The sequence below is a fragment of the Nansenia antarctica genome (assembly GCF_963989245.1).
Source record: "Nansenia antarctica genome assembly, chromosome: 19".
Taxonomy (NCBI): domain Eukaryota; kingdom Metazoa; phylum Chordata; class Actinopteri; order Argentiniformes; family Microstomatidae; genus Nansenia; species Nansenia antarctica.
This window is the reverse complement of record NC_137692.1, coordinates 15,111,376-15,172,816: the sequence shown is the minus strand read 5'-3', so window position 1 is coordinate 15,172,816 and position 61,441 is coordinate 15,111,376. Positions and strand designations below refer to the sequence as shown.

The window sequence follows — 61,441 nt, the reverse complement described above, 5'->3', positions numbered from 1 at the left end:
TGACAACACAATATGCACCATTTCTTTGTTATATTGACCAAGTTTGTGCCACTGATTTACATGGATACATGGAATACACAGACACATGTATCAACCTTGAGTCATTAAGACAGCTGTCATAAATGTTTCTTTGTATCTTATTTGTCTTATTTGATCCTATTTGGTGTGAATAAACAACATGGCTGCCTCCCAGGATGACTCTGTTTTTTTTATTGACTATGACCATGTCAGTGGAAGAACCGACACACTGCCTGATCGTGGGGCTGAGGGACGCACACATGCACAGGGAGATCAACAAGCACACAAGACACCAGACTTGAAATGTTGGTTGTTTTCTGTTATGGCTGAGAGTTTCCATCGATAGCTCAGTAATGAGAGGCTACATTCATTTCAAACTCGGATCAATAACACCAGCGCAGTGAGGTGACTGCTGCGGTTATAGGCCAAACTGATCAATACTACAGTCATGACTTCTGTGGGGGGGAAACAGTACACACACACATACATATACTGTAACATGTGTGATATCTTTCATTGATCTATGTTGTTTTGGCTGTCTTCAGGTGTGGACCATTGTAATCAGGGGGTGTGGCTCACCTTTTAAATACATTTTGCTTTACTTTCATTCCAAAAGCAACAACCAATGATAGTATATCTGAAAGCAAACAGTTAAGGGGCAAAACACGAGGAGGAATGTCGCTCCAAATGTTCCATCATCATTATTTCCAATAATAGACTGTTAGCTGGAAGGGGGATGGTAGTAATGGAAGCGACAGTGGCATCTCAAGCAGCTAATGAGTTCACCACCTTTTAAACTTGTTCTTGTGTAGTCACACAATTGCTTTCAACACCTCAGAGAGATTTCCAGTCGATATGTTGTACCTGTTACTGTTTTGGGCACACACAATGTCTATGTCTAGTTCTAGGTCTAGGTCTAAAGATCTGAAGACTCTGTTCTGTTGTGTGACTGCGTGCAAACCAACATTGCCATACAGCCTGAAGAGGACTTACATGAGCTTATTTATTTACTCAGTTAAGATTACGGTTTGAAAGAAGAGTTATACTATTATAGACTGAGGTCGGGGGGGCCCTGCCTGAAGAACCTGGACGTGGTTGGGGTAGTGGTGGTCTAGTCTAGTGGATAGTGAGTTGGAATGGTGATTGGAAGGTTGTGAGTTCAAATCCAGCCTGAAACACCACCACTAGTGTGGCCTTGAGTAAGGCACTTTGCCCACAGTTACTCCAGGGGGAATGTGCTTGGAATTGTAAGTCGCTTTGCATTAAAAGTGTCTGCTAAATGGCTAATTCTAAATTCTGGTTGGATACAAACTAGTTTGGTGTGAGTCGAGGAGGTGCGTCTTATAGGCTGCGCTGGGGCCTGGGCCTTGGAGCGAAGGCTACAAACTGATCCTGGGCACGGCCCCTCAGGGACCCTCAACACTCCCCGTTCTTCCCTCGGCTCATGACCCTACTGGAAGTGAGACTTAGTTTTGTACTGTATAGTGGATTTATTCGTTTGTTTTGTTTACTGGGGTATTATCTATTCAGTCTTTTTGAGCCCTAGTAATAACCTAATCTTAGTGGTTTCCTTCTAGAAGCTACTATTGAAGCATCTTATTCCACAGTGTTGCCATTACATTACATGCCTATTCTTAATAAACTCTGCAAACTCTGGCTCTCTGCATTATGTGCTTTGCTCTGCTGGACCCCATACATTAGAGATCGTTACATTAGTTAGGTGTTTTTGGAATATGCCAAGTCTGGAATAAAAAATAAATCATTCACAACATGGACCTCAAAACCTCTCTCTCTCTCACACACACACACACACACACACACACACACACACGCACGCACACACACACACACACACACACACACACACACACACACACACACACACACAGCCTCCTACTGTGTTGCAATGACACAAGATCATAAATCAAACACAGTCTAATTGGAGCGAGAGCAAGGAAGCGTAATATGCAAACACACACACACACACACACACACACACACACACACACACACACACACACACACACACACACACACACTGTCACACTGTGCATTACATAGAAAGGCAGATAATGAGTGTGATTTAGACTGGAGAGGAACCTGGTAAGCATGACCCTGTGTTGATTGCAGGTCACTGACCAAACAAGAATAAAGAGCAGTGTTTTAGCATCATTGGTGGGTCATTATACAACATATATGTTGGGGGTGCAAGGAAAGGACAAGGAGGAAGCGAGTAAACATTATGAATAAAGATAAGCTTTGTGCACCAAGTGCAAAAATAAGCAAGAAAATCACAAAAGGCTACTAAATGTTCTCCTTCTGTCCCCAGAATTAAAGTCATTGTGAGAAATGGGTATTGACATACCCATTGGCCTAATCCATAGAGATTACCAATACAACAGTTGTATGATTCCTCAACAAAGTGACACGTGTTGCTTAGCTCGGTTCAGAGAACTGCTGTGCGAATCCTAAACACTCCATTAGACTGCAAATGAGACGCATCTAACCAGATTCTCCTAGGCTAAAGTTAGCGTGTTAGCTTCTATAATGTCATTTCTTATTTTGGCTTTCCTAACTCGATATCTAACCAGCTGTGCTAAGAGTCTGGATGATTTTATTATCAAAAGTGGGGCGTGTCCCTGCAAATGTGGCCAGTTAAGTGATATTCTTGATATTCTGTTGAGGTGGCTGATCACACTGTCAACCTTCTGATTGCTAGCTGGCTGCCTTAACCCCTGTGCCAGACACACCTCTCTGCCATTTTTTAATTCAAGCTGATACACATACGTACCTATCTTTTTACACCTTTTTTATCTATCTATCTATCTATCTATCTATCTATCTATCTATCTATCTATCTGAATTACCTGTAATCGAGTTTCGTGGAATTACCCCCCAGATCTGTAAAGATATTTGGATATTCATTTTCGAACAATAAAGGCATCAATGGAGAAATGACATAAATGTATTGTACGTAGATGACACCTTATTCAGTACAAATTATATATAATATAATGATATAACCTGCAGATGAAATATTTCTCTGTTTGTTGCTAGCTAGCTACATCATAATTAAGTATGTACACTATGTAGCTAGCTAGCTTCGTTCATTGGTCACTGTTTAGTTTTTCTGACTGCCTTGTGGACTGAGGACCAATACTGGGTATATTACATTCAGAGTCGTAAGAAGGAAAACACCAGGCATCCTACAACAAGGGAGTTATTGTGTTCCTATGTGTTATGTTGTAGATAGAAATCATGGCAGTTTGTCAGTCCCCTGGACAGTGAAAAGGCCCATAGGCTTAATAATGACTGTTAGGGCTAGGCCGTGTCTCTGCAAATTCAATTCAACATTTAATCACTCCAGCAAAAGGTTACAGGCATTCGTCCTCCTAGTTACAGAGGCCCTCTAACATAGAGTACACATACTTACACACAGACATAGGCACAGATACAGACACACACACGCACACACACACACACACACGCACGCACGCACGCACGCACGCACGCACGCACGCACGCACACACGCACGCACGCACGCACGCACACACGCACACACGCACACACGCACACACGCACACACGCACACACGCACACACACACACACATACACACACACACACACACACACACACACACACACACACTCTCTATTTTGCCCAATAAATAATTTAAACTGAGGTCAAAAAACATTTGGGTCTGTTTGGCATGTTTAGTGTGAATTGGGCCCTATGGTGACACCAATACATGTTCCAAAACTGTCTCAGTAAATTGACCACCGCTAAGGTACTTTGGGAACGTAAGGTACTTTGGGAATGAACAAGCCCTTCATAGGCCTCTGACATGAGACTTTGTATTGATATGATCCCCTCTGGGCACCCAGTTATAATTTAAGAACCTGGAGAATCTGGCTAGTCTGGGCATGGATATCCATAGCAATACCACAGGAGGTTACATCACGTAGGCTTACTGGGGCAGAGGGCGGGCTGGTTTGGAGGGGCATGATCAGATGCTGGTCTTGGTCTGCCCCCGATGGTTCAATCTGTCACTTTCAGTCTGAGTGATGATCCCAGAAACAGTCTGAGTGATGATCCCAGAGCCAAACACAACCATCTCTCATCTTATTGATCGTTCTGCCACATTTTTTTTTTTTTTTTACTTTTTTGCCACACAATTCTGACTGTCTCTCTCCCTTCATATCCATAGAGACTATAGCCAGTGATGGTTGTATTGTCCCTTAATGGTCCAGTACTGTATGAAGATTTGAGCTTTAATAGAGTGATACATGATACGTTGAAAGCAGTCAAGGAACCAGGTCACATGATCAAGGATGTTAAGTGGAGTGTGTTGTTTTTATTTTTTTTGCACTGGTCTTTACACGTGTACCATGTGTTCGTTCACATGGATATGCACACATTTGCCGCTATTACAAATGTAACATATTGTAAAAAAAATAAAAAAAATAACTGAGGTTAGAATTAACTGAATTAACCGAAAACACACCAACACACGAAACAAGAATGTACCGTCACAGTTTTTGGCTATAAAGGGAAGCAATCTGAAAACAATCGTGGCTATATAACCAACATTTATATTCTTGAAACCTCAACAACTAATCTGCAATTAAATTCTTTTAAGCAGCTTGCAAGCCTAAAATGTATGAAGTGTAGGGTGCAGGGTCATTTAGCAGTTTGATATTATGTGCTTACTTTTCTGCATCTATGCCTCTGCAATGCTCTGTCTGCCAGAGAAAATAGATTTGAAGTGTAAAACCTACATCGTCATTTGGTATGTCTCAGATCACCGTAAATTGTTAAACTGTGGCTCAAGTTACATGGCAGTGTTGGTATAGTCTGGCCATTACTATATTATACTTTTGCAGTGGTTTACATACCGTCCAATGCTTTACATACCGTCCAGTGGTCCTTGGGCAAGACACTGAACCCCAAATTGCTCCCAACGAGCGAGCCGGTGCCTTGCATGGTAGCTTGCCGTTAATGTGTGTGTGAATGGGTGAATGAGAGGCCATTGTAAAGCACTTTTTAATAAGGTGCTATATAAGTTCAGTGACTAATACTGTAAGTCCAAGCTGGTGAAAGTTATCTGCAAATAGGTCAAATTAATTATCATGTCGTCATGTCGGATTGGAACTGCCTGTGACCTTCCTGTGAGTGTATGTACACGGTGAATACTACAATGTCCTTAGAATAGACAGACATAGACAGATGGAAACTGAGGGGCTGGTCCGAGTTCACCTGGAGTTCGAGTGAGCCTGTCAGCAGCACTATCCAGCTACCAATGCTAACATAATGTCATTTACTTTAGAGTTGAGAATGGACAATATCTGTCTAGTCTAAGGACATAAATCAAATCTGCTTGGCTAGCAGTAGCATTTGAAAAGAAGTGTACTGTTTGCATGAAAAACACCAAAGAAGATAGACCTGAATCATATTGGATAATAACCAGGTATGTTAAGACTGGACAAAATGTGACTTGATGTAGAAGTTGTAGGAGACCCATTTCCGACCCCGGTCTATGATTGAAACTGCATAATTACCTTAAATAATTGAAGATCCACAAGACAGTCAGCTCTTCGTGCTCCTGAGCTGACAGCCACAGCTGCAAGGGATTCTGGGATGAATGAGGTACGCCGATGCCTGGAGAAAGGTTACTGACATGGTAACCAAGGGAAACAGCTTATGCCAGCACTTCTGGAGGTTAATAAACTCTGTCTGTATGAAGGAGGGGACACTCAGGGGACAGGGAATTACTGTAAGACAAGGTATAAGTGGTCAGACGGCTTGCGAGTTTGCAGCCTACCCTTGTTGAAAACGACATTGGTTATTGGGTTTCATTAACCCAGGTGACAAAGTAAACTGGCTAAACCAACATCATATAGATCCACTTAACATATACCCACCCACACAAACACTCAACAACAAATAATTTAATTGGGGGTTTATTAGATGGTACTTCGTACGACTCTCAGTCTCACAAATAAAAGCAACAACCGACAAAAGACTGAGGAGCGATACACAGAGCAAGACAAATAAGAACGTGCCCCTCCGCACCTATTTTCTGAGTGGGGCAGTCCCACTCATATTTTTCATTTTATTGACAGATACAGTAGAGATTTAGACAGGAAGGATGGGTGAGAGAGAGAGGAGGGATGACATGCGGGATATGTCCCCGGCCGGAATCGAACCGGGGACTGCGGTTACATGGTCAACGCTTAACCCGCTACGCCACCTAAGCGCCCTAAATTATACAATTTAATGCCGGTGAATGCTCTCATGCAGTATTCATGTATGCACATAAAAGCTGTATCATCCTGGTTCATCTACAGGGGACTGGTTCAAATCTGTTCAGTGGGCTATGTTGTGATGGCTATGTTGGGCTATCCAGGGCCGGTCTGTTAGGAGTCCGTACAAGCAGTAAAAGTGCTAGAACCCAAGTGTCCGAAGAGATAACTTTCAAATTATGATACAAAGTTATATACAGAAGAAAAAGAAAAAAAAGTATCCGCTGTGATTCTACTAGTTTCATGAACGAGATGAAGGTGGAGAGAGTGGAGATGTATGCGAGAGAGAGAAAGAATGACATAAAGAAAGGCACAAAGAGAAAAGAACAGGAATAGAATGGGACGTAGAGAAGATTCAAATAAATAAATAAAGCCAGGGAAGAGTAAAAGAGATGGAATGGAAGACATGGGTGCCTAATGCCCTAACGCCTAACCTCACCATTGTCATCCATGTAAATTGAGATAGATTGCAGCTGCACAGAGGACTTAGCAAGGTGTCAGTGACAATGGAAACAACAGAGCCTCCATTGAGCACGGGACAAACTGTTCCTTCACATCCGTCCTTGATTCAAGAAACACTCACTTTTCCTAAAAACCAATGCGGTTTGAAAAGCAAGCAAGCAATAGAGGATGAACTCCACTCTCATTAGTGCACATTCTAAGCACAGTGCACTTCTTTTAATCAGAAGAGGCTATGTCACTGTTGCGGAGGGGCTCTCCGCTACTAAGTCATATTTTATATTTTAAGCCATATTTTCAAGTTTTGATCAAAACAGAATGAACTGAAACAAAATTGTAGTAGAGGTTATCTGCCGGGTCAGGAAGGTCCCGTGGGGGGGCAGTATAGCTTCCGGGTTAGTCTAATGTGGGGAACGGCCATGCTCTGTAATGCTCTGCACTTATTACTATAAACCAGTTAATGTTTACCCGCTGTCCGCTCATCATTATTATATTAGGAAGATATCACATCTGGCGACGAGATAAACGGTGAACTTGGAGGAAGTTGTGGAAAAGACGAACAACTTGTGAGTTCTAGAACGCGGACAACTCGGCTAATGTCGGAGGACGAGGGAGCTAATAGTGATAACCCAGACGTCGAGATGGCTACCATGATGGTCGGAACACTCACTGCTTTTGACAGTAACACCCAGACGTGGGAGGAGTATGTCGAAGTTTTGGGACATTTTTTCATTGCAAATGGGATTACGGATGCGGATAGGAAGCGGGCAATATTGCTAAGCTCTGTAGGCAGTCGGACATACAGTTTAATGAGGAACTTGTTAAGCCCGGACAAGCCTGGTGAGAAGACATATGACGTCTTGACCGCACTGCTTCAGTCGCATTATAACCCGAAGCCCAGCGAGATAGTCCAAAGATTTAAATTTAATTCAAGGATTAGAGCGGCAAATGAAACTGTGACGGAGTATGTGGCAGTACTAAGAGAGCTGGCTCAACATTGCAACTACGGTGACAAATTGAAAGAGATGCTACGCGACAGGCTCGTATGTGGCATAGCAGATGATCGCATACAGCGGAGATTGTTGGCGGAGGCGGAGCTAACGTTCGACAGAGCATTGACAGTCGCGCAAGCCATGGAAACTGCAAATAGGGATGTGCAGGATCTGCAGTTGGGACCGAGAACGCTGGACAGTACTGTGAGTAAAGCTGTATCCCATGCACCAGTGTATAATGTGAAGGAAAAACAGAAGTGGCAAGGACAAACAACTCCATTGTTGGCATGTTATAGATGTGGGGGTGAACATATGGCAAGGGACTGTCGTTTTCTCAATGAAAAGTGCCATGGCTGTGGGAAAAATGGGCATGTGAAGAAAATGTGCAAATCCTCAACTCCGGATCAACTTAAGCTTAAGGGAGGAGGGAAGTACAAGCAAAATAGTTTTAGAAATGATAAAAAGCAGTCTGCCCATCACATAAGTGAATCTCCTGAGAATGTTTCAAGCGACGAAGATGTGTTTACTATGTACAATCTAACAGAGTCCAAGTTAACAAAAGTTGATCCCATTACCACACAGCTTAACATAAATGAGAGTACTGTTAAATTTGAAGTGGATACTGGCTGCAGTGTGACAATCTTGACAAAGACTGAATATGCCAAGCTATGGACAGCAGGGGGCACAAAAGAGCTGCAGGATTGCTCAGTGACTCTGAAAACGTATACAGGTGAAAAAGTACCTACACTGGGAGTAGCAGAAGTGACTGTAAAGTACAGAGACCAAGTAAAACAGCTACCAGTAGTGGTCGTAGCAGGCACAGGACCCAACCTGTTGGGCAGGGGATGGATCAAAGAGCTAGGAATGAACTGTGTGCTGGTGAATAAAATGGAGCAGCTACAACTGACATTACAGGATGTGCTAAAGCAACATGAGGATGTGTTCAAAGAGGAACTGGGAACCTGGGTAGGCCCACCAGCGAAAATCTATGTCAAGGAAGGCGTTGCCCCAAAGTTCTATAAACCTAGACCAGTCCCCTACGCCATGAGGAAGAAGGTGGAGATCGAGTTAGAGAGACTCACAGACCAGGGAATTATTGAACCAGTGAAGTTCTCTGAGTGGGCAGCACCGATCGTGCCTGTGTTAAAGTCTGATAATTCAGTGCGCATATGTGGAGACTACAAAGTCACTGTCAACCAGGTGTCGAAGCTTGAGCAGTATCCAATCCCAAGATTGGAGGACTTGTTTGAAAAGTTGTCCGACGGGGAGAAGTTCAGCAAACTGGACCTGAGCCATGCGTATCAACAGGTGACACTTGATGAAGCATCCAAGCCATATGTCACTATTAACACGCACAAAGGTCTTTTTCAGGTGAATCGTCTTCCATTCGGGGTCTCCTCCAGCCCAGCAATTTTTCAAAGGATGATGGAGAGTCTGGTGGCCGGCATTCCAAATGTGGCCGTCTATCTGGATGACATTTTGCTGACGGGGCGGAGCGACCAAGATCACCTGGCCACACTAAACCAGGTGTTGACGCGGCTCCAGGAAGCTGGCCTTCGTCTGAAACGCAACAAGTGTGCATTCATGGAACAGGAAGCAGAGTTCCTAGGACATAAGGTGGACGCCTCGGGATTACATCCTCTACCACACAAGGTCAGTGCCATACAGAAGGCACCAGCACCGACCAATGTCACAGAACTGAGAGCATACCTTGGCCTACTCAACTACTACAACAGGTTTCTGCCAAACCTGTCAACATTGTTATCGCCTTTACATGAACTGTTGAGGAAAGAGACAACATGGAAATGGGAGAAAAAACAGGAGAGAGCTTTTGAGGAGTCGAAGCGACTTATGCAGTCATCTAAGGTGTTAATGCATTATGACAGCCAAAAAGATCTGATCCTGTCATGCGACGCTTCTCCGTATGGAGTGGGGGCGGTGTTGTCACATCGCATGCCAGATGGACAGGAGAGGCCCATCAGCTTCATGTCGCGGACACTGACGTCGGCTGAATCCAACTATTCACAACTGGACAAGGAAGGTCTGGCGGTGATGTTTGGCATCCAGCGCTTTCATAAATATGTATATGGAAGGAAGTTCGTCATTTGCACTGACCACAAACCCTTACTATCTCTCTTCAATGAGATGAAAGCTGTGCCTCAAATGGCATCCCCTCGTATTCAGCGGTGGGCAGTAACGTTGCTAGCGTATGAGTACGAGATTGTTTACAAGCCAGGGAAATACCACAGCAATGCAGATGCCCTGAGTCGACTCCCTCTGCCTCATCAGTCCACAGAGAGAGAGCAAGAAGAACGAGTGCTGATGATGGAGAATGTGACCCTCGTCTCGGCAGCGGAAATGAGGAAATGGACAAGCAGGGACCCTGTGTTGTCCAGAGTGACAGAGTTTGTCCAACATGGTTGGCCGTCACAAGTCCCAGACCCAGCTTTCCAACCGTATGCTGTTAGGAAAACAGAGTTAAGTGTGCAAGATGGCTGCGTACTGTGGGGCTCACGGGTGGTGGTGCCGCCGCCTGGACGAGACGCTTTGTTACAGCAGCTACATCAAGGTCACATTGGCATCACAAGAATGAAAGCCTTGGGGCGGAGCTACTTCTGGTGGCCAAAGTTGGATGCGGACATCGAGGCTGTAGTCAAGAGATGTGTCACATGCCAAGAACACCGCAACTCGCCAGCTCCAGCACCACTTCACCCATGGGAGTGGCCAAGCAAACCATGGCAAAGGCTGCACATTGATTATGCAGGTCCGTTTATGGGACACATGTTTTTGATCCTGATGGACGCGCATTCAAAATGGATGGATGCTTACCCGGTGACAGCCTCGACTTCAGCCATCACCATTGAATGTCTACGGAAGAGCTTCAGCATTCAGGGGCTACCAGAGACAATTGTGTCTGATAATGGCTCATGTTTTGTAAGCACGGAATTCAAACAATTTATGCAGAAAAACGGCATTGAGCACATCACCTCTGCTCCCTATCATGCTTCCTCCAATGGCTGTGCTGAGCGTGCAGTCCAGACATTCAAGTCAATGATGAAAAAGGCAGGTGAAGGGAGCATCAACACTAAGGTGTCAAGAGTGTTGTTTAGTTATCGCATTACACCACAGTCCACCACAGGGCTGTCGCCTGCTGAAATGTTGCAAGGTCGAAAGTTAAGATCCACACTCGACCAAATTCATCCAGACCGTCGAACAAGGGTGGAACGAAAACAAGGCATCCAAAAGAAGCATCATGACAAGCAAGTTTCAGGGAGAAGTTTCCAGGAGGGGGACACAGTGATCACAAGGAACTTCAGTCATGGGCCTAAGTGGATACCTGGGATCATAATCAAAATCACAGGTCCTGTTTCCTATAAGGTCATGCTGGGAGATGGCAACATTGTGCGCAGACACGTCGACCAGATACTGGCCAGACCTGAGGACAAGGACTTGATGGACCCGAAGATTAGAGACCCTCCGGGGCTGCCTGAATTGCCATCAGCAGCTGTTGCAATGTCAGATAATTCCATTCCTGAGGGAAACAGCGGTGTTCCAGGGGAAAACTCTCCCGGACCTGCAGAACCTGCTCCGGACAAGTCGGGAACATTAGTGACTGACAACCTACCTCCAGGCACGCCAGTGCAGTCACAACAGCGGATCACTCCTGTGCGACAGTCGCATAGAAGAGTGTCCAGGCCAAGTTATTTGAAGGACTTTGATGTTTAAAAAAAATAAATAAATAGGGAAGGGGACAGTTAATGGTAGTTATGCACAGGTAGTTGTTTTGTTTCATGGAGTATATACTGTGTGGGTATTTGTTTTTGGATTTTATTAGAAGAAGCTCATAGCTTAAGGGGGGAGGAATGTAGTAGAGGTTATCTGCCGGGTCAGGAAGGTCCCGTGGGGGGGCAGTATAGCTTCCGGGTTAGTCTAATGTGGGGAACGGCCATGCTCTGTAATGCTCTGCACTTATTACTATAAACCAGTTAATGTTTACCCGCTGTCCGCTCATCATTATTATATTAGGAAGATATCACAAAAATGTATAATTGTTGTCATTTGTAAAATAATATTGAATATATGATATTTAGGCAAAAACATGATTCTCCTCAAAAATGACTTAAGTCAATATTTTAAGAAGGTGACAATATGACTGATGGGTGATGTGCCCACTGTATGCAATGTGTGTGTTTGAGGACTCGGCAGGCCATGGCTGACATGCATGAGGGCAGTCCTATGGGAAGACAGAGGCATTGGCTGACATGCGTGAGGGCAGTCCTATGGGAAGACAGAGGCATTGGCTGACATGCATGAGGGCAGTCCTATGGGAAGACAGAGGCATTGGCTGACATGCATGAGGGCAGTCCTATGGGAAGACAGAGGCATCGGGTGAGCACAGTATGGATGGAAGACACAGGCAATGGTTTGGAAGTGTTCCATATCTGCTAATGATCTACATAACCAGGAATGGAATTGTGTTTCCGTATTGTTGTTGGGGTGAATGGATCATTATGGATTGTGTGCGTGTGTGTGTGTGTGTGTGTGTGTGTGTGTGTGTGTGTGTGTGTGTGTGTGTGTGTGTGTAGGTGTGTGTATACTTTCCAGTTACTGTGGGTGGCCCAAAAGAGTCCCCCAGGAACACACCCTGCATTTGAAAGGTTCTGGGAGCAACCGTGCCTTTATTGAGGGGGAAACGGGAGCTTGTTTGAAGACCTTGTTCATCTATATCCAGTAGTTCATGGCATGGACATTTAGCATGGTCAACAGGGTTATTGAAAATGATATTTTGTTGTAGTGTGATGTTTTATTGTGTTTGAGAGGGGGGATATTGTCGAGGAGGGTTCTATCTTACTCCAGCTCAGTGGCCCTGCGGTTAGAGTGTCCGCCCTGAGATTGAGAGGTCATGAGTTCCATCCCCGGCCGAGTTATACCAAAGACTAGAAACAATGGTACCTACATGCCTCCCTGCTTGGCACTCAGCATTAACACTAGAACAGCCGTGGGTGGGGTCATTAACACTAGAACAGCTGTGGGTGTGGTCATTAACACTAGAACAGCCGTGGGTGGGGTCATTAACACTAGAACAGCCGTGGGTGGGTCATTAACACTAGAACAGCCGTGGGTGGGTCATTAACACTAGAACAGCCGTGGGTGGGGTCATTAACACTAGAACAGCCGTGGGTGGGTCATTAATACTAGCACAGCCGTGGGTGGGGTCATTAACACTAGAACAGCCATGGGTGGGGTCATTTGAAAATAATGTTATATCTTTGCACTCGATCAAATTTCAGGACCCTCCTTTCATGACTTTTCCTAGATACGTGCGTTCTACCACCCAGTATCCTTACATTTTCACATCAGGATAAGCTAGTATAAAGCTATTTAGCATTTTTTCTGTTCAAGGCAGCCTACTACTGGTGGTTGTGTGTAAGTAGCAGGTTTATATTGTATAGACTGTGGTCATTTGACCCCTCTCTCTTATAGTAGGTAAAAAAGGCATGGCTGTTCTAGTGTTAAGGGTTGGATTGGGGCTAAGACCCAGCGTCATGTCCAGGGGTTGTACTCAAGCCGCCTCACACTACTGAAACATGAGATTGGCTCCTGCTGTTTAATGGGCCATTAAGCTCGAGAACCATCAGTTCTCAAGGCTACTTACTTATGGTTTTATCTTAGTAATGAGGGTCACCTAGGAGTCCTATAAAGGGACTAGGGTTTGGAGTATTTGGAGTTGGTAGGTGGTGACTTTGTGCCCATTGCCTGTGTGTTGGTTTGTACTGTTTCAACAAATGCCCCCATCAAGGCCAAAGGCCTTATCCTTCTTCAGTCTGAATGTCTCCTCACTGAAACCTCCAAATCCACAGTGATCGAGGGCAGAGTAGCTGAACCCCCTGTTCCAGTTAACTTTCTCATCCTGTTTATCCGTGTATCTGTGTGTGTGTATGTGTGTGTGTGTGTGTGTTCACAACATATAGGAATATTGTTTCATATATTGTCCTCTGGCATATGGCATAGTCTGTGGGTCTGTTGAGACAATTTCTGAGTTTTAGTGTGTATAGCATGTTTTAAAAGGGCACTTTACAGCATATGGCAGATGCATTGATAATGGTAGACAGTACATTACAAGGTACACTATTGGCATAAGGGATGGGGAGCAGATGCAAGAGTATTCATTAATGCAGAATATATATGGGGGAGGTGTGTGTGTGTGTGTGTGTGTGTGCGCCAGCTTTCAGCGTATGTGTATAATGATATATATATATGGAATCTGTAATATTTGTTTTTATCACAAGTGTGTTACAGGGTACAGTGAGTGCATGCTGTACATATGTATGGTGCCAGCAGGAATTGAACACACAAAGTGTTTGTAGAGCTCTGCTCCACCAGCTGATCCACACAAGACCGTGTGTGTCTGTCTGGGATAGGGTCTCTCAACCCTAACCCTAACCTTAACCCTGGCTAGAGTAAACAGGGTTCATAACAGGGTTCATCAGGGACGTCAGTGCGGCGGAGTGCACTGCCTATTGTTTTCTTTGTGACAACTGTACCTGCTGCTTCCAGGTCTTTCTGGAGCTCTGCTTGAGTTGTCCTTGGCTCTTCGGCTACTCTACTGACTAACCTTCTGACTGCACGATCAGAAATCTTACGAGGAGCTCCTGTGCATGGCCGGTTGATGGTCGAGTGATGCTCCTATCACTTGTGGATGATGGTGCTTGTAGGAACATTTAAGAGTTCAGAAATCCGTCGGTAACCAGTGCCATTACTATGCTGCTCAACAATCTTGTTGCAAAGGTCTTAGGAGAGCACTTTTCCTCTCCCCATTATGAGATGTTTCTTGCAGGAAAGCTTGGTGACAAATGATTTGTTTACTTGCATTCAGAGGTGAGGTGGGACACCAGCTGATTCTAATTAGCACAGATAGGAGAACTCATTAGTGGCATAAGCTGGTTTAGTGCTTTTTCTTTCTGTATTCAACACACTATAATTAACTTTGGAACTGACACACCATGTGTGGAGCAGGCTCGGAAGGCATTTTTGCAATTACGGAAATGGCTGAATATGTAAATGTGACTAAATTAGTCAATGTGAGACTCGTGTATGACTCAATTACATACACCAAGCCGAAAAGGTCAATGGGGATTGCATTAGAAGTGTTGCTCAGTGAGGTCAGGAGTGTTATTGAGATATCACATAAGAAGCGACTGAAATGTCAGCTCTCTTAGATTCCTGAGAGTAGTCCAATGTGTTTTATCTACCCAATGAATGGGGAAATGGATGGTTGGATGGATGAATGAACATATCATTCAATGAATAGATGTGTGGGAATGAAGATTGGTACTCAAATCTGATATTAGGTTAGACCAAGGAGTTTAAAATAGAGTGGGTGACACTCTAGGCTTACAGTATATTGTACCAAGGAAGGGGGGTGCTTGAAGTTAACACACTTTGGTCCTGAACAATGGGAATAGCAATTGGCACCTTTCATTTCCTGCAGGGATCTTCACTTTTCTAAAATACTCTCTGGTTTCCTCCATGGTCATGGGGTACACTTGTACCCGCCGAGGTCCAAGTAGGCTAAAGGAAGGGACAGTATACTATAATTTTATTTCAAGCAGGCAGTTGACAAGAGATTGAGGTGGGAGCTGAGAGGATGACAATGTCAAAGCTACGCCAAAGCAATAATTGTGGTGACATATTAACAGATGAGGTGGTTTCCCTGTCTAGACAATTCTAGAGAATTTCCTTATTCTAGTTCCCGTCAGGTTATAAAAGGCTAGAGGCTAATAGGACTAGGTGTTATATCTCTATCTCTGAAGAGTCAGCATGCAACTTGCAACCTGGAGTGTGTGTGAAGATGACCTCTTGGATGGGGTTGGAGATGAGGTGGTTTCCCTCTGAGAAAACAGTGTACTGGTTTCCTTATTATAGTTCCTGTGAAGTTATACAATAACAGATACACGTTGCTGATAACGCATTGCAATGAATTACCGGTAAGTGGATCATGAAGATTATGGAAATCTTGATCATGATGTAGTAACCATAATGGAGTATGTGGTGTCAACTAAAACCATTCTTGTTTGTTGTGTTGAACTGAAAACATCTGCTGAATGAGAAACATGAGGAAGCTACAGTAATACAGTCATTGTGTGATTGTGACAAGACCTGTGGAAGGCCACTACCAGAGAGGTTCAGGGGGGAAATCAGAAATGAGAAACGTACAGCGTTTATTTTGAAAGCATTGATTATTTTCTGTATTCACATTCAACACTTTAAATGAAGGTATACTTTTTCAGGTTTATGAAGTGGTTTAAATTAGTTAAATAGACAGTTATCCATTTCTGAATTTTCAAAATCGGTTAATCGGTTTGATTCATTTTCACTGCATATCCCAAAGAATGTCAGAAACACAATGTGTGTGTCCAATGAAACACAACCACCGTAAATAATGTAAAGAAGTATCTGCACTATTTGCACCATGCTGATCTCTGTACATAATGTTTACACACTTCTCATTTATTTGAAAACTGCTTATTTATGAAAACTGCAATGTCCACGCTTTTCTAGTTTTATTTTAAGTTATCTTAATTTACCTGTATACTATATATACACACAGCTCTGTTTAATAACGTCTTTATTCTAGTCGTAAATTACACTCTTTTTGGTTTGTTTTTATCTTCATACTCGCTTTGCCGATGTAAACGTATGTTTGTACATTGTGTGTGTACTTCCTAAGTCTCTAAGATGGTAGGGGATCAACACAATTGGAGTATAGTTTTCATGCAATCATTTAGCATGTAAGATGTTTGAACAGAGAAGGTAGTTATAATGAAATAAGGTGGTGGTGAACATGCTATATTACCTTATAGACCATTATTGTTTAAACCACACAGGGTTTTCAGTGCCGTCTGTGTAATACTTCATCACTGGTGTAGATAAAGAAGATCATCATTAATAAACAATGCATGTCTATATTCATATTAAGTTGTGAAAAATAACTTTGAAGATCTTGCAATGTGCAAAACTGCTTTCAGTGAAATCACTCGCCCAATGCCTTTTCTGTGTTACAGGGAAACCTTATTATAATCATTCTATCATTCTATATTCAGGAACTATTCATGCTGTCAGGTTCCAAAAACTAAATTACATTTTATACCCACAAGATAAGAGTAGTGCCATAAACGATTTGCTTGCTTTGATATGATCACCATAAGGAAGTAGTGTACATCCAAGTGTGATTCTATGGTACCAAAAGGTGTTAATGAGTTCATATAACAAACTCTCAGACATACTTTTACAGTATATTCTCTTATCTTATTATGGGTCTCAGCTGTAATTTGAAGTAGCAGCTGATATTTTATAACTGGTACTTTGTACCGTAACTTACTTTCTGCAAAGATACTGAAAAAAAAAAAAAACACTTAAGGATAGAAGCAAATTGCTGCATTTCTGATTCATTCTTGTTGCCTAATACTTAACAGTTGTACAGTCAACTATTCTGTCTATGATTACTATAAATCAAACCATTTTTATAATGAAATATTCATTCTTGTGAAAATCATTCAAACTATGTAATGCTCCCTGTTGTTAGTGTTTTGTAAGTATGGTTGAACAAGCTTCTTTTGAGACATGAATGAAGTGATTAATGCAGACTGTATGAAGAGTTGTGACTCTGTGACTTCAGTATTGAACACTGAGACTTAGCGACCGTAAAAAACTGTAAAGAGCTGTAATTCCTAAACCCTTCCTTCAATTTTGATGTGAATACCCTTACACTAAAGCTGAGAGTCTGCACTTTAAGCCCATATTCATTATATAACTGTAACTTGAAGATGTTTTGGTAAACAGCTAAAATTACAAAAATTCTGTCTGTGTCCAAATATATATGGACCTAACTGTATATATGTTAAGAGCTATCATTTCTCACTCCTCATCCATGTGTGTCAGAAGTTAACAATATTCAACATCAATTCATATACCACCTATAATAACCACAGAGAGAGCTGGTAACAGTAAAGACACACACACACACACACACACACAGTTAGATACATGGTCATGATGGAGGATCCCTGTGGTACGTTCTTCCCAGCTGAAGAAGGGGGTTGATAACATACGAGGAGAGGAGAAGGAGGGAAGCTTCACGTCTTGTAATGAGATTCAGACTCTCCCGTGAACACGGTGACGTTTCATTGATCACATAAGCCGCTATGTAAATGTTCATCTGACTCCAGGGGCAGAACATCTTCTCACTCCGGAAAGCACATCGGACAGCGTTTGTTTCTCACCGTTATTGCAAAAGAGGAGATTTATTTTGCTCTAGTCAGCTGACGCTTAAGGTGCTGTGCCTAACTGGAGCACCCTCCTAAAAAGTTGATGAAAATAATATATATAATATATATATAATAAAATAATAATTTACTCCTGACCTTGGTTTGGAAAATGTTTTGGTCTTGCATCACTTTCTGTACCACCACGTTCACGTATCAGCATTTCTTCAGGGTTCAGGACAGCTTCTCTGAGATGTGGACACCCAGGAACTTCAAGCTGGGAACACGCTCCACCTCCATCTCATTCATGTAGATGGGGGAGTGTACGCAAACGAAGTCCACAATGATCTCCTTGGTCTTACTGGTGTTGAGGGCCAGGTTGTCGTCAGCGCACCACCCCGCCCGGTGCTGGACCTCCACCCTGTAGGCCGACTCGTCGTTGTTACTTATCAGGCCTACCACTGTGGTGTGGTCTGCCGATGGAGTTAGAGCATCGGCACGCAGTCGTAGGTGAAGCGGGAGTAGTGGAGAGGGCTCAGCACACAGCCCTGAGGCACGCCGGTGCAAGTATGGTGGCCACACAAACATTTTGGATGGTATTAGACAATGATGAAATGTGACATCTCAAGAAATGCAATGCTAAGATTCAAATACATTTGTTTTCTTTCCAAATTGATGATACGAGTGATTCTCACATTCCAAGAAGAAAATTACATTTTATAGCCACAAGATAAGAGTAGAGTGCCATACACGATTTTAAAAAGAGCAAAAAGAGCAACGTGTTAATGAGTTCATATAACAAACCCTCAGATATGACACACTTTTACAGGAAATTCTCTTATCTTGTTATGGGTCTCGGCAGCGATGTATACAGAACACCTTTGTTGCAGACGTTTTATAACTGACTATCACAATGGTGGTTTGTGTTGCCCCTTGTAATGTTTATGACTACCAGTTAAATAAACTGTCGGCACACAAAGATCATGAGAAATTAACTTTTCACACTATAAGTCACAAAACTCATAACTTATTAACTTGCAAAAAATGTAGCCTATAAAGACACTAATAATAATACGAGAGTTCAGTGTGCATCTGGTGTGACAAACAGCCAGGATGGAGGACGAGGAGGGAGACATTGCAATTGTTGGCATTGGCTGCAGTTTTCCTGGAGGTTTGACAGTTTACGTTCTTTGTGATCATGTTTGTGTATTTGATTATAGTCTGTATTTTACATTCTAAAACATAATTTGAGACACGGAATGCAAAGAAGACCTACTCTAAAGATGTCTGAGAACAAAAAGGGTTGCATCACTAGAAAATGATCTGTTAATTGGCTATTAATGTAATGGAAAAAACAAAGAGGGGAGAGGGAGTTGATAATATTTCAGAGATTAAACCATCCCTCAGATGGGTTGCAACTGTGAGGCTGCTCAGTTCATGTTTGTTGGTTATACTTTTGTATAGAATGTATTAACTTAAGAGACAATTACATACATGCATATAATTACATATATGCATGTTTATGATGCATGAAATGTATTTGTATAGTGTACTGTCTGGAATAGAAATGTAATGAATGCTACATAGACAAATATATAATTCTATATTGGAAATGAATACCTGAACTCAGTGATTATCACATCTTGCCAGCTATAAGGTATACGTTTCTTAGCTGTAATTAGAGTCACAGAAAATATATATTTTGGTTAGAATATTCAGTGCATTGGTCTTGGTTTTACAATTCTATGTTGACTAACTGCTCATATAAAAAGCAGATCATTCAGATTGGATGCTGAAATGCTGTTCTATGCTGATAAATGCTGAAATTATTGAATTTTCAGGTGAGGGGCTTGACAATTTCTGGAATGTTCTTCTGGAAGGGAAGAACTGCTCAGTGCCAATTCCAGATGAGAGGTTCAACAGTGCATACTGGTTTGACGCTGACAACAGCAAACCTGGGAAAACTCACACTATCAAAGCTGCTCTCATGGATGGGTCAGTGGGAAGTCACCTACAATGTCATACTGTGTGCCCATCATTGTTAATATTGATGTTGATGTAAAATAGTGAATATATTGAAAGGATTGTCACTAAGAAACACCATCCTTACCCTATTTGTTGTTATACCAAATAACACTCCCCCCCCCCCCTTATTAGCTTCAATGAACTGGACAACAGACTGTTTGGTATTACTGAGGCTGAGGCAGACCGGATGGACCCCCAGCAGAAGGTGTTGCTGCATTGCGCCTACAGGGCCCTGGAGAATGCTGGAATGCCAATGGAGAAGGCCAGCGGCACTAGAACTGGAGTATTCTTGGGTAATTTGACTGTTATAATTGTTTTCTTTTATGTTTACAAGCAACACTTGATGACACTGTATGTATGTAGCAGGTTGAGGTCTAAACACGGTCACGGTTGGGACATCGCCCGTTTATTATTATTATTATTATTATTATTATTATTACAGACACACACTTATGTGTGTTATGACGTGATTGACACCAGCCGGTCTTCAATCATGTCTTCACTACTCTCCACCACAGTCCTGTAGCGCCCTCTACAGGCCAGACGCTGCATGGTCCCCACAGCATGTTTGTTACATCTCTATTATACAACGGATAGATCCGTTGATTCCGTTCCATTGTCTCTTTGGTCCATTGTCTCTATTGGTCAGTTTGCGTTCCAGCCGTGCTGATATCCTACGCACGGCTAAATGAAATGTTGACACATCTTTTCCTATTACCCCGCGTTTGCTAAGACAATCACAGCCGTGCTGATATTCAGTATAACAGCACGACCTCGAGTGTGATATTGCTTTTATACAACAGTTCTACAGCGTCATTTATTAGTTAACAGTAATAAGCGACAACAGATTATGATTTGTTTGTTTATTTAATCATTCCGCCAACAAAAAATAGTTCCGCAACTGAACTTCAACTGGATGGTTGCCTAGTAACCTGAACACAAACCACCTGTGCGGCGGAGGGATACATAATAGTTAAAAGTCCAGGTGCTGTTTTACTGTATTTCGGCACTCATGGAATGCCTCTTGTCCAATCAAATTACTTGGTCGGAACTAACTGTTGTATAAATTACCACATCATTACGGTTGCTTAGCAACCGCTAAACAACTGTTCAGCGGATGAATACACTTACAATAAAACATAGTTCCATTAAAATACATTAATTAAAAGTTTGTCTTGTCTTTCTTTTGTGAAATATTGATAGATCAATGTGGTAACCGTTGTATAAAAGCGTTATGGAACTCGAAGCTGTAGTCTATCGTGGATATTGTCACAGCTAGTGCCTAACCACCCCGCTAGCTTCATTAATCCTCTTTGTAACGTTACAGGAGTGATGAACAAAGACTACGAGTTAACAACAGTTCAGAAGAAACCAACCCTTATCAACCATTGGACAGGCACTGGTATTGCCATGAGTATTGCAGCCAACCGCATATCCTACACCTTCAACCTCACCGGTCCCTCACTTTCCATGGACTGTGCCTGTTCCTCATCGCTTGTGGCTCTGCACTTTGCCTGTCAAGCCATAAAACAAGGTGAAACTTCAATATCAATATTGGGTCGAGTTGCATGCATTAACTGTGCACTGTGCAGGAATATTTATTGCCAAAATGCTACATGTTATTCTTCTCTTAACTTTTTCAACGATGTGTGCTAACTTGTTCTTTTTATTAGGTGACTGTGAGATGGCGCTTGTTGGGGGGGTGTGTTGTATCATAGAGCCACGAGTCTTTGTTGCTCTCAGCAAAGCAAAGATGATCTCACCTGACGGCACCAGCAAACCTTTCTCCAGCAAAGCAGATGGCTACGGCAGAGGAGAGGGCTGTGGGGTTGTCCTGCTGAAGCCACTGAAACAAGTAAGATCTGAAATGTTAGCAGTGTAGTGCCGAGAGACGGGAGTCGGAGGCGGCGTATCGAATGTCACAGCTAAACGTTTATTAACAGACATGAACAAGCTGCGACCACATGCTTCAAGCAGTAACTATATCACTCCTGTAACAACTTGAGTACCACGCACTTAACCCTCCGTGCGGAAACAATACTCCCAACCCATAGTTCCGGGGGTGAATTATGTTAACCCACCACAGCAGGCCTTTTTATACTATTGATGTATCAGTTAGCTTTCATTTGTCAAAGAACATCTAGAGAAGGTAGGAGTTCAATCTCCTAACCATTCCACATCTCCACTTTCATTGTAAGTTCTTATTTAGTATATTCCTTATGGTTCCTGTATATTACGTGACTCTTTTAATAGTTTTGATGCTAAACTGTGTTGCTAATTTGCATACATGTGCATCTGACTCACCAAGAGTACTTTGGTGTGGAGCTCGGCAGTTCCACTGAATGTTCAGTTCAGTCATTGCTAATGCTAATGCTGAAGTTGTGTTATTGCCATAAACCACAACTTGACTTTAATCATTTGTCATCATCATCATATTAATCATTGGTTGAACTTATGCTATACTCGTGCTTGGAAAACACACTTAAAATGTGCACAATATGGAGGTAGAAATCTGAGGCTCATTTTAATGCTGGAATGGAATGAGTGGAATGGTATGAAATATATGACACTGAGGGACATGCTTCACAATGAGGCCCTCCAACAATTTCTGCCTCCACCAGCCTCCCCTGGTGCACAAACTTATACCGTAAACCCTTTCAAGCTTTAAAATAATGCTTCATGGCCAGGATTTGATTTGATTTGATTTGATTGACTAGGATCCCCATTAGCTGATGCTTTTCATCATGAATTATTATTATTAAAGAGAGCAGCACCTCGCAAAACGACATGTTACTGAAGTGTTACTTATATCTTTTACAGGCCTTGAGAGACTGTGACCATGTATGGGGCACAATAAGTAGAACTGGAGTCAACCAAGATGGCCACACAGCCACTCCAATCACCAAGCCATCCATGGTCCAACAGGAGGAGCTGCTGCGCAGAACCTATTCCGAGTCTGACGTAGCCAATGTCCAGTACATAGAGGCCCATGGGACCGGAACTCCAGTCGGGGATCCAATAGAAGCAGGGAGCATCTCCAACGTCATTGCCAAAGTTAGACCTCCTGGTTCAGAAACACTCCGCATCGGTTCTGTGAAAAGCAACATCGGCCACACAGAGTCTGCAGCCGGAGTGGCAGGGCTAATCAAGGTCCTCTTAATGATGAAGCATGAAACTATTGTACCCTCACTGTTCTACTCTGAGGACAGTGCCAGTATAGATGCTAAAGCTCTAAATGTGAAAGTTCCCACTAAAGCAGAAAAGTGGAAAAAAGATGGCTTTGTCAAACGGGTTGCAGGGATCAATAATTTCGGTTTTGGAGGAACAAACGCCCACACCATAGTTAAAGAGTATGACCAGTCACATGCCAAAGCAGCTAGGGTTGATAGGGATTATGAGTACTTTCTCCTTTCAGCAGCTTCTGAAAAATCCCTTACCATGATGGTAGAAGACACTGCTAAACAGATAAACGCGGACAAAACAATTCACCTCCAAAGTCTGGCGTATACGTCAGCATGCAGGAGAAGCCACTTAAAACACAAATACAAGAAGGCTTTCATTACTTCATCTCTGGCTGATCTGCAAAATCAGCTAAAATCTGCTCTGAACAAAAAGATTACACCCTCCAAGTTAGATCAGAGGTTAGTGTTTGTTTTCTGTGGGAATGGAGTGACCTACCAAGGCATGTGCAAGCAGCTTCTGAAACACGAACCTGCGTTCAGAGAGAAGATTAGGGAGATTGAGGTTGTTTTCCAGAGGTACCAAAAAATGGGCATCATAGACAGACTGGAAAATGAGAGTGGCGACTTTTCAAAACCAGATGTTGTCCAGCCCCTCCTCTTTGCCATTCAGGTTGGCATAGCCAGTCTCTTGAAGCACTGGGGCATCAAACCCGATGCTATCATTGGTCACTCTGTTGGAGAGGTTGCAGCTGCCCACTGCTCTGGTCTTCTATCCCTTGAGGATGCAGTGAAGGTGATCTACTTCCGCAGGCTAAGGTCACAGGAGGGAAAATGCTTGTGGTCAGTAACATGGCTGTGTCAGAGGTCTTGAGTCTCCGTCCCTCCTACTCAAATAAGGTTTGCCTGTCTGCCTACAACAGCCCGCAGTCCTGCACCCTCTCGGGTGACGCAGATGCTATTGACAGTCTCCATCAAAAGTTAAGCAGCTCAGGCGAGAGTAAGAATCTGTTCCTCCATGTGCTGGATGTCCCTGCTGCTTACCACAGCCATATGATGGACCCCATCCTCTCTCAAATAGAGGACAGTATTGGCTCTTTACTGGTGAATGATGTTGAGACAGAATTATTCTCAACAGTGACAGGGAGGGAGGTAGAGCACCCTGATTTTACCAGTGGGAAGTACTGGGCCCGGAACATTCGTGAGCCAGTTGCATTTGAGCAGGCAGTGAGATCAGCTGCCAAAGAGAAGAAGAATGTGGTCTTTGTTGAGATTGGCCCTAGAAGGGCTCTACAAAGGAACATCCTAGAGACTCTAGGAAATGACACCACGGTTCTATCCTCAGTGCTGCCAGATAAAGATCATGAGACAATGCAGACAGTTGTGTCCAAATTGTTTGAGTTGGGGGTTCAGGTAGACTGGGACCAGTTCTACAGAGGGTGTGAGACTTCACCAACATCTTTTCCAAAGTATCAGTTTGATTGTGTGAAGAAAGAAGTCATCTTTGAGGCAGAACAGAAGGGTACATTGAGCAGTCATCCTGTGCTAGCTCAGACAAGCAATGATGGAAAGACCTTCAGCTGTGACCTGTCCTCAGACTCAGTGTCATACTTGCAAGACCATAAAAACCATCATGTTGCCATCGTCCCTGGTGCCCTTTATGCTGAGTTGGGGTTGGCTGCCTTTATGGCAAGTGCCAAACCAAAGGTTCCACTCAGTGCACTGCAACTCAGTGTCAAATTTCAGAATCCATTTGTCATCACTCCAAATGCTCCTGAGATGAGTGTCAAACTTGACCCAGCTGAAAATGAGACAAAGTTTACGATACAATCCCCAACATCAACATATGCATCAGGAAACATAACATGTCAGCAAGGGAGGTTGGCTGAGGAAAAGTTAATCTCCTTAGACTCTGTTTACAAGCGATGCACATCAACAATGAATGCTGATGAATTCTACAATTACCTCAGTAAAGGAGGTTTTCAGTATGGTTCTGTTTTCAGAAACAAGGGAGATGTGCATTATGGGGAGGAGTTAATGGAAGCCATTTCTGTTGTCACGGTAACTGAGGAACTGCTGCCTCAGTTGCATGATTTCTGCATTCACCCTGTAGTGCTAGATTTCTTAATGCAACTGGCCCCTGTCACTACTGGAAATGCATTCATAGCCAGGCCTGGCTTTCCTGCAGAAATTGGCAGTTTGACTGTCCACGAACCCTTGCAGTCGGACATGGTTCTTTACTTGAGAGCTGCCAACTTTGCAGCTGACCATTTTGAAGTGTCTGGCTGCTTCACAGACAAATCAGGCCGGGTCTTGGTTGAGCTAAAGCATGTGATAATCAAATACCTTAGAAGCCAATCTAGTGTTGTTGAAGAATACTTCCTCCACAATGACTTCGATGTTGTCTCTGATGACTCCCAGTCCACGTATACTCCCAAAGCCTTGGTCTTTGCCGACCAGCTGGGAGTATCCAAAGCCATGCAAAAACATTTGAGCTCCAAATCTAAATACATCTCTCACACACATGCCAAGGATCTCTTGAGCGGTGGATTTAAATCATTGCTGTCGAAATGTAACATCTCAGATCTCAACGAGTTTGAAGAAATCTTATTTTTGTGGAGTTTCGAAAATGTTACCTCCCACAAAACAGAGGTCATCCTGGAGAGCATGACACGCTGCTGTGAGATGTTCCGGCAAGTAGTCGTGGAACTAAAGGCCATGCAATTTCAAAATTCAATCAGAGCAATAACCTACCGGTCAGCAGAGACCACAGTGGATCAAATCAGCCCAGGTTTTGTCCTGTCAGGCATGACAAGAGCATGTGCTGCAGAGATGGCAGATCTCTCCTTTCAGCTGATTGATATCAGCTCTGTCTCTGCAGAGGACATCGGGGCACTCTCTCAGGTCCTCACCTCATTCCCCTGCCGAAAACACCCAGAGTTGGTGGTGAAAGATGGGCAGATTTTGAAGCCTTACATAGCGCATACTCACACTGACAGCATCGACAGCTCAAGGGGAAGGAAGGGGACTTCTTTGAAGTCTGAGCAGTTCATCCTTCAAACCGCTGACCCCTACAGAATCACAAGCCTGTCTGCCATTCCCTGTGATATTGAAGAAAAGTACATCCAGGAGAAATCAGTCGAGATTCAACTGAGTAAGATCTGTGTTCATTCCCCAGATGTCTGTCCTGTCAGTGTCTCTGATCTGAACTTTGGTCAGACAATGTACTGGAACAAGCACACATCTCAGAACCACAAACTTCTGGCTCTAGACTTCAGTGGCATTGTTTCAGCTGTAGGAAAGGATGTAAGCAAACTGAAAGTGGGAGATGAAGTTGTGTCTTGTTATCCCGTAGCTGCCACTTCTATGGTGGTGATTCCAGAGGCAGCATGCTACAATACAAAGAGGATCCCGTATCTGAAAGAGGCACCCTGTGTTTCCTACCATGTACTGGCGTGGGAGATCTTGCATCGTTTATTACCCAAAGGCAAACAACAGAGAAGGATGGGTATCATCTCTTCTGTTCCTGACTCGTGCTTGATGAAAGTCTTAGCCCAAACTTCAAACAAGACAGGATGGCATGCCATTGTTCTGCCACAGTCGAGTGATCAGTTTCAGAATGTGAATACATTTGATGCCTTTGTCCTTTTGCCACCATTTGACAAATCTCAGCTGGCGAAAGCTTGCAGTGGTTCAGGTGTGAAACACATTGTTGCTGTATGTGAAAACCAATGCCAGGCCCTTATCTCACAAAATGTTTTCAGGGGTGGCAATGACGATGTTCGCATTCAGATTGTGCAGATGAAGAGCATATTGCAAAAAGGATCAATTAGAGCAGAGAGGCCACACATTTACAGGTGGCTCAAGTCAATGCGTTTGGACAAGAAGTCTTTAGATTTCGAAACTACCACCTTTCAGAGAGTGACATCTGGAAGCATTGACTTCCTGCCTGTAGAGGAGCCTGAATCTTACTTCAGCTCAAAGACCCTGCCTGTAGTGGTGCTGGGTAATAATGCCGCCAAAGGCACATTGTCAGACATTCCATTGCTGACTAAGCGAAACCAGCTTTTCCAAAAGAACTCTGTGTACATTGTCACAGGTGGTCTAAGTGGTCTGGGCTTTGAAACAGTGAAGTTCATTGCACTGCATGGGGGAGGACACATTGTCATTCTTTCCAGAACTAGCCCCTCACCACACTTACAGCAGGAGATAAACAACATCAAGAGTCAGTTTGGCTGCACAGTTGTGAGTTTGCAGTGTGATGTTTCAGTCTCAGCACAGGTGGTGAAGTCCATTGCTGCAATTGGGGAATGTTTCCCATCTTGTCCAATCAAAGGTGTTTTCCACAGTGCAGTGGTCCTACATGATGGGCTTATTGAAGCCCTTGATAAATCTCTCTATGAGAAAGTCCTGAAGCCCAAAGTCAATGGGGCTGTCAATCTGCACCATGCCACAAAGCACTGCGAGCTGGATTACTTTGTGTGCTACTCTTCTATTTCAGCCTTCATCGGCAATGCATCACAAACAAACTATGGTGCAGCCAACTCATTCTTGGACACATTCTGTCAGTATCGACAAAACCTTGGACTTGCAGGGCAGTCCATCAACTGGGGGGCTTTGAACCTTGGTCTCCTGCTGAATAAAGACCATTTCCAAAGATTTCTGGCAGCTAAGGGTATGGTGGTCATGGAGGTAGCAGAAATCCTTGAGAGCTTAGAACAATGCCTTCTGATCAACAGGTCACAGCAGGTTATTTGCAAGTTCAGCTTCAAAAATCTCAAGAATAGTGTCCTCACCCAAAATGCCTCCCTGAACATGCGTCTAGGTGCACTGGCACAGGAGTGGCTAAAAAAAACTAATCTGACTAATGCAAGAGATGACCAAACTACTTTGGCCAAATCACCGAATGAATATGTCAGGACTGTGGTCAGGGAGGCAATTGGTGTTGAGCATGATGAGTTGAATGACAATTCTTCTCTCTCTGCATTAGGCATTGACTCAATGCTAGCCATGACTTTGCAGAATGTCATCTTTCAAGACATGGGTGTCAATATTCCCCTGGTTAAATTACTGGACCCTAACAGTACATTGGCTACCTTGGTGGCAATGCTGAAAGAGGGTGCAGACCAGAGGTTTGAGCATGCTGATGACTTCTCGAATCTAGAAGAGAACAGAGAAGTAGATGGCTATTCAACAGAATTTTAGAGAATTAGATTAATTCTAAATGATTAAATTATTGATTGCTCATTCATTACAGTTAGCTCAGTATATTTACATAATGAGTTAACCAATACAGAAGGCTATTATTTGACATTTTAACTTATTTGTTTGAAAGACATATTACTTAAAGACAATTATTTGAGAAAAACAATACAATGTAATGAGATCTTGACTTGACTTGATACTAACTAAGTGGTTAATGAAAAGTGTTATTACAATATTTGTGTGATAATATTGCTTATGAAATGCCTTGTCACAGAACAGAAACACATATACACCAGGCATTAATGTTCCTGATTTTCTTTTATTAAGGTACAAATTAGATCATAATCTATTATATCAATTAAGTCATTTTCATGAAATACATGTTCAATTATGTTGACAATTCTTATTGGTACGTCTTGATTATACATTGGTTTAAACTTCCATCCATCCTGAGGTAGATGTTCAATGTTAGATAATGTTGATACAGTTCATGATGCTCCTTTCATCTCAGCTTTATAATATTTGTATAATAATTGTGTTCAGTAATATTTGTATTGTGCGCATAATCATTGTAGTGTGCCTAGAGTAAGACAATGAAATGTATGGCAGTACTTGTAACAAAATATGGATTATTAGATTCTTATGGAATGCTAAAAGTGCTTAGAGTGCTTAAGATTGAGAGTGATAGTAAACATTTCCACATCTTAAATAAACAGATTACATACAAAGTCTTGGTCTGATCAATATCATCCCACATCCAACACACAGCAGCACTGCATCACTACAGGAGAGAGAGTGCTTACATTTACATTTACATTTTTGGCATTTAGCAGACGCCTTATTCCAAAGCGACTTACAATCAATACATTTGAATACTAAGCATGTGATAATCAAATACCTTAGAAGCCAATCTAGTGTTGTGGAAGAATACTTCCTCCACAATGACTTCGATGTTGTCTCTGATGACTCCCAGTCCACTTATACTCCCAGAGCCTTGGTCTTTGCTGACCAGCTGGGAGTATCCAAAGCCATGCAAAAACATTTGAGCTCCAAATCTAAATACATCTCTCACATGCATGCCAAGGATCTCTTGAGCGGTGGATTGAAACCATTGCTGTCGAAATGTAACATCTCAGATCTCAACGAGTTTGAAGAAATCTTATTTTTGTGGAGTTTCGAAAATGTTACCTCCCACAAAAACAGAGGTCATCCTGGAGAGCATGACACGCTGCTGTGAGATGTTCCGGCAAGTAGTCGTGGAACTAAAGGCCATGCGATTTCAAAATTCAATCAGAGCAATAACCTTCCGGTCTGCAGAGACCACAGTGGATCAAATCAGCCCAGGTTTTGTCCTGTCAGGCATGACAAGAGCATGTGCTGCAGAGGTATCAGAACTCACCTTTCAGCTGATTGATATCAGCTCTGTCTCTGCAGAGGACATCGGGGCACTCTCTCAGGTCCTCAGCTCATTCCCCTGCCGAAAACACCCAGAGTTGGTGGTGAAAGATGGGCAGATATTGAAGCCTTACATAGCGCATACTCACACTGACAGCATCGACAGCTCAAGGGGAAGGAAGGGGACTTCTTTGAAGTCTGAGCAGTTCGTCCTTCAAACCGCTGACCCCTACAGGATCACAAGCCTGTCTGCCATTCCCTGTGATATTGAAGAAAAGTACATCCAGGAGAAATCAGTCGAGATTCAACTGAGTAAGATCTGTGTTCATTCCCCAGATGTCTGTCCTGTCAGTGTCTCTGATCTGAACTTTGGTCAGACAATGTACTGGAACAAGCACACATCTCAGAACCACAAGCTTCTGGCTCTAGACTTCAGTGGCATTGTTTCAGCTGTAGGAAAGGATGTAAGCAAACTGAAAGTGGGAGATGAAGTTGTGTCTTGTTATCCCGTAGCTGCCACTTCTATGGTGGTGATTCCAGAGGCAGCATGCTACAATACAAAGAGGATCCCGTATCTGAAAGAGGCACCCTGTGTTTCCTACCATGTACTGGCGTGGGAGATCTTGCATCGTTTATTACCCAAAGGCAAACAACAGAGAAGGATGGGTATCATCTCTTCTGTTCCTGACTCGTGCTTGATGAAAGTCTTAGCCCAAACTTCAAACAAGACAGGATGGCATGCCATTGTTCTGCCACAGTCGAGTGATCAGTTTCAGAATGTGAATACATTTGATGCCTTTGTCCTTTTGCCACCATTTGACAAATCTCAGCTGGCGAAAGCTTGCAGTGGTTCAGGTGTGAAACACATTGTTGCTGTATGTGAAAACCAATGCCAGGCCCTTATCTCACAAAATGTTTTCAGGGGTGGCAATGACGATGTTCGCATTCAGATTGTGCAGATGAAGAGCATATTGCAAAAGGGATCAATTAGAGCAGAGAGGCCACACATTTACAGGTGGCTCAAGTCAATGCGTTTGGACAAGAAGTCTTTAGATTTCGAAACTACCACCTTTCAGAGAGTGACATCTGGAAGCATTGACTTCCTGCCTGTAGAGGAGCCTGAATCTTACTTCAGCTCAAAGACCCTGCCTGTAGTGGTATATGACCGAGGGTATACATACTGTATATTACAGGCTGCGTTCGTAAATTCGCTCTGGAGAATCCGATCAGCACTCATGGAATGCCTCTTTGTCCAATCAAATTACGCGGTCCCTTCATGACGTCGAACCCAGCGTGCCCTGCGGCGCTTTCAGGGCGTATTTACGAACGCAGCCATTGTGGTGTTCCAGCCTGCAGACAGAGACAGGAGGGAGCGTCCCTGGTCTCCCAGGCGCCAGGGGGGTGTTCCATCAACACCGCTAAAGGAGAACCCCGGTTTATTCTGATAAGTCTCACAAGAGTTCTCAAAATAAGTGACGGTGATGGAACACCCCCCTGTTCCTGCACATCATCATCATCCTCGACAAAACAATCATAACGTTGTTCAAATGAAACGCCAAGAAGCGCAAATATAAAACGTCTCCTTTCAAATGACTCAGGAGAGACACACAGTGGTACAGGGCACACACAGGCACACACCCTGGACCCATACAGTCATACTGTTCTACACCCTGGACCCATACAGTCATACTGTTCTACACCCTGGACCCATACAGTCATACTGTTCTACACCCTGGACCCACACAGTCATACTGTTCTACACCCTGGACCCATACAGTCATACTGTTCTACACCCTGGACCCATACAGTCATACTGTTCTACACTGATTCTGTTCAGGCAGCTGCACGGCCACCAGACAGAGACAGAACCAGTCAGACAGAGACAGAACCAGTCAGTCAGAGACAGAACCAGTCAGTCAGACAGACAGGACCAGTCAGTCAGTCAGACAGAACCAGTCAGTCAGAGACAGAACCAGTCAGTCAGACAGACAGAACCAGTCGGTCAGAGACAGGACCAGTCAGTCAGAGACAGAACCAGTCAGTCAGACAGAACCAGTCAGTCAGAGACAGAACCAGTCAGTCAGACAGAACCAGTCAGTCAGACAGACAGGACCAGTCAGTCAGAGACAGAACCAGTCAGTCAGACAGAACCAGTCAGTCAGAGACAGAACCAGTCAGTCAGACAGACAGAACCAGTCAGTCAGTCAGAACCAGTCAGTCAGACAGAACCAGTCAGTGAGAGACAGAACCAGTCAGTCAGAGACAGAACCAGTCAGACAGACAGGACCAGTCAGTCAGAGACAGAACCAGTCAGACAGAGACAGAACCAGTCAGTCAGAGACAGAACCAGTCAGACAGAGACAGAACCAGTCAGTCAGACAGAACCAGTCAGTCAGAGACAGAACCAGTCAGACAGACAGAACCAGTCAGTCAGACAGACAGGACCAGTCAGTCAGACAGAACCAGTCAGTCAGAGACAGAACCAGTCAGACAGAGACAGAACCAGTCAGACAGAGACAGAACCAGTCAGTCAGACAGAACCAGTCAGTCAGAGACAGAACCAGTCAGACAGACAGAACCAGTCAGTCAGACAGAGACAGAACCAGTCAGTCAGACAGAACCAGTCAGTCAGAGACAGAACCAGTCAGTCAGAGACAGAACCAGTCAGACAGAGACAGAACCAGTCAGACAGAGACAGAACCAGTCAGTCAGAGACAGAACCAGTCAGACAGAGACAGAACCAGTCAGACAGACAGAACCAGTCAGTCAGAGACAGAACCAGTCAGACAGAGACAGAACCAGTCAGTCAGACAGACAGAACCAGTCAGTCAGAGACAGAACCAGTCAGACAGAGACAGAACCAGTCAGTCAGAGACAGAACCAGTCAGTCAGAGACAGAACCAGTCAGTCAGAGACAGAACCAGTCAGACAGAGACAGAACCAGTCAGTCAGACAGAACCAGTCAGTCAGAGACAGAACCAGTCAGACAGAGACAGAAGCAGTCAGTCAGACAGACAGAACCAGTCAGTCAGAGACAGAACCAGTCAGACAGAGACAGAACCAGTCAGACAGAGACAGAACCAGTCAGTCAGAGACAGAACCAGTCAGTCAGAGACAGAACCAGTCAGTCAGAGACAGAACCAGTCAGAGACAGGACCAGTCAGACAGAGACAGAACCAGTCAGTCAGAGACAGAACCAGTCAGTCAGAGACAGAACCAGTCAGTCAGAGACAGAACCAGTCAGACAGAGACAGAACCAGAGGAGAGATCAGCTGACACGTGCGTGGCGGTGGGCGTGTTTCTCCCGTCGCACTGCTTTCTTTCTTTAATTCTCGAGCTTTGTGCTATTTTTAATCTTTTATTTTAGGCGGCCAGGACGCGTCCTAACTATTCCCACCGTAGTTGGGGTAGACCACGCCAACTTCTGGAATATGTAGGGGTGTTTTTTTTCTTTTTTTTTCCCTCAAACACAAACACAATCACTGACACTAAGAATAGGCGCGCGTTCCAGGGCCCACAGGGCAATGAGAGCCGCGCCCGGCCGCTTGCACAGAGGGAGAGGGAAAGGGAGAGGGAGAGACTTGCACAGAGATGGGTAACCTATATCTAATCGTGCACCCCGTGTTACGTGAAGAACAAGATACAGAGAACACCCCTACATATTCCAGAAGTTGGCGTGGCGTGGGCGTGGTGTGGGCGTGGTCTACCCCAACTACAGTGGGAATCGTTAGGACGCGAACGGGTCAGCCTCGTTCTTTCTTCTTTCTTCCAATCGCAAACTTCTGTTACTAGTTCGACTAGAAACGGACAGATTGCTCTCAGATGATGAAACCAATTCTGACCTCGACAGGTTAGACATAGTTTTCTACATAGTTCCATTAAAAATCCATTAAAATAGGTATTCATATTATGACGGTAAAATCTCTGGCCAACAACATTCAAATCTTGCGCGCGACCGTTTGCTGGCTGTGCGCAGGCGCAGTGTAGTCGTTCCATGAGTGCCCGCGGGTAGGTAGACGGTCGTTGTAGTTCTCAGCCTCTTTGTTGTAGTTCAACGTCACTGCATCACTGATGTGCTATTGTCGTATATTTTTACACATTAATAGCCTTCTTAATATAACGTATATCTTACACATATATTCACGTATATTTTACACATATTACACGTATATTTTTATTACTTCATATATACTTTATTAAATACTTTTATTTCATTACAAACGATCTCGGGAAGATTTTCAATTGTCGCACATGCGCAGTCACACACACACGCACATGCACGCCCCCGAGGGTCTAGGCCAATCAGAGGCCTAGAAGGAAGGATCATGATTGGCCAAGAACATACTGTGATGTGATTGGCTGAGGGCCGCTATAAAACCTCTGTGCTGAGTCTGGAGCGGGCTGTCTGCTGACTACCTCGAATCACGTTGTGACTGTTTCGTGTGCCTGTAATCTGAGGACCCGATCTTTTTTGAATAAATACTTTTAAACTTTGGCCAGGAGTTTTTACCTCTTCTTTAATCACTGAAACAGAGAAATATTCGACATAAGTGGCGAGCCTAAGCAGGAGTTTCCATAGCTCTGGATGACCGGTCGTTTTGCAACTCTTCAAGTCAACAAGGGTAAGTACAAGGCGGAGCTGTGCAAAATAGACTGTGTATATCGAATAAGCTATATTTAAAACGGATCTTGAAGTATATAACTGGGTAGAGGTTAGTCAGAGAGAGCCGGGTTGTAAAACCTGTATTGGGAAAAGTGTTTTAATTGTACGATTTTTATCGTGTGTGTGGTATTGTAATTGTGGTATAGCAGAGAAGGAGCTGCTGTAGTCTTGTTTTGAGAACAAGGTATTAGCACAAAAGCTAGGGGGAGACGTTTTCCTAGCGGGCTAATAAATGTGGTTTGTATCAGGCAATAGTCTGATGGAGTGTAAAAGCTTGGTTAATGTGGTTTGTAAGTAAGTGTTTGTCAGGAGATAGCTCTATTCAATGGTATGGAATCGGAATTCCTAGTTTGAAAGAGCAGAGTCCGTGCTAGTGAGCAGAAAATAGCGCTATTTTAAAGCTATACATTGTTAATTTACTTGAGAGCACGGAGGAAAAACGTGGCTAGTTGAAAGGGCGCCAAATTTTTTCTTTGTCTGAAAACGCATGTCAGACCCGCGGACACTGGCCGCAAGTTGAAAGGGCGCCAATTTTTTTCTTTGTGTGAATGCGTGTCAGACCTGCGGACAAGGCCGCTAGTTGAAAAGGGCGCCAATTTTTTTCTTTGTCTGAATGCATGCAGACTCAGTGGACACAGAGCCTAGTAGAAAGCATATGCCATTGTAGGAGTATTTGAATAAGATTATCTTGGCAAATAATACGTTGAACTGCATTGAAAGATATTCTTGGAATTGCTGTGTCGTGGAGAATAATAATTATTGTGGAAAAGCAGTGTTGTGTGAAGATTAATCTTACAGTCCACAGCGGTTTGGTAAAAGAACAAAGGAGTGTTGGGTGGCTTCTTTCCCCCCTGACATCCATTTTTTCAAATACACACGCGCGGGTTTGATAGATTTCAGTACTCATCTCTTAAAAGATAACGATAAAACCATACACATAGACTAGGATTGATAAAAATAGAGATATAGTGAATTGATCTCGGGGTATTTCAAATAAGTTTAAAGGTACGGTTACTCGGAAAACAGGAGTTTACACGAGGCCAGCACATTTCAAACACAGAGAGAGCACGCGGAGCGAATAGGCCCGCTTACAGAATATTGGTGAAAGAATCTAAAAGGTTAATGCATAGATTGATGTTGTGAATGACTTTTCAGTATTACATTGATTTAACTAATTACTTATCAGTTGAATTAATTATTCAGATCATTCATTTTCTGTTTCCCAAAACAATTGATTGATTCCATAAGTTTTAAATCAATGTATATGATGATATAGTGAATAATTCTAACTAATCATTCATTCCTTTCACTTAACAATTGATTTATGTATAGATTGTAAAAGTAAAAAAGATAGATTGAGAGTTTTAGGTAAGATATAGTCATTCTGTAAGACATCTTCGGTGTGGCGGCCTCTACTGGTCGAGACACGATAGGACGTTTTTAATTATTTACTGCCATCTAGTGGAAGAGACACGATAGGACGTTTTTAATTATTTACTGCCATCTAGTGGATGAAACAAGATAGGACGTTTTTAATTGTTTACTGCCCTCTAGTGGATGAAACACTATAAGACATTTTTAATTGTTTGCTGCTCTCCAGTGGACGGAATACGATAAGACACTTTGGAACACTGGTCCTCCATCAGTGCATCCGCCTGAGGTCGACGACATAGTCTTTTACAATAATAAATGGATGGTTACTTCAATTAATTTAAGTAATTACAAATTGATTGAATTAATTATTCAGATTATTTCATTTTCAGTTTTCACAAAACTTTGATCAATTGGTTTATAGTGGTCTAGGGATGACGTTTTCTTTTACAGGATTACATCAATGAAGTGTAAATGACTAAGTCTAGTTGATTGTATGTTCCTTTCAAATAACAAGTCGATTTCCTTACAGATTGTAATTGATAATTAATCATTTTATTCCTTCCAAATGACAAGTCGATTTCTTTACAGGTTGTGATTAATATTCGTGTTTTACATCTTTTTATTTGAAGTTAAGTTCTTTTTTCACAGTTCTTGATTAAAGAATAGCAGAACAGTTTCTATCTGAGGATTGATCAAGCAAGGGGTTGTAAATCAGTGAATACTTAGGTGTTGACCAGCCTTTGTGATTTAATAATTGTGTGGACCAGAACTGTAATTAGTATTGAATGAGTAATTAAGCGACACATATTCATAAACAATTAGGAAACACATTTAAGTATAAAGTACTTACACAGTGACTAGATTTAAGTTAATACTGCACTGACATACACAAGAGGCAAATCTGTTATTCTGAGTTGCAGGGTTTTGTGGGGATGGTTAATACAGTTATATTGGACTAGCATTTGTTTAGCAAACAAGACCATAGGAAGGTGGGTTGTAAGAAGCGTACACCTTATCCAATATAGAATATTGTCAGCATATTGAGCAAGTAGAATGGGATCAAATTCAACGAAGGTGTTAAAAGATATTAGTGAACATCGTGGAATGTTGGCTACGTTATCGCCTATGGCTGTAGTGGAAAAAATGAATCCTCTTGTTAGGGAAATTAGCAAAATGTCTACGAAATGGAATAGCCGTTGGGCATACATTGAACAGCCGTGGCCGAAAGAGGGCAGCCTTAATTTACAAATAATTGCAACATTGGAAATACTTATCAATGGGCACAAAGCACATCAAAGAGGAAAGATTAGATCAGAGAAACGCAAGTTAGAGTTAGCTATTTTAGATCTATTTAAGGTAGAGGGACAGAAAATAGCTCAGATGGAACCGGAAAAGAAAAAAGAATTGGCCAGAACACTGGAACAGACATTGAACATTCCATCCACAGACATGTGTCCTGTCTCCAGTCCCCCTCCATATGCTAAGGCACTGGAGGATCATTCCCAGAAGAAGAAGGCCAAGAAGGAGCCAAGGGGAAAAGGGGACGACAGGAGTGACGAGGAAGATGACAGCAAAGATGGCCGTGAAGACTCAAGAGATGACGACAGTGCAGACGAAGGCTACCACGCTCTGGTCAAGAAGATGATAGCCACAGCAAAAAGACACCACAGATGGCTGAAGGAGCAACGAGAAAGGGAGGAAGAGGAAGATTGTCATCGAAGGTCATCAAATACATTAAAGAACTGTCCAGTGCTGATTCGGGGTAACAAGATGGAATATCATCCATGGCATCATGCAGATCTGTCTGAAGTGATGGACAAACTCCCAGTTCTGGAGGAGGGAGGACATTCGTGGACTACTGAGGTTGACGTGAGACTGACAGGAACGCAGGCCGCGATGGGAGACCTGAAAAGACTCTTAGCCTTTATTGCAGGATTGGAGGCAGGACTTCATAGAGATATCAATACATCAGTTTATGATCCAGAGCTCTTCGCAGCATACAGAGTGCAGGCTTTAGCCCCACAGCAACAGCCACCTGGAGTGCAGACTGCTACTTACCAGTCCTACTCACAGGGGCCACAAGGGGGGTATCCTGCTACTTACCAGTCCTACCCACAGGGGCCACAAGGGGGGTATCCATACCCACAAGGGCCACCAGGGGTGCAAGCGGTTCCATACCAGATGTACAACCAGCCTGGCCAAGGACCACCACCAGGGGGATGGACAGCAGCAGGGAAGAAGATGCTAGAACCGTGTTACCAATGCGACCAGAATGGACATCTAGCCTGTACCTGCTACAACAGGCCCCAGGGGGGCGCAGGGGGGAGCCAAGGAGGAGGATATTGGCCTCCTGCTACACCTGCTCCAGGAGTGATGAACCCTTACAGAGGCCCAGCAGCTGGCCTACAGGGGTGCCCGGAAGATCCGAGTGGGAGGTGCCAGCTGGTGGTGACACAGAAGCCTGAAGGCGCCACACACCTCCCTATGTCTAGAGAATATGTGAAGACAATCGGATTTGAGGGAATTAAACAGCTGATTCCTACAACTGAGCTTGTAGACTTAGAGTACAAGGGACAGAGAGCAACTCTGTCAACATTTGTGTCAGAACACACGCCAACAGGGCTGCAAGGGAAAGATGCTCAATGCCAATTGAACTGTACAGTGAAATGCACACCTGACGTCTGTCAGGTGACGGTGCCATCCGGTGTTCAGATTCCATCGACAGCCAGAGTGATTAAGCATAGAACAGACCTACACGCTTTGCCTTTAAAGGGAGCTGATATAGAATATTGGGTTGATGGGTCTTGTTACGGGGTAGGAGAAACTTTGTGCGCTGGGTATTCCTTAGTTAAAGCACAGAATTCAGAGTTTATTGTAGAACAGGCTGAGGCAGTTCCTCAGCCTTGCTCAGCTCAGTTGGCTGAATTGATTGCCCTCACGGAGGCATGCAACTTGGGAACCGGACGGAGAGTGACAGTGTACACCGACTCTGCCTATGTACATAATGTTTGTCATTTTAATGGAGCTGTATGGAGGGGGCGGGGTTTTAAGAGAACTGATGGTACGCCTATACAGCACCACGCACAGATCATGAAGCTGTTACAGGCCATGATGAAGCCAAAGGAATTAGCCATAGTGAAGTGTGCCGCACACAGGTCTGACTCATCACATGTCACACAAGGTAACAGGGCTGCAGAGGATGCAGCCAAAGCCATTACAGGAGCAGACAAGGCAGGTAAAGGTCTTCTGGTCACACATGAAAAGCAATTACAGGGCATGGTCACACTTGAGGATTTATTGATGTTACAGAGTAGAGTAACTACGTTAGACAAGAACGTTTGGCTAGCAAGGGGGGCAAGTCAGGATGACACGGGTCTATGGAGGAATCATGAGGGGTTGGTTATAGCACCCTCAGATTTATTAGGCATGTTAATACGGGAAGCTCATGGATTAGCACATGTGGCTAGGGGGGAGGTAAGACGCAAGATCACCAAGGAATATGGGTTTTGGAGTCCATATTTGATGGAACAGATTGACCATGCTTTAGGTCAATGTGGGGTCTGTTGGAGGAACAACATCAGAGTGGGTACACCAGTGGTGTCTGGGCATATCCCTACCCCAATAGGGCCACGGGTGGTGGACAGGGGGGTGGATGTACAGAGTAGGCAGGATGTTGTGCCAACAGGTGCCGAGGTCCCCAGAGAACCTGAGAAGGAGGAGCTACGAGGAGATGCTGTGGTGTTGCCAGAGCCAGTGGGACAGTGGAAAGCTGTCCAGATGCCAATGAACCAGAAACCAACGAAGCAGAGAGTGTTGACAGTCTGGAGGCCCAGCCTGGGAGTGTCCAAAGCCTGGACACCTGTGCTACTGGGGATGCAGGCGAGTACCTGCATCATGCTTCAGATGATGCTGAGGGCAACTCCCCAGACCTTGATCAGCGTGGGAGGGGACCAGGCAGATGCCTGAACCTCAATGACACTGACGGACGACGACCAGTTAGGAAAAGATTAAAGACTATGAATAGGGTAGTGAAGCAGCAGATCAAAGGGAACGACGGGAATGGACAGCAGATGATAGCATGGCTGGAAACGGTCTTAGGGGCATGGGAAACTTATTTTGCTAAGATGGGTGCACCTATTATAGCAGACATGATTTTTTGACTTTCTTAGGAGACAGGGCCTCATTGACTGTTTTTGGAAAATCAGTCGCTCAGTCCACGTTAATGAACTTTTTAGAAGACTAGTCCTCACCTGAGGTGAAGATCTATGCATTAATGCATTCCCTTTGTCCTGTGCTTACTGTTGGGGAATTATGTGTTATGATAACTGAATGTCATTATTTGTGTATTGTTTGTTTATTTACATTATTTTGGCCAGTCAGGGTGGTACTTGTGCTTTGATAGGCGGTGAATGCTGCAGTTATATTTCGGATTCTGGTAACGCTTTGTATGATTTTCATGAATCTAACAAGAAGGGTGTAGAGGATTTACATAAAGAACACGGTTGGAATATGTTAGATTTCTTTGATTCTGCTTTTTCAGGTATTGGTAATATGATCAGGTCCGTCGCTATTATTTTTGTTGTCATTATCATCTGTATTATGCTACTTGGTATTTTGATCAAATGTTGTGGAAAGTGTATTTCTGATGTTCCTATTAATGCTTTAATGTTGACCAACATAGCTGATGAGCAAAAGCTGGATTCTGTTTTGCTTTCTGATTTTGTTTCCTCCTTTGATGATTTGTTTATTAAGTGATGTTTTATGATTAATTGCTTCGATTACTGTTTGTTTCTTTCTATATCATGTGATTGATGTCAGTTGAGTAGTGGTGTGGTGGTTATGCAAAGATAGGAAAGCGGTTCTGTTCCTAGCACAACGAAGAAAACGCTCTTGACTGGGAAAGGATATCAATCTGAGACAGCGGTAAAGGCTGTTCTCCAACTGGGTTCATGTGCTAGTAACCTCTGTCCCTGGCGCTTCAAGGACAAAGAAAACATCGGTCGTTGGAAGTTTCTATATTAATTTGTGCATGATGGACTGTGTTTAGTTTAATTGTGGTTGTTATTTTCAAGATTCTTTTTATTATTGGTTGGTTTCTATTTTTTGCATGATGTCTTTGGGTTCTTAATAGTTATTTTTTTTTTTTTTTTTTTTATATTTTCTTAGCTGTGATATGTGGGGTTTGTGTTTTTGTTTTGGTTTATGTGATCATTTAGTTTCGGAACACCCTCTGGGTGGTCCGAGGGGGGATGTGTCGTATATTTTTACACATTAATAGCCTTCTTAATATAACGTATATCTTACACATATATTCACGTATATTTTACACATATTACACGTATATTTTTATTACTTCATATATACTTTATTAAATACTTTTATTTCATTACAAACGATCTCGGGAAGATTTTCAATTGTCGCACATGCGCAGTCACACACACACGCACATGCACGCCCCCGAGGGTCTAGGCCAATCAGAGGCCTAGAAGGAAGGATCATGATTGGCCAAGAACATACTGTGATGTGATTGGCTGAGGGCCGCTATAAAACCTCTGTGCTGAGTCTGGAGCGGGCTGTCTGCTGACTACCTCGAATCACGTTGTGACTGTTTCGTGTGCCTGTAATCTGAGGACCCGATCTTTTTTGAATAAATACTTTTAAACTTTGGCCAGGAGTTTTTACCTCTTCTTTAATCACTGAAACAGAGAAATATTCGACACTATCAAATAAATCGTGTGGAATTTATCATTTGTTATGAACGGAATGCAAATGATCCGCCATTTTCACGTCCACTGTGTTTTAAATGTTTTGTAATAATGCTCATTTTAATTGAACTGCAAAAAACACAGGCCACATGTTACTGTAAGAGTTAGCTGTTAGTTATTGTACACTGGTACACTGTTATTTAAGGTCGACGTGACCTGTTATTGATTTGTGTTTGCTGCCGTTTGGTCTAGTTGTTTTGACCTGTTATAGCCTACTGAATAAACGCCGGAGTCATGGCAAGAAGGGCTAGCTGTGTCGATTAGTGATGGGCGAAAATGAAGGAACTAATCTTTTTGAACAACTCTTTTTAGTGTCCGATATGTGCCGAACAGTTTGTCAAACGTCCGAGTACTATTCCCACCGTTATTAAATCCCTCTAAACTGTCAGAATACGTCCCAGACGAGTTGATACATCCAATTGTACATAATGTGTGCTGGGCTGGCGCTGGCAAAAAAGTATCAAAACTCGAAAGGTTCGATACAATTGGATGTATCAACTCGTCTGGGACGTATTCTGACAGTTTAGAGGGGTTTAATAACGGTTTTAATGCATTTGAGATAAGTAGAAAATATGTTTAGACACAGACCGCATTTAGCTGGGTTAAAGGACAGCGATGTATAGGCGCAATTTAAACCACCTCTTCTGCATGAATAACTATGCTAGACTACATGGAATCTCAGACTAAATGACGGTCTGGTACATATTTTGACAATCTACAGGCGTTTAGGGTATTAATTTAAACTCAACGTGCTGCTAGACTAAAACAGGTTTAGACACAGACCGCATTTATCTGGGTTAAAGGACAGCGACGTATAGACGCAATTTAAACCACCACTTCTGCTAGGATAACTATGCTAGACTACATGGAATCTCAGACTAAATGACGGTCTGGTACATATTTTGACAATCTACAGGCGTTTAGGGTATTAATTTAAACTCAACGTGCTGCTAGACTAAAACAGGTTTAGACACAGACCGCATTTATCTGGGTTAAAGGACAGCGACGTATAGACGCAATTTAAACCACCACTTCTGCTAGGATAACTATGCTAGACTACATGGAATCTCAGACTAAATGACGGTCTGGTACATATTTTGACAATCTACAGGCGTTTAGGGTATTAATTTAAACTCAACGTGCTGCTAGACTAAAACAGGTTTAGACACAGACCGCATTTATCTGGGTTAAAGGACAGCGACGTATAGACGCAATTTAAACCACCACTTCTGCTAGGATAACTATGCTAGACTACATGGAATCTCAGACTAAATGACGGTCTGGTACATATTTTGACAATCTACAGGCGTTTAGGGTATTAATTTAAACTCAACGTGCTGCTAGACTAAAAACAGGTTTAGACACAGACCGCATTTATCTGGGTTAAAGGACAGCGACGTATAGACGCAATTTAAACCACCACTTCCGCATGAATAACTATGCTACATGGAATCTCATACATACTACATGACGTCTGGGACGTATTCTGACAGTTTAGAGGGGTTTAATAACGGTTTTCATGCATTTAAGATAAGTAGAAAATATAGCCGTAATATAGCTGGTTTATATTGGTTTACATTGTAGACGCGAGGTTGAAAAGACGTCTATTGCTCACTGGGTTCTATCTCCGTTTAGAATGAGAAGGTTCTATCTCCGTTTAGAATGAGAAAGTTCTATCTCCGTTTAGGGCAGTTCAGAGATATTGAGCGTCACAGTTTTTACATTCCATTATGTTTTGTGAGATGGAACCTTTGTATTTCACGAATTACTAAGTCAAAAATGTCTACATTTAAAAAAAGAACACCACACAGGCATTAATAACCCAATTAACCCAATTAACACCCAATGGATCAGATTATGTAAAAAACTCAATTTTGACAAAAATGGAGATAGAACCTTATAATTCTAACGTCACGAACTGCTTTCATCAAAAGTTTTCCAAAACTGAGATAAAACATTAGCGTTCGTGCGATTGTAACCGTCTTGGTTTTGCTGCTGGGACACTGTAAATGGCATGACTATGGCAGGGTCGTTAGCCCTGGGAATTGGGGGCTCCAGTCCCGAATGTTTTCTGAATAGCCCCCCTCATCTTTTTCCTTTGAAAAAAAAAGTCTCCATCTACGTGTAAATCTCTCGATTTAGCTACCACCCGTCAATCAATCCCTTACTGTCATTTGACAGTACTGGCATTTTGTCAAACTGTATCTGTTTTGTCACCTTCAATCAGGATACAAGCTAGATATCTTCAGGACCCTGGACAGTACCTCAAAGATAATACACTCTGTGTGACACCCCTCATGGTTGAAACTCACTTGATTAGTGTTGCTGAGTACAGTGGTAGTAAAACCCATGTTCAGTTTGGGGAAATATTTAGTGTACAGTCCATTATGTGTTCCCTATCCAATCTAGAGGTGGCACTTTTAACTGTTGTGTCACAAAGGGCCAAGAATACTTTACATAGACACTTGTATGGGTATACTAAAATAATGGGTGTACTACAAATTATCATACATATCTTAATGTAAATCAATATAAGCACAAAATTATGTTATACTTTATGTATCATCTCAAATGATAACATGTTGTGTTGTCATACCTCAATAAGAGACAGATTGATGGCTTTGGATCATAGCATCAGGATCATTTTTGCATCATGCCTGCAGGTGATATGGCAGACCTGTGCAAACATTTCTGCGTTTGTCTTAGTAGCTTGTTTGGAATTTCTAATATGCCTGTAGAACCAGGAAATTATTATGTTTTTACTTCCTGGTTTGGCTTGTTTGTGACAGAAGGGAAAAGAATGCTGAAGCCATACTGAACCTACTCACAGGTCATAAGGCTAATGTTGTAAGTAATGATGTAGGGCCAGTAGGGGGAACTCCTTCCTCTGAAGATTTCAGTGTGTAAGGCACAGCTCTGCAAAGACTGTTACGCTTTCTGATGAGATGCACCAACGTTTTTGCCCATACCACCATGGTCACATTCCTAATCGGCATGATTCATCTCTCGACTCGGCCTGCTCATTGGGGGCAATTTTGGGGTTCAGTGTCTTGCCCAGGGACTCCTCGACACAAGGAGATGGGATCGAACCACAAACCTTGTGATCATTAGACGCCGGCTCTACCTCCTGAGCCACAGACGCCCCTCATCTTTGTGTTGTTTCCGTTGTGCTATGTGTAACCTGCACAGACATTCAATTCTGTTGCAACTTGTTATTTGTCTCTTCAGACAGACCAGTGGTGACTAGTGCGCCGTCAAATGAAATGACCCCTGACTCTTTACAGTGAGAAGCTGTGTACTGATGTACAATGATCGCTAGATGGTGCCGCTTGTACATTATGGCTGTGGAAGAAACGGTCCAAAGCGTGGCTTCATAACAAAAAGAGAAAAATTACAACATCGCTACTATAACAATCCATATATTCCAATGCGCAGAGAAGCGGGGGAAATTATTAGCGCAATCTGACATGAATAAGAGTGAGTCTGCTGAAAACGAATTTTCATGCAACATGGAACAAATGAAATGATATACTGTATATCATCCACGATATGTGCATTCTACCACCCAGTATCCATACATTTAAAAACATTGATTTTCTATTTTGCAGTTCTTCTGTGTAGGAGGCAGGCTAATTTACAAGAGGTACCAACTAGTGTGTATAGGTGAAACAGGCACGGCTGTCCTAGTTTTAACACACAGGGCCCAGGAAGTATGGTCCTATGTTTAGAGAGGTTTGGACAGTGGTGTCATGGCAAATCATCCCCAGACTAGATAAGACAAGACTAAACTACTATTGAGACTTGGGCATGGTTGGATGTTCTTTTTTAAAATGACTGTGGCCCTGCAGAATGGGCAGTTGTTCTCCCTTGTTCACTTTTGTTGTCTCATTTCAATCCCGTCCCCCATGTATCCTTTTATTGTTTGTCATTACTCAATGGATTTTTCTCTGTATTCATCTCTCTCTCTCTCTCTCTCGCTCTCTCTCTCTCTCTCTCTCTCTCTCTCTCTCTCTCTCTCTCTCTCTCTCTCTCTCTCTCTCTCTCTCTCTCTCTTTCTGTAACTCAGTACTCGACAGCAGGGCTGTACCTAACCTCGGATGACATGCAAAAAACATTATGTGAAGTAGGCCAACACACCGTGCAGTACCTAGCCCCATAACAAGGTCCTATGTCTAGAACAATCAGTCTCTTTTCAAGTTTTTTTTCCTTGTTTATTATTTATGAATTCCTATTTTTTGCATCCACCAAAAGTTATGCTCCAAAACTGGTTGAAAAAGAACTGCCATCGGGGTTGGGTGGGGGGGGTGGGGGGGTGGGCAGAAATGTATGGAAAAAAAAAAGACTTTTGAATAAAAATACTTTTGAATAAAAAAAGGAAAAAGAACTGCCAAAAGACAAGCCTTTGCTGCTTCTGAAGCTCTTAAAGTAGCAGAGAAACAGCCAACTTGAGAGAAAGAGGAAGAAAGAGAGAGAGGGAGGGGGGGGGGGGGGTACAGTATATTTATGCTTCAGCTAACTTATCATTTTGCAGCAATAGTTAGTTGACTATACAAACAGTCAGCAGCAATAGTGGAACAATAGCTAACTCATGATAACAAACTGTGTTCCTCAGTAGGTATGTTATTGTTTTATTGTTTTATTGTTTATTGTATTACTTAACCTTGTTTTATTTCTAGCTTCCCCCCCCCCCCAAAGAGCCATTGCTTTTTGGTCAGGCTGCATTTGCAAATAAGAATTTGTTCTTACATGTTTGCCTGGTTAAATAAAGGTTAAATTAAAATATATATATATATAAGTGGATTAAAACTCTCTAACATATACAGAATATTGTGGAAGCTTCAGGTACCCTTAGTAGACTCGTTCTCCCGTAGTAGTCTCGAGACACAATAGCATCCAAATCTAAAACGTGTTGGAATGTTGGAATGATGCCATAGCCGTCCTGAACCGTCGCTGCTTATCCATCAAACTTAGAAGACACCTGACAAACAAATCATCCATCACTATCCAACAAGGGTGCAAAGTCTTTTATCTGTTTGAACAGTCAACACAACCAACCAGAGCAAGTGATAATGAAGTGTGCAAAAGTCAGAGAAAGCACTGGAGGCTAGCTGTCTAGTCGCCAAGATAGTAGCTAAGGCTTAGAAGCCACACACGATAGCCGAGATGGTCATATTGGCAATATTGGTATGCAAAGCAATTGTCAACAAAATACTAGGCCCACAAGCAGCAAAAGAAATGGCAACGGTTCCGCTGTCCTCCTGCTTTGGCTCTATATTGCTAACTCATGATAACAAACTGTGTTCCTCAGTAGGTAAGTTCCTGCTGAAGGCCCCACTTAGACCATCATGGGGGTATCATGGTAAGCTGTTATCTCCCTTTGCAGCTTTACTAGCCATGGCAGGGGTAGAGGGAACAGCGAGGGAAAGCAACTCTGGTACAGAATGCTGTGGGAACTGGTCTAATGTGGTCTAATGAAATAAGATAGCAGTGGTTAACATTATATCATGAACCTCTTCAGTCACAAATCCTGTAGCATTTAAGAATAGGATTCAGCCAAGAGAGAATTTTAAGGGCATCTAAGGTAAGCACACAGACTCGGACTCACTCCTAAAATAAACAAGTTGAATGGCAAAGGTGTGGACAGTACGATCCTGTTGTGTTGATAGATAATTCACCTTTCCGCTGCAGATAGAAAGTCTACTCTGCCAACAGAGTTACTAAATTACTAAACAGGAGTACTTAATTTCATGAATCTGTCCCATTACTTTTGGGTACCAAAAAATAGGGGTATTATGCATAAAAAGGTGGTGTAATTTCTGAATGGTGAAACCATTGCAAATACCATCAAATAAAAGCTGATCATCTCTGCTTTAACTTCATAGTAATTGCTTGATTCAAATTGTTGTGTAGAGTCAAAAGAAGAAAAATGCTTCTCTGTCCCATTACTTATGCAGGGTACTGTATATGACTGAGGATGTTTTATTTGTGTAGGTCCCGACCTGAGGATTGTAATCATTGGAAAAACGGGTGTGGGAAAAAGTGCTGTTGGAAACACCATCCTGGGCCAAAAGTTATTTAGATCTGCACCCAGTTCTAGCTCTGTGACTGAGACCTGTCAGAAGAAGAAGGTTCATGATAATCGTTCGTTGTTTGTGGTGGACACACCAGGAATTTTAGACACCAAGAAATCTTCAGAGTCTATAAAAAATGAGCTAGTGAGATGTATCCAATTGTCAAGCCCCGGCCCACATGTCTTGCTGCTGGTGATCCAGGTGGGCAGGTTCACCATTGAGGAGCAGAATGCTGTGGAGGCCTTGGAGAAAATCTTTGGTCCTGAGGTCTCCAAGTACATGATTGTGCTCTTCACTCATGGTGATCAACTAGAGGGTCAAACAATACAAGAGTATGTGCGTGGCGGTGATTCAAAGCTTCAACGAGTGATTCAGCGCTGTGGTGCCAAGTTCCATGTCTTCAACAATGAAAGCCAAGACAGAGAGAATGATCCAACAGAAACAGAGGGAGCAGAAGATGGAGAGGGAGTTGGCTGAACTCCTACCAGTGTTCGAGTTATGTGGGAGCCAATGGGAGCTGAGCTCCCATAAGGAAGGTCTGAGCTCCCATGAAAGCAGTCAAATCATACATCTGTGGGGTTCGCTAATAATACATTACCACAACCATTATTTGATCAAAAATGTCAATGTAATTAGTATTATTTATTTTGATAAATATTCTAAAATAAACGTGTTTTCCAAAAGAACTACGCGCACCATTAATCTCCTGAGAATGACAGTATGCCTTTAACTGAATTCAGCTGCCCTGTTATGACACCTAACGTTGAAACTGTTGAAATAGCAGAGCTCAAACAAAAGCAAGTGCTTCCGAAGAAAGTAGCAGAACTCACCTCCAGTATGTATAAGGAGACAGCTAGTTCGTTCAGGGCAGCCTATACTGTCGCTAAAGAAAGGATGCCTTATACAGTCGGTCCTACTCACCGATCCGATCATTCATGTGCCCAGATTGTAGAGCACATTGCACAAGAGATGAAAAACAAATTCATTTAATGTCAAATCACTTGATTCCCGTATTAGCGTAACATTAGATGAAAGCACAATTCATGGACGAGCATACATGATTATTTATGTCAGGTGCGATGTCACTGGAAATGGAGATGTGGACAATGTGTCGTGCTAACAAGGACAGTGAATGGACTGTATAGCAAAAACAACAAAATGATTGGCCGAGATACCCGTAACTATCGCTTATAGCTGTTGTTTCATGTGGTGCTGTTGATGTGGTGAAATGAGTAGACTATGGCTAATTAAAACTTCTCAGTCCCAACGCTGTGTGGGCATGATACGCGCGGGTGCATGAGAACATTTCACACTGTTATTTTGGAGACCCCCCTGATGCCCCTCTTCAGACTGGGCCTGGCTGAGCTGAAGGCCTCTGTGTCGCCTGCTTTGAAGGCGGTGTTGCGTGCCTTCATTAGTGTACGACTACAGACCTCTCTGTTCCTCCAGGGTGTAGTCAGGATATCCACGTCAGCACCTTTCCAGCACATCAGGCCATTTCTGGGAAATGAGACCATCTAAAAATGAAACTTAAAAAACACTTTCTCTTTTGTCTTTATCTTTATTATGTTCAATAAAGTCAAGACAAAGTCCCATCGCTGTGTGGGCATGATTCGCGCGGGTGCATGAGAACATTTCGCACTGTTATTTTGGAGACCCCCACAAAGCTCAGCTTATAACTCGAACCCTGACATACAATTTCTCCTTCCTTCTCAGGCTTACACAAAACAAAACACTTATGAAGAAGTTTTAGTGCAACTGTATAGCTACAGACAAAATGAAAAGAACATGGTTTGTCAATGAATGTCAGAAACCTTGGGCTTGCTAAAATCAACATTTGGGAATATAAAAAGAAACAAAAGCTCTGGTGAACGGGTCAGTCTTCTTCCCACATGAACAGGAACAACGCAGGAACAAGACAAGGGATCTAATTAAATTAATTAAAGTGTCTTATGTCCGAATTGTCAGAATGAATGTCAGTGTCTATTGCCTTCAAATAACTTCTCTAACATTAGAGATAACTAACTTCAACTGACATTCTCTCTATCTTCCTCACATGCTTAGCAAACACACACACGCGCGCGCGCACTAGAGTCAGTTTTTTTCAGTGAAGCTTCTCTTCTACGCCCCTTCGCGTGGCCATTTCAATGCTAGTAACAGAGTAGCTTGCTAGTAAGAGAATGTTTTTTTTTTTCTCCATACAAAATAGTGTATATTTATTGTAGTGGAAAATATTCTCATTTCCAGTGAAGTAGCACTTTGTCACTTTGATTGGTCCAAAGAATGTAACCAACGACTGTCATCATTATTTACAACCCAGTATACAAATCAGTCAATTACTGTCCTAAGCGTGACAAGCGTCCTTGGGTTTTATGAAAGGCGTATTATAAATCCAAGTTAATGTCGTTGTTTATTAGTAGTCTGTCTTGAGAATCCTAACCAACTGCCTCAGAGTGTGATACGGCAACTGCACTGTGCGTCTCCGACCGGAAGGCCGATCGAGTCCCCCCAGGCAGAGGAGTAGGGTCCATCTGCGCGCAACAAATCCAACACCCGGAAATGTGTTATGCAAATATGCAGGCGCGGTATGATGACGTATGGTACATCACATTTCCGGGTGATGGATTTGATGCGCGCAGCGCAGATGGATACACTAGGAGTAAACCATGAATCGCCTTACTACGGCCTTACTACGGTGAAAACTACGGAAAAAAACTAATATGTAGAGTACAGTCCTATCAATTGTTCGAAAAGGAGTAGGAAGAAGCCTGTCCTACCCCTGTTTATACTTAACAATTATGCTTACATTATATAATCCAATTAATTAATACATATATTTCAGTATCATCCGTTCTAATACTTTTTCATTAAAAATAATTTAAACCTTTTTTTAAATAGAGCAATAGAGCAATATTTCTGCTTTCCTTCATATTTTCTTCATATTTTTGACATTAGGAACAAGTTATTAGTGTGATCACGATATCCGACCTCATGTACAATCTGTACTGCAGTAAAAATGTGGAACGCCCTTCCTATAATCTTAAAGGAGTGCAAAACACTGCCCACCTTCAAAACCACTCTCAAAAAACATTTACAGGAGGCTGCAATCCGTAACTGGACCCTCTAAATCAAAAATCAGATTAAAAGACCCGAACTACCCACTGTACATACTTTGTGTTTTGTCCCCCGCCCCCACCTGTGGTGTATGTCCCCACCTGCCCTACCCGCTGTACATACCTGATGTTTTGTTGTATTGTTCTTCCCATGATGGATGTATTTTTATCTTGTAGATAGTAATAGTTATTTGTCTGTATTATCTTGTAGATAGTACTAGTTTGTTTTGTCGGTCTTACATGTAACGATGAATTGAGAATCAAGGACCCCAATTGAAATAAGCCAGTGGCTTTCTTGGGTTTTTATCCTGTTAGTTGACCTTGTATGTAATATGTACTTTCATGTACCTACTTCTGCAAATCTTCTAATAAAGTTTTCAATCAATCAATCAAAATCCTCATAGCTTTTTTCTGTAGTGTAATCAATGGGTTTAAAGTGCTTTTATATTCATTTCCCCATATCTCCACACAGTAACTCAAATAGGGTAAGACAAGACAACAATATAGAGTATACAACATCCTCTGTTCCAGAATATGTTTTGCCCTGCACAATACTGCAATACTCCTTGATACTTTGGATCTAACGTATCTTATATGAGATTTCCAACAGAATTTACTAGGCTTAAAGTGCAGACTCTCAGCTTTAGGTTAAGGGTATTCACATCCAAATTGAAGGAAGGGTTTATGAATTATAGCTCTTATGTATAATAACCAAAAGTAATTAGACAATTGACTCAAAAGCTGTTTCATGGGCCAGTGTGGGCTATTTATTCCTTCATTATTTCTTTATCAATTAAGCAGGTAAAAGGTCTGAGTTGATTCCAAGTGTGGCATTTGCATTTGGAGGCTGTTGCTGTATACGCACAACATGCAGTCAACAGAGCTCTCAATGCAACTGAAACAGGCCATCCTTAGGCTGTAAAATGCACTTCAATTACATCTGGATTGTTTCATTTCAAATCCTTTGTGGTGGCATACAGAGACAAAATTATGGAAATTGTGTCACTGTCCAAATACTTCCAGACCTAACTGTATATAAATAAAAGAATGTCAATGACCCCAGGTGAGGGACTTTATTAGGTCAAACAGGTGTGAGGGGTCAGGCAAAGGACTTGGTGGAGTCAGGCAAGGGTCAGGCGATCATCGTTGTAATCCATGGAGCAGGGCAGGAACCGTGGTGCAAGGTGCTGGGCTGGAGGTGTCCATGGTGCTGAGTGCACACTGATGAGCTAAATAAAACATTCTATTTCTGATGTCAACAGCACTAGGGCTCCTTCACAAAACCCTTACTGGAATCTTCATACACTCTGTGAATTAGTCTTTACTTTCTGATGAGTCAACAGCAATAACCCCATCCAGTGCGACATGTAGATAGCATATATTTAGAATATGTAAAATGCAAACACCAGAAATGCAAGAAAGTTTATGAGGTATACCAAATGGAATTAATAACAAGTGTTACAACCCTTCTGTCTAGAGTAAAATAAGGGCCTAACAGGGTAGAGTGCAGAATGTACAGGTGTGTTGCAACACAAATGCCCAAAAAAAGTGTACAAGGGATCAAATCAATTCAAGCTTTATTTGTATAGCGCATCTCACAAGATACGACTCAATGCGCTTCAATCAAGACATCATTGCTGATTGCACTTTAGCACAAGTGCTCTTTCAACATTGTCTCTATGGTCTTTCAGCTTCCTTTTCTTCTCACATTTTCGACCATATAATGGTGAGACAGCTGCTTCTCACTGTTGAGACAAAATGTTATAAAGAAGTGATTAATAATTAATTTAAGAAACTCACATTCATCAGTGGTTGCAAACTGTCATGGAATTTGTATTAGCACTCTCCTCATGTTTCCAATATGCATTGCAAATGCAATGCACTAACAAGTCATTGGTCACTCTTCGTTGGTGTTGAACTTGTTGAGCCCTTTCCTAAAATAATAATACAGTGCTTAACCATGTTACAATGAAAAGGTGCAGTTAAGTACTGAATGAGTCACTCACTTTCTTTCCTTGATCATTCTACCTCAAGTGTCCTGATATAAAGTGTGGTTTCACTTTCCAGGCTTCTGACATCTTTGTCCCTGGTAACAGGATACACACATAAGCATGACTATGTGTACAGCTGTGAATGGTGGATAGTATGTTTGTATGCAATAAACTTCATTCACACTAACCAATTCTTTAGGAGGAAAGCTGTAAGGCCTCTTGAAGTACGTGTGGTCCTCGTCAGTGTCCAGTGGCATCTGTACAGAGTCCACCATTATTGCCAGTATGTTTTACATGAAAGGGTTAACTACTTCAAAAAGAGATCCAGGCTGGATTCAGAATGACACAGTACCACTAAACATATTGCATGTGCCATAAAGTTGCATGGAGTATGTGTTTTAGGAGCAGTAGCCCATTCAGAAACAGGCACACGGTCATAGATACTTAGTGAGAGATGCACTGACCATGGTGTTGCTTGCATGACTCCTTTTAACACTTGAATAGGTCCTGAATACAGGTGGGACACTGTCGTGAAGGGTCGCTCTGCCTTCCTCACTAAAGTGAGCAAACTTCCTTCCATATCTGAAATTAACACACATTATCTTCACCGGAAGGTTGAATTGTAGGGCCAGGTGTTACCCCAAAGTCCTCTTGATAATAAATGTACAAATACAATTATTATTTTTGTAGCACTGCAGCATACCCTTCCAGCCCAATGTTTTCCACCAGGACAATACACCACCACCTTCTCAGGAGAGACATGTCATCCTAAAGAAAGAGCAGTTACTCAATTTGCATTCAAAGTCTTATAGCATATTGATATAATGGGTTCTTGTTTTCTTAATACTTACAATGCTGAAGTCAAAGGTAGCCTCCATGGCGAAATACCAGGCATACTGTAATGAGAAAAGACACAAAGACAAGATTACCATGTGACAGCTTATAACTCAGTGAGAAGGTAGTCACACACATCCAATGAAATGTACATGGCTGATAACTCCATAGGAAAGTGATATGAGAGGTCTGCACACATGAATGTTCCTTAATACCTTTTATTGCACACCTTTTTATTTGCAAATGCACAAACAGAATGTTGGTCAGGACTAAGTGGTGGTCAGTCATTGTTACATACATTTACACATTTTTTTGATGGTTTTAAGGAACAATCAAGTGTGCCATATCACTTGGTGGCATTACCATAACTCACCATTATCATGAAGACACCACAGTCATTGCCACTGGTCTGCCTCGGAAGCCCCTGTACGAAGAAAAGTTAGTTAGAGAATAGTAGGTAATTATGACTATAGCTATAATAATATAATAACATTCAAACAATACCTCCAAATCCAGACCAGTCTTCTCTGTCCAGGATCCCGCAACAATTTTCTCAGCAACACCCCTGGGCAACCAAGAATAAAACTAAGTCAAACAAAGAAGTACACACCTCCTACAGGAGAGAAAAAAGGAACAACATTCGTACCACTGCTGCTTCAGAACCACTTCACACCATGCAAGTCGGTCGATCATGCTTATTTGCAAAAGTTCAATGAGGAGGATTTCTCTGTGTTTCTCTTTCCTTGTGTTGGAAATGTGTCTATTTAAGTCCACTCCAGCTTTCGGGAAGCCAATCCTTTCTGAATGTTGGACAAACAATCAGTACATAATGCATGCATTGCCACAATGCCTCCTGATTGAACACAAGTCTTTAGAAATGGCAGTAACATTAGACAGGTCAGGGGACCGCCAGGACACACATCATAGGCAGGTCAGGGGACCGCCAGGACAAACATCATAGGCAGGTCAGGGGAACGTGACCGCCAGGACACACATCATAGGCAGGTCAGGGGAACGTGACCGCCAGGCAGGTCAGGGGAACGTGACTGCCAGAGCAAAAAATATTTGGGGCAACCTTAATAGTGTTCTGTAGGCTTCAGAGGTGAATCCCCTTGGAGTTTTGAAATACTGCGAATCTAGAAAGAAAATTTCTTTCTGGTGTGGCCTCATTACCTACAGGGAATAACGCATTCTGGACAATAAGCAAAAAGGACACTTTGGGGGTAATACAATAGACACAAACTCACAAGCAAATGGCATATGAAGGTTAAAGCTGAGAAATGCTCAACTACATTGTATGTCTTTATAATCTACTACTGTGGATGTCATATGTTGCATATAAAGTTATGCTCTGTATATATATATATATATATATATATATATATATATATATATATATATATATATATATATAACAATTGATAGGACTGTACTCTACATATTAGTTTTTTTCCGTAGTTTTCACCGTAGTAAGGCCGTAGTAAGGCGATTCATGGTTTACTCCTAGTGTATCCATCTGCGCTGCGCGCATCAAATCCATCACCCGGAAATGTGATGTACCATACGTCATCATACCGCGCCTGCATATTTGCATAACACATTTCCGGGTGTTGGATTTGTTGCGCGCAGATGGATACTATAGGAGTAGAGCAGTGTCGGTGTAGGGCAGCAAGAATCATCAAGGACACCTTACAGGCCACGGTCCTGCGCCTGTAACTCGCTCCTGATTGGCTGGCAGAGCTGTCAGCACGACGCCTCTCTCTCTCTCTCTCTCTCTCTCATTGGTTAACTCGTGTCTCTCTCTCTCTCTCTCTCTCTCTCATTGGTTAACTCGTGTCTCTCTCTCTCTCTCTCTCTCTCTCATTGGTTAACTCGTGTCTCTCTCTCTCTCTCTCTCTCTCTCATTGGTTAACTCGTGTCTCTCGGGTGTGTGCTGCGGCAGCAGTGAAATACCTACAGGCTTATACCCCAGCCACGGTCTGTTTGATCCTCTACCATTTAAGAGACTCAGGAGGTACAGGATCCTCAGGTCTTCTTTCACAGAGCTGTCACTCTGATGAACAACCCCCCCCCCCCACACGAATGTAGTAATTATTTTAATAGTTAATATAATGTAATATATATGTTAATATATCCTACAGTAAGTCATTGCATAGCCAGTGTCCAGTTCAACATGAAAGTGAGGTTGTGTAACCTTAGGTGCCTTGTTGTCAACAACAAGACACAGAAAGTATGTCATTTCATGTAAGGTAGTAAATAAAGTAACAAAGTAATAAAGTAATAAAGTAATGAAGTAATAAAGTAATAAAGTAATCTAGTGTAACCTTGGGTGCCCTGTTGTTATGCAAAGATGTCCTTGGCTCCCCTGGTGCTTGGAAAAAAAGACTAAAAACAAGAGAGCCAAGGGTAAAACAAAAAAGAGAAAAGAGCTGATTTACATAAATAAAGGCTATGTACACTATCTACTATACTATACTACTATACTATAAAACACTGTGCTGTACTCTATGCTATACTATAGATATCCTAACTTTTTCCTATATCTGAACCTTATGTACACATGGGTTGTCATATTGCACATAATATTTGTTGCACATTCATTAAAGTGTCGTAGTAGCAGATTTAGAATGTTCACAGTTGTATTACAATATTGCACTTATGTTTACAATCTAGTAGCTGCCATCAAATTGTCTAGATTGTCCAGAGCCTAGAACCTATCTTTGCTGTGTTCAGGGCCTGAATGGCCCTAGGGTAGAAGCTGAGCTTCAGTCTGTTTGTCCGTGCGAACATGGTCCTGAACCGCCTGCCTGAGCGCAGCCGAACAAAGTGTTTGTTCCCCGGGTGGGATGGGTCCCTGGAGATCTTGGAGGCCTTCCTGAGGCAGCGTGTGTTGTATAGCTCTTCCAGAGAGGGGAGGGGGGCGCCGGTGATCTTCTGGGCCGATCTCACGACTCTCTGTAGTGCTTTACTCTCTGCGGCTGTGCAGCTGAAGAACCACATGCAAATACAGTAGGTGAGGATGCTCTCCACTGCGCAGCGGTAGAAGGCCACCAGCATCTCCTGTCCGATGTGGTCTTTCCTGAGGACTCTCAGGAAGTAGAGCCGCTGTTGTGCCTTCTTGATGATGGCTGCTGTGTTGGTCCTCCAGGACAGGTCATTCTGTATGTGCACCCCCAGGAATCGGAGAGTTGAGACTCTCTCCACGCTCCCTCCATCGATGAGCAGGGGCTGGACCTCAGATTTTTTTCTCCTGAAGTCCACGATGATTTCCTGGGTCTTTAAATGGTTCAGCAGCAGGTTGTTGACCTTGCACAGCTTGCCCAGCTGCTCCACCTCATCCCTATACGCCGTCTCGTCCCCCCCCGAGATGCAGCCCACCACGGTGGTGTCGTCTGCAAACTTTATGATGGAGTTGCTGGGGTGGACGGGGGTGAAGTCGTGGGTGTAGAGGTTGTAGAGGATGGGGCTCAGCATGCAGCCCTGGGGGGAACCCAGGGCTTGGGCTTGCCAAAATCAACATTTGGGAATATAAAAAGAAACAAAAGCTCTGGTGAACGGGTCAGTCCTACCATCTAAGAGCCTCAGGAAGTACAGTATCCTCAGGTCTGTTTGACCCCTGACCCTAACCCTACCATCTAAGAGACTCAGGAAGTACAGGATCCTCTGGTCCCGTACCAGCAGACTCCAGAACAGCTTCTTTCATGATGAACAACCCCCCCCCCCCCCCCACACGAATGTAGTAATTATTGTAATAATTAATATAATATAATGTATGTTAATATATCCTACAGTAAGTCATTGCATAGCCAGTGTCCAGTTCAACATGAAAGTGAGCTTGTGTAACCTTAGGTGCCTTGTTGTCAACAACAAGCAAGTAAGTAAGTAAGTAAGTAAAACTGTATTTATATAGCACCCTTCCCAGCACGGATGCACAGGTTGCTTTACATATAGAATAAATACAAATATATTAAAAAGTGCAAATTCGAACATCAATGATTAAAAAACAGAAAGGAGACAGCAGGGGAGGCTAGTGGAGGTAGAAATCGGAGGACAAAACCTTCCAACGTCATCAACAGGTGAGACTGGGTTACCACGGTGACTGTCTACACTCGTCACAAGGCTGCCACAAACAACCTAATGGTCAGAGGACAGTAGTAGTAGTTCATTCACTGGCTACAACCAGAGCTGAGGGTCAGAGGACAGCAGTACCAGAGCTGCCAAGACTCACACACTCATGTCTTCTTGGGTCTAGTGTGGGGGGTAGGGTGGGGGTCAGCAGAGTTATTTGGCACCACAGTTTGAGGTTGAGCTTGGCCTCCCTGATGCCCCTCTCCAGACTGGCCCTGGCTGAGCTGTAGGCCTCTGTGTCGCCTGCTTTGAAGGCGGAGTTGCGTACCTGCAGCAGTGTACGGTCCTCTCTGTTCCTCCAGGGTTTAGTCAGGATATCCACGTCAGCACTTTTCCAGCACATCAGGCAATTTCTGGGAAATGAGACCATCTAAAAATGAAACTTTAAAAAACACTTTCTCTTTTGTCTTTATCTTTATTGAACATAAAGCATATGCGTGAGTGACCTTCTATTCTCGATGACATGATCATATAAGATTAGATTCAACTTTATTGTCATGGCAGACTCAGAGTACAAGTACAGGACAGTGAAATGCAGTTCAAAGTGCATGTCCTTATAAACAAACCAAACATAAAATAGACACATAAAGGCCAGTGTCCTACCCTACAGCAGATTTTAGAAAACACTTTGTTTGGACCAATAAAGCACTCTTCATGTACCGTTCTTCATCATGTGATCTCATTCCTTGATGGTTACCGATTTATCATGGCCATTAGCACTAGTTTAAAGATACAATCTACATAGTGGACCATTAATTTTACAATAAGTAAAGTTATTTCACATTGACATGACATAATCATAATAATGAATGAATGAATGAATGAATGAATGAATGAATGAATGAATGAATGAATGAATGAATGAATGAATGAATGAATGAATGGTCTTTATTGTCATTGCTATAGTACAGGTACCAAACAACGAAATTTAGGAGGGGGGGCTCTAATGGTTCAAATACGTCTCCGGTCCATTCCACTTATCGTTCCCCCCCAGAACACTTCCGTTGTTTTGTGAACTGAATTTGCAGCGTTTAGAACACTTCCGTTGTGTTGTGAACTGAATTTGCAGCGTTTTTTTGTTGCATGTGTTGTCGGGGGTTGTATGTATGTACAATAAAGGTTTTCATCATCATCATCATCATGTGTTTTTGACTTTGTATCGTTTCTGTATTTGCAGCGCGTTTGCTGTAAATGTATTTGCTGTTAATGTATTTGTTTTGGCTTTGTGCAGCACGTTTCTGTTGTTGCATTTGTTTTGGATTTTGTATGTGTTTTTGAGTGTGAGTGTCGTTTCTGTATATGCAGCGCGATTCTCCTAATGGAAATGCTTTCGGTCTTTGCAGCGCGTTTGCCCTTGTCGGCCACCGTACATCTGGGCATCAAAGCCAGAGCTGCCAAGTCTCACGCAATCGCCGTGAGACTCACGCATTTCAACCAGTTCTCACGCTCTCACGCCGAACCTCTATTTCTTACAGGGAAAAATAACAATTGTTTTACGGGACTTTTATTTTTTAAATTCCTTGAAAGAAAGCTACCGGACATGAGTTTCGTGGCATCTTTCTGCACGCACGTTAACTTGAGTCTGCAATCGAAGCGGCAGGCGAGCGCTGATGGAAGAACCTGTGTTCACGCGAGCTGCAAGAACGTAGCAAGCAGTGTTGCCAGATTGGGCTACTTTTGGTCACACTGGACGGGTGGATTCGGCAGCTTTTAGACCGGTTGGGCTGGACATTGTCAATTCCGTCTGGCAACCGTGGAAGCAAAATATGTGCATACATTACAACATCGTATCTGGTAGCCTACTGGACTGGGTTGCACCAATTTGGCGTAAGTCATTACTAAATGCAGGCATTTAGTAGTTACTAAACCCCTAGTTGTTACTAGCTAGTTTCAAACTAGTTGTTTACTAATTTCGGTTGCACCAAGCCAATCTTTTGCCAATCTTTTGCCAATCTTAGCTAGTAAATACTCAGTTTTGGTAACTGTTTTTGTTTCTCTACTGTAACATAGCCAGGTACATTAATAATAATTACAATTATTACAATTTTCAATTAATAATAATAATTACAATTTACAATACAAATACAACAATTGGGGGTCCCTCCAAAAAAATGTGGGCGTGCTGTGCGCGCACAAGATCAACCTCCAAGCCCTCATTCTTACCCAGGAAAAACCCTGGTATGTACTGTATAACATGATAGCCATCTATGAGCAATGCACTGTATATAAGATGATGATCAAGGGTCTTTCTGCTGCTGACCAAGGGGCTGAGTCCTGTGGATGGGGCCCATTTTTCTTTTAGACTCTGTAGGCTACTGTATTTGTTTATTAAGATTTCATAAATATGATATATTGTCTGAATTTTTTTCTTGTTGTATAAAATGTTAATTATTTTCATTTCTTGTGCTGGTTTATTATGAAGAACATGTAAAATTGCAGGAAACTAGCACAAATAATTGGGTGCCAAAACGCGCACAGTTCTGGGTCGCTCCACCACCAAAAAATCTCACTCCAAACTTTTGGTGAAACTTGGCAGCCCTGAAAGCTGTAATAAAAAAAGAAGACAGTACATTTAAAATGATTGCCCACTGTTACCAACACCACTTTTAATGAAATAGCCTACTACTATCTTCATAAAATAGAATTGCTTATACAATGACAATGACAAATACCTGAAGTGCTGGTGACTCACATCAAGGTGTCATCTCTCAGAACCTCTCACCTCGTCATTCTGTAACACAAATTTCAGGTCAGAGGTGTGGACACTTCTCTAGTGTAGGTTTTCCATAGACTCAGTGTACTGTGAGAGGTAGGCTAGTGAAATAATTTAAATTCACAGTATTATTCTACAGCAAATCTACATATCAATGAATTAATCATTATTTTTGATTCCACACAACATTATCGTTAATTACAAAAGCATTTACTTTTTCTATAATCTATTATATCTCTAACAAAGCTAGCTAGCTAGCTAACAAGCTAACACTTGTTTGGCTAGCTGGTACACACAAACACACTAAAATGGTGCATGAAACATATTACAGTATGTTGCATGTTTAGTAGGTCTGCAACAAATGTATTTATTCATTATGTTTTATCTTTGACAACCTATTTCTTCCTCGCACCATCTCCTATTAGGCTAGTTGGGAGAGTAGAGGGGTTGCATGATTGTGGTGAGCACAGTTTCAGTGGTTTGATAACTGAGGCTAACAAAGGCGCTATCTACCTTACTCACAAAACAACAAATAACTGTTTGGCTATCCTAAGTAAACAACACAAAATCCTAGTAAACAACACATGTAACTCACTAAAACGTACCCAAGAACACAGCAGAAGGTCTGTGCAGACGACTGTCCCAAGAATAGTGAACTGATGTGGAGATCACTGTCTGACATTCCGTTGTCATCTGTCATCGTCAGATTCGGAGTTCTGACCCAGGAAAAATCCTGGTATGTACTGTATAACATGATAGCCATCTATGAGCAATGCACTGTATATAAGATGATGACCACGGGTCTTTCTGCTGCTGACCAAGGGGCTAAGTCCTGTTGATGGGGCCCAATGTTCTTTTAGACTCTGTAGGCTACTGTATTTGTTTATTAAGATTTCATAAATATGATATTGTGGGGAGCATGGCGCGTTCTGGCCTGCAGAGGGAG

General features: G+C 42.7%; 3 protein-coding genes across 5 annotated transcripts; 2 read left to right on the top strand and 1 right to left on the bottom strand.

Annotated features, from left to right (window-relative positions):
- Positions 1-19,152: 19,152 nt before the first annotated feature.
- Positions 19,153-28,448, top strand: LOC308173923 (phthioceranic/hydroxyphthioceranic acid synthase-like; the record flags this gene model as incomplete). Its single annotated transcript, XM_080548976.1, is given in 7 exon segments — positions 19,153-19,210; positions 19,881-20,034; positions 20,197-20,357; positions 21,392-21,598; positions 21,738-21,919; positions 22,885-24,052; positions 24,055-28,448. Coding segments are annotated over 7 exon segments (6,324 nt in total).
- Positions 28,449-47,039: 18,591 nt separating this feature from the next.
- Positions 47,040-48,193, top strand: LOC308173922 (GTPase IMAP family member 7-like; the record flags this gene model as incomplete). Its single annotated transcript, XM_080548975.1, has 2 exons — positions 47,040-47,079; positions 47,619-48,193. The coding sequence occupies 2 exons, from the start codon at positions 47,040-47,042 to the stop codon at positions 48,191-48,193; spliced, it is 615 nt and encodes a 204-aa protein (XP_080405101.1).
- Positions 48,194-52,443: 4,250 nt separating this feature from the next.
- LOC308173718 (uncharacterized protein) lies at positions 52,444-54,420 on the bottom strand. 3 transcript variants are annotated; one of them, XM_080548758.1, is made up of 9 exons: positions 54,301-54,420; positions 54,159-54,219; positions 54,028-54,078; positions 53,672-53,716; positions 53,524-53,588; positions 53,285-53,402; positions 53,009-53,077; positions 52,836-52,915; positions 52,444-52,574 (listed from the first exon to the last, which is right to left on the bottom strand). In XM_080548758.1, the coding sequence occupies exons 1-8, from the start codon at positions 54,345-54,347 to the stop codon at positions 52,886-52,888; spliced, it is 486 nt and encodes a 161-aa protein (XP_080404884.1). In that variant the 5' UTR covers positions 54,348-54,420; the 3' UTR covers positions 52,444-52,574; positions 52,836-52,885. The 3 variants fall into 3 exon arrangements, with proteins under 3 accessions (XP_080404884.1, XP_080404883.1, XP_080404885.1); XM_080548757.1 differs by having other exon boundaries at positions 52,836-52,907; XM_080548759.1 differs by lacking the exon at positions 52,836-52,915 and having other exon boundaries at positions 52,445-52,574.
- Between the last annotated feature and the right edge of the window lie 7,021 nt (positions 54,421-61,441).

Bases quoted from the DNA above. Each gene is read 5' to 3' on its own strand.
- LOC308173718 (XM_080548757.1), bottom strand. From the start codon at position 54,347: ATGATCGACCGACTTGCATGGTGTGAAGTGGTTCTGAAGCAGCAGTG. The intron at 54,079-54,158 runs GTATTGTTTGAA...TTCTTCGTACAG, and splicing joins AGACTGGTCTGGATTTGGAG to GGGCTTCCGAGGCAGACCAG. The intron at 53,717-54,027 runs GTGAGTTATGGT...TTCTCATTACAG, and splicing joins GTGGTGTCTTCATGATAATG to TATGCCTGGTATTTCGCCAT.